Source organism: Chiloscyllium plagiosum, unplaced genomic scaffold (assembly GCF_037043375.1).
Source record: "Chiloscyllium plagiosum isolate Xiang-an unplaced genomic scaffold, Cpla_swu_hap1 HiC_scaffold_47, whole genome shotgun sequence".
In the NCBI taxonomy this organism is placed as follows: Eukaryota; Metazoa; Chordata; class Chondrichthyes; order Orectolobiformes; family Hemiscylliidae; genus Chiloscyllium; species Chiloscyllium plagiosum.
This window is the reverse complement of record NW_028270185.1, coordinates 27,893,229-27,965,317: the sequence shown is the minus strand read 5'-3', so window position 1 is coordinate 27,965,317 and position 72,089 is coordinate 27,893,229. Positions and strand designations below refer to the sequence as shown.

At 42.6% G+C, this 72,089-nt stretch overlaps 1 protein-coding gene across 1 annotated transcript; it reads right to left on the bottom strand.

Annotated features, from left to right (window-relative positions):
* Nucleotides 1-27,137: 27,137 nt before the first annotated feature.
* On the bottom strand, nt 27,138-53,287 carry LOC148136029 (NACHT, LRR and PYD domains-containing protein 3-like). Its single transcript, XM_087983959.1, is given in 9 exon segments — nt 27,138-29,425; nt 34,188-34,355; nt 36,388-36,474; nt 41,668-43,414; nt 45,851-45,916; nt 46,016-46,187; nt 51,439-51,608; nt 52,704-52,778; nt 53,100-53,287. Coding segments are annotated over 8 exon segments (2,562 nt in total). The 5' UTR covers nt 52,768-52,778; nt 53,100-53,287; the 3' UTR covers nt 27,138-29,337.
* Nucleotides 53,288-72,089: the final 18,802 nt, after the last annotated feature.

The following is a 72,089-nucleotide window of genomic DNA, read 5'->3' as shown; positions in this document are numbered from 1 at the left end:
AATATTTGTGAGGGTACACATTTGATGAGGAATATATTTGGGAGGGCAAAATAATTGGGGAAGGGCAAACATTTGGGAGGGGAGTAAAATGGGAATAGAATGGGGGGATGCAATATTGTGTGGGCACTTTCAGATCTAAGAGAAAAAGACAGGGTGAAAGAGAGAATGAGAGAAAAAGAGACAGAGGGAATAAGTGACAGAGAGAAGAGAGGAAGAGTGGGGATGAAGAAACAGGAACAGAGAGAGAACAGAGAGATCGAGGAGGAGGAGAGTAAGCGAAGAACAGAGACAGAGAGAGCTAGAGAATCTCAGAGAGGGAGAGAGAGAGAGAGAGAAGGGCAGAGGAAGAGATAGGGAAGAGAGAGAGAGAGAAATAGAAAAATGGAGACAGAGAGAAAGAAGGACAATGAGAGGGAGATAGAAAGAGGGAGGCAGACAAAAGGACACACAGAGAGAGGAAAAGTCAGACAGGGACAAACAGAAGTTAAGACATGGACAGACTGAAGTGGTGATACTCATATTCCAGTTAGTCCCAGCTCTCTTGATGGTGTCCATATTCGCTCTCTCCCATGAGGTTTGCTTCAGCCTGGGAATGTATCAGCGTGTTGTATATTTGTGAGTAATCTCTGTGTCTCTGTCCAATGGAGTGTCTTTTGTTTCTCTCTCTATTGTGTTTAAAATGATACCCTCTGCTGAACACCCCATGCCATTGCAAAAGCATCAACAGCATTTTCTTCGAGTGAACTTTTTTGGAATTGAAGTAACAGGTTGTTATTCCATCAAAAAGTCTGATCCACTGCATTACTCCCTTGATGTAAAACATGCTGTGCCAGCAGCTGCCCTGACATATACAATGTACTGGGGGAATGTTCAGCTCAGTGTTGTTGTTACTGCAAACATTTATAAACTTTCAATTGTTAGCTGGCAATAACAAGTCCCTTCAATACTACCTTACTCCCACCCTGATATACTTTCCAACCATCAATAACCACAAAGCAATCTGGGGTTATTCAGCATCTAAATGTGATCTTCAATAAATCACCTCACTTTCACACAGTGATTCAAACAACATGAAAAATGACAAATAAAAACTGAAAGAACTGCAGATGTTGTAAATCAAAAACAAAAACAAAAGTTGCTGGAAAAGCTCAGCAGGTCTGGCAGCATTGGTGGAGAGAAATCAGAGGTAATGTTTCAATTTAAGTGGCCCTACCTCAGAACTGTCATCCAAACAGGAGCTGAACATACTAAACTGCCCTATGTGAGGTCAGTTTCCTGAATAGCCATCCCCAACCAGCAAAGGTTCTAGTCATGAACAACTACCCATAAAGTGAACACAGGCGAGCAGTCATTCCCACTCACCTCCTTTCCAATCACCCAGAATGCAAGGAAGATGCAATAAAAATTCTAAGAAGCAGATTGGCTAAAATTGCCCAGCAAGATCTTGAACTGATTGTACTACAGCAATTTTAATGGTTGGAATTTATATATCTATATAAATCTGCCTCTGTGGTGTGAATCACCATCACTGCTTGGACAGACATCCCATGTGACAATCGGTGCAATGATGTCCCACACCATGATGCAAAGAGCATCTTGTAAATCACGGTTGACAGATGATTCATATTCTTTTAGCAGTGTGCTACTAATGGACTATGAATCAACTGGTGATCCATTTACAGTTTCCAAGTCATGAGTCTCTCAATGTTGAATTTCAGTTCAACTGGAGGGCACAACAGAGAGAAAGCACTGCAGATGCTGGAGATTAAAATTAAAGAGTGTGGTGCTGGAAAAGCACAGCAGGTCAGGAAACATCTGAGGAACAGGAGAATCAACATTTTGAGTATAACCTCTTCATCAGGAATACTCAATAGCAGCACTCACTTTCACTCTGTCAGGCCAAATGTTCTTGAAACTAATTGGAGCCTTGGAGCAGCACAAAAATATCAAATATCCTAAATCACACGTCAGTCACCATAAACCAACTTGGCTTTCACCTGTGAAAAATCCTTTTGGACCAACCAATTTCCACAGTGGTGAGGCCTCTGGACCAGGTCCAATAACAGACATTTCACAAAGTTGATGAATTACTGCATCAAGGTGTAACACTATGGCCTCACAGTGAATTGGTCTAAAAATATATCCGGGCACTTATCTCTAAAATATCAGTACCAACAAAATAATAATAACAATAATAAATCCTTCTGCAAATTAATAGCCTAAAATGAAATAACAATCCCAAGGAAATGTACATGGGAGTATCTTCACATAGACCATTATCGTTTGGGGAACATCAAAGGATAATAGCAACAAAGGGCAAGATGGGAAACGTCCTGTTTAACAAAGTGGTTTGATCCTCTGTGGGACAGCTGCTACCACAACACTCCAGATCTCAGTGTTTGTCCTGTTAAACTGTGCACCACAGCACTATGCCTCTTTCTACAAATAGCATAACTCACATGTCTTTTTGACAAACAAATAATTCAACAATACATATCATAAATGGAACCCTGTGCTTAACACCGCTCCCAGTGAGCTGTCCTCACAAATACTGTGTCCCCACACATCCACTGATTGACTATCTACGTGTTTTTATCAATGCCATCTGTGCTCACCATCAGTTATCACTCCATAATGATCTGCTCAACTCACCTTTTGCTAATATTGTAGCTGAGCTCCCATTTGGAGCAAGCTGCCTGAGCAAGATCCATTAACAACATATCTTTCCATCAAGTAATGGGAAACACCAGGTGTCATTGAGAAGTGGGTCATTACAAAACCCATCTGAGAAATGGCAGGCTTTAAACTACTACAGGGAAAGACCATCTTGCTGAACACTTTCTTGACCACATAGGGTCAGTGCTCAGCCAAATCAATGTGGCCTCAGTGTATACACATTCTGTACAGCATAGAGAAACCCACAATACTGTATATTACTGAGGAGCCTCCTATGTGAAACTATTCACCTTAAACTCAGTTAGTGAGCATACTGTCATCTGGCATATCAGGCGTACAGTGGAAATGTACAGATTTATATAACTTAAGTTGTTACAAGATTTACTAGGCATACTAACAATGTGAATGATGATGTAGCATACTTTCAAGATAACTAGCCTTCGAAAGTACATGTTGTTGTTTGTGAAATAACCTCTCCCTTCCTGCTGCTGGCAATGTCTCAGAATTGGAGAATTATCTCAAAATTGAAAAATAGATAGTTTCAAAGACTATTTTATCTTGTGTGGTATCTCATTATTTTTAAAATCATTGAATGACAGCAGGTTGTGATATCCAAAGACTGGATTAATCTGATCCTATTAGGTCTCACATGCTAATTCCAACTTGTATTCAAACAATAAGACTTGCAGATTTCATCCACTATCAGTCCCATCAATATTGAAATATCTTTCAATATTCTTTTCAGCGATGACCTTCATTTTGCTGAGGCTAGTCAGCCAATCAATACCTCATGTTGTAGAACACCCTGAAAGCTGTTTTACTAAGTACTGTTATCCCACTGCTTTTCTTGTTAATTCAGTTTTGCACTAGGAGAAAGTGAGGACTGCAGATGCTGGAGATCAGAGCTTAAAAATGTGTTGCTGGAAAAGCGCAGCAGGTCAGGCAGCATCAAAGGAGAAGGAAAATCGATGTTTCGGGCATAAGCCCTTCTTCAGAAATGAAGAGGGTGTGCCAGGCAGGCTAAGATAAAAGGCAGGGAAGAGGGACTTGGGAAGGGGTGTTGGGAATGCGATAGGTGGAAGGAGGTTAAGGTGAGGGTGATAGGCCGGAGAGGGGGTGGGACTGAGAAAAGGGGGAGGGGAAATGAGGAAGCTGGAGAAACCCTCTAACCACAAGGGATGAATGCAGATTTCTCCAGCTTCCTCATTTCCCCTCCCCCCACCTTTTCTCAATCTCAACCCTCAGACTCAGCACCGCCTTCTTGACCTGCAATCATCTTCCCGATCGAAGGGGAACAACTGCTTTCTATTCACCCTGTCTATGGTCTTCATAGATACTCCAATCTCTGTTCTTAGTGAAGCAACCCGAGCTTATCCAGCCTCCCTCTTCACAGCTAAATTGCTACAGCCTAAGCAACATTCTGCTGAACCTCCTTTGCACTCCCTCCAATGCAAACACATCCTTCCCATGCTGCGGTGACCAGAACTAAACACAATAGTCCAACTATGGCCGAAACAAAGTCCAACAGCACTTCCCTGCTCTGATAACCTACATCTTGACTATATCCTCTACGCCTTCTTAACCACCCTATTAGCCAGTCCTGTCACCTTCAGAGATCTGTTAACAAGCACCTTAAGATCTTTTAGTTGCTTTATGCAGCCTGGTGTCCTCCCATTCACTGAGTACTGCCTTGTCTTGCAACTTCTGGCAAAATGTATCACATCAGATTTATCAGGATTAAATTTTATCTGCCGTTGATCTGCCTGTTTGACCAATCTACCTATTTTTGTTTGTAGCCTTAGAATATTTTCCTCACTGCCAACCACCCAGTCAATATTTGTGTCATCACAAACTTACTTAATATCCCCAACCACCCCCAACAAAACACACATTCACCCACATACATGAACATATACATATGCAGACATAGCTGAAAATGTGTTGCTGGAAAAGCGCAGCAGGTCAGGCAACATCCAAGGAGCAGGAAAATCTACGTTTCGGGCATAAGCCCGAAACGTCGATTCTCCTGTTCCTTGGATGCTGCCTGACCTGCTGCGCTTTTCCAGCAACACATTTTCAGCTCTGATCTCCAGCATCTGCAGCCCTCACTTTCTCCTCCCATATGCAGACTTACACACACTCTTTATTATCATTTATGAATATCACGAACATTAAAAGATCCAAAATTGATCCCACTGGATACCAGTCTCCAATTACACTAACGGCCTTCTTTCAGCTTTGCCTCTGCTTCCTCTGACTGAGTCAATTTGCTAATTTATTCTGAACTCCATGTGTTTTTACTTTAGTTGTTAATCTCCTATGTGTGGCTTTGGGACAGTTCAGTGACTCAGTGCTTAGCACTGCTGCCTCACAGCACCAGGGTCCTGGGTTCGATTCCAGACTTGGGTGACTGTCTGTGTGGAGTTTACACATTCTCCCTGTGTCTGTGCGGGTTTCCTCTGGGTGCTTGTTTTCCTCCCACAGTCCAAAGGAGTGCAGGTTAGGTGAATTGGCTATGCTAAATTGCCCATAGAGATAGGTGCATTAGGCAGGGGTAAAGGTCGGGGAATGGGTGAGTGTGGTCTTGTTGGCCTGCATGGCCTGTTTCTATACTGTAGGGAATTGAATATAATCTTGTCAAAGGCTTTGCTAAACTCCATATAAACTACATCAATTGCCCTACTCTCCTCCAAAGACCTGGTCACTTCCTCGAAAAATTTCACCACACTTGTGATGCATTTTGTCCCTCTGACAAAACCACGCTAACAAAAATGAACAAAGAAAATTACAGCACAGGAACAGGCCTTTCAGCCCTCCAAGCTTCTGCTGATCCAGATCCTCAATTAAAACCCGTCACCTATTTTCCAATTATCTGTATCCCTCTGTCCCCTGGCCATTCTGTAGCTGTCTAGATACATCTTAAGCAACGCTATCATTTCCATCTCTACCTCCTCCCTGCGTAAAGAACTTTCCACGCATATTTCCCTTAACTCTTTCCCACCTCACCTTGAACTTGTGACCCCTAGTAATTAAGTCCCCCACCCTGGTAAAAAAAAGCTTCTTGCCATCCACCCTGTCTATACCTCTCATGGTTTTGTCGACTTCAGTCAGGATCTCCCCCTCCTCAAACTCCATCTTTTTAATGAAAATAATCTTATTCTACTCAACCTCTCTTAATAGCTAGCACCCTCCATACCAGGCAACATCCTGGTGACTCTCCTCTGCACTCTCTCCAAAGCATCCACATCCTTCTGGTAATGTAGCAACCAAAACTGTATGCTGTATTCCAAATGTGGCCAAACCAAAGTCCTATACAACTGTAACATTACCTGACAAATCTCGTACTCAATACCCCATCCGATGTAGGAAAGCATGCCGTATGCCTTCTTGACCACTCTATTGACCTGCATTGCCACCTTCAGGGAAATATGGGCCTGAACATGCAGATCTCTCCGTATGTCAATTTCCTCAGGGCTTAAGTCCAAAGATGTGCAGGTTAGGTGAACTGACCTTGCTAAATTACACATCATGTTTGGGGATATGTAAGCAAGGTGCATTAGATAGGGGAAGTCTAGACTAATTGGTGTAGGGGACTGGGTTGGTTTGGACTTGTTGGGCCAAATGGCCTGTTTCTACACTGTAGGGATTCTAATTTACTGAATAGTTTGCTTGAGAACTGGGTCTTCCAAAATGCATCATCTCACATTTGCCTAGACTGAACTCCATCTGCCATTTCTCTGCCCATCTCTCCAATCTATCCATAATCTGCTGCATTCTCTGACAGTCCCCTTCACTAACTGCTACTCCACCACTGGTCATAGTTCTTCATTTTGAGAAACTCCGTTCCACTATTACTCACAGTCTCCTGTTGTCCAGCCAATTCTCTATCCATCTAGCTAGTACACCCTGGATCCCATGCAACTTCACTTTCTCCATCAGCCTGCCTTGGGGAACCTTATCAAACGCCTTATTGAAGTCCACATATATGACATCTACAGCCTTTCTCTCATCAATCAACTTTGTCACTTCCTCAAATACTTTTGTTAAGTTGGTATTATCTCAGAGAATAGATAAGGGAGATCTAGTGGACGTGTGTATTTAGATTTTCAGAAATCTTTTGACAAAGTCCCACATGAAAAGTTAGTTTGCAACATCAAAGCAAATGGGATCGGGATAATACATTGACTTGAATTGAGAATTCATAGCAAACAGAACGTATATTGTTTGGAGTGGAAGGTAATGACACTGGGTATTATAAGGTTCAATGCTTGGGTTCTAGTTATTCGCAATAGCCTTTGTGAGTTTTTTTTAATTCATGCGATGTATATACTGGGTTCTCTAGGCTACTCTCAGATATGTTTATTTATTAATTGGATAATTAATATGACAGGATACTTCATTTCTTTGACTTGCAGTCTGAACTTGAACTGAGTGTTTATGCAGCAATTTAAATTCATCAGTGAAACGCCAACCATTGTAAATATAAATTCCGAATTGTTGTAATGTCTCAGGTATGTTCCCTGAATGTTATAATAAAAGAATTCTATAATTCTTGCACCGACCACAGAATGATGAAAATGTCAGATAACAACAAAAGTAAAATCACAGACTTTCTTTTGCTTTCCACCTCTGGGTCACCGGGATTCTCTCCTTTGCTATGGCCCTTCAGTCTCTGATGGGCCCGACTTGTCACAAAAATATGTCTCACTGTCAGTACTGAGCGACAGAATTAAAGTGTATGGAACCAAGGGCATTAAAACCTAATCAAAACAGTCAAATCCCACCCAACCGGCACAGAAAAATAATTCTGCTTTGGATAGCAGAAACAATTGGCAATTACCCCTGTCAGTTCGTATCTATAGTAGAAGGGGATGTTTTTAAAAATAGACCAGAATGCATGTTATTCAGAGGACGACAGCTGCATTTTTCTTGGCGCATTACTGTGTATCCACGTTCTGGAAACAGATGACAATTACATCGATCAAAGGAGGAGGTAACTGTCAACCAGACAGAACAGTTTTGGGCTGAATGAATCAGAACATTGTGAACACTACACATAGTGGTGAGATCCAGGAAAGACAGGGGAAATTAATACATTGAATCTGCCACAGAATAACCTCTGTGATTATAATAAATAGATCTGCTGTCACCACAGCCATGAGGTAACGACTAGTGCAGGTTGAGAGGCTGCACTTTCCTTCAGCCAGTATCATAATTCTGAGTAAACAAGTCCTTCTCCTGTTTAATATACCCCTTAAAATTCATGTCTTTGAATAAGTTATTGTCATCTGACATAATATAGACAATAGGTGCAGGAGTAAGCCATTCTGCCCGTCGAGCCAGCACCACCATTCATTATGATCATGGCTGATTATCCTCAATCAGTATCCTGTTCCTGCTTATCCCCAAAACCCTTGATTCCACTATCCTTAAGAGCTCTATTCAACTCTTTCTTGAAAGTATCCAGAGACTTGGCCTCCACAGCCTTCTGGGGCAGAGCATTCCACACACCCACCACTCTCTGGATGAAGACGGTTCTCCTCAACTCTTTTCTAAATGGCCTACCCATTATTTTTAAATGGTGTCCTCTGGTTCGGGACTCACCCATTAGCGGAAACATGCTTCCTGCCTCCAGAGTGTTCAATCCTTTAATAATCTTATACGGCTCAATCAGATCCGCTCTCAGCCTTCTAAACTCAAGGGTATACAAGCCCAGTCGCTCCAACCTTTCAAGTAAGATAGTCCCACCATTGTGGGAATTGACCTCGTGAATCCAAGGTGCACTCCCTCAATAGCCAGAATGTCCTTCCTCAAATTTGGAGACCAAAACTGCACACAATATTCCATGTGCGGTCTCACCAGGGCCCTGCACAGCTGCAGAAGAACCTCTTTGCTTCTATACTCAATTCCTCTTGTTATGAAGGCCAGCAAGCTATTAGCTTTCTTCACTGCCTGCTGTATCTGCATGCTTGATGGGTCAAAATTAACTTCATTTAATCTGTCATGATAAAAGTGGGTGACATCAGCATCAGGCCAGGATGAACTGAATGGAAACAGACCAAGTAAAGTATTGCTGAAAATGCATTTGCAATCAAAAGACACAAATTTTAAAAAAGTATGTGATTTAATCTTTGTAATGGAGCATGTTGTCCTCTAAATTCTTGAATTTACCTTCTCACCTGTTTACCTGTATTCAAAATCTTCCATGTTCATCATTAATTTATTTACTTTCTTGGACAGGTGTGAATCACGTTTTGTAAAATCTCTATGGAAGTGTTAGCTGTTCTGTTGTGATGTAAATGTTACCAGCTGCTGTGATCGTGAAAGAAATGACCGATTTCATAAAATTAAGTGAAATGAAATGCAGGTAAGAATGCCAGAAACAACAGTAAGTTTGACAATTGGGAACAATCCTGTGTCACTGCACTGTCCAAACTTCTCGATTCCTTCTCTAAGTCCTTCTGATTATCCAACTCCGTCTCCTAAACCTATATCCTCTAGTTTTGCACTCCTCTCCCCTGGGAAAAAGACCTTGGTGATTCAGCCTATCCATGCCCCTCATGATTTTAATAACCTCTATAAAGGTCACCCCTCAGCCTCCAATACTCCAGGAAAAATAGCCTCGTCCTATTCAACTTCCCCCTACAGTTCAAACCTTCCAACCCTGGCAACATCCTCGTAAATCTTTCCTGAAAGTTTGTGTTTAACAACATCTTTCCTACGACAGGGAGACCAGAATTGTGCACAGCATTCCAAAAGGTCTAACCAATGTCCACAGTATAGCCGCAACATGACTTTCTAACTCTCATACTCAACACACTGAACAATAAAGGCAAGCACACCAAAAGCCTACTTCACTACCCTGTCTTCCTGGGACTTCACTTTCAAGGAACAATGAACCTGCACCCCAAGGTCTCTTTATTTGACAACACTTCCCATTAAGTGTATTGGTCCTTTCCTGATTTGCCATACCAAAATGCAAAACCACATACTTATCTGAATTAAACTCCATTTGCCACTCCTAGGCACATTGGCCCATATGATGACTATTCTATTGTACTCTAACATAACCATCTGTACTGTCCACTACACCACCAATTTTGGTGTGATTTGATTTTGATTATTATTTTATTGGCATGTGCATTTTACATAAAAAATACAATAAAAAAGTGAAAACATTTCATTTGTCACAATGACACAGCACTATTTTGAATAATTTAAGAATAAGAAAAAATGGAAAGATATGGCTGAAGATGAGCCGGCTAAACACGGTAATCAATGCCTATGCCATCATCCTCCAGTTCTTCCTCTTATGTAATGTGAACTGTTTTTAAAATATCAATATTTATTTCCCGGAGTTCTCAAGCCCCCATTTCTTTTCAACAGTAAAAATTGATGGTGAAATATTCAGTTACCATCTCTCCCACCTCCTGAGGTTCAACACAAAGACAACATTGTTGATCTTTAAAGGGTCCTACTCTCACTCTCTCTCTCTCATTGCTCTCCTGCTCTTGAAGTGTTTATAGAATCTTTTTTGGGTTGTCTTAAATCTTACTTGCCAAAGCTATTTAATTTTCCATTTTTGCCTTTCTGATTTCCTTTTTAAGCATGTTCCTACCCTCTTTATACCCTTCCAGCAACAGGACCATATGCTTCTGAATTCTCATTATCACACTTTTAAAGACTCCCACTTGTCAGTCATACTTTTACCTGTAAACGGTCTGCTCTAATCAACTTTTGAAAGTTATTGCATCATTCGCTTAAAATTTGCCTTATTCCAATTAAGAGCTTTAACTTTTTTGTAAGATTTATCCTTTTCCATAGCTATTTTAAAACTAACAGCATTACAATCACTAGTTCCAGTCACTTACTCTAACTTATTTTGCAAAAGATATTCAAGTTTTGCTCATTCTCTACAGGAACATTTATATATTGATAAAGAACATTTTCTTGAACACATTTAACAAATTCTTCACCAACCAAAACTTTAACACTATGACAGTCCCTCAGAAATATCTATTCTAATTGCAGTAGTAATGTATTCCTTAATTAAATATGCCATTCCCTCTCCTCTCTTACTATCCCTCCTATAACACCTAAAGCCTGGAATGTTGAGCTGCCTCTCTTGTCAATTCCTCAACCAAGCTTCTGTAGTAGCTTTGACATCCCAAACCCACATTCCCATAAATGCGCTGAGCTTATTAGCCTTACCTGAAAGTTAAATCATTCTCTGACCGCTCATGTTTGTCTTTTCGAATTAACTTGCTCTTTTCTGATTCAGAACCATCCTCATATTTCTGTCTCTGCACTGTTACTTAGAAGCTCACACCTCACCACTCTAAAAATGTTGACAGGATCCGAAACTAGAACTAGCAAATCTCCCCAGTCGGATATTGGTCCCTTTCCAGTTCAGGTGAAACCCATCCTTTTTGAACAGATCTTTTATGTCCCAGAAGAAATCCCAACGATCCAAGAAACTGAATCCCTGCACATTACACCACCTTTTCAGCCATTGATTTATCAATCCTCTCCTTCCCTCAAGAGAAACCCCCAAAACGAAGAAATGCTGTGCCGTCCACATTTCGGAAATAAGCCCTTCATCAGGAATGTGAGTTGTTTTCAATAGATTCCAGTATCTGCAGTAATCTGCTCCTACATTTTCCCCTGTATCAGCTTTTATTTCTCTCTGCCTCACAATTATCCATCCCCTTTATCTGCATCTCTTCTCTCTTTCTGGGCTCCATCTCCACCTATTGCAGAAGTGAGAGCCACTAACTGCACTTTTTCCCGAGCTACTTTCAGTACTGATGAAGGGTCACTGAATCTGAAACGTTACCTTTGTTTTAACTCCACAGAAGCTGCCAAACCTGCCGAGTTTCTCCAGCGATTTCTCTTTTCATCCACATTCACTTCCAGATGACGTTCCAAACGCGGGACCGCACTTCTATTGGCTATAAGCACGAGATTGACAGATGTTCTGATCAATCAGAGCTGGATGAGAGTAAAGGCCCGCCCTGAGGGCTCACGCGGGGTCTCGAGGCGCGGCCGTTTAACCGACTCTGCGCGAGCTCGCGGACTGGGGCCTCGCGCTGGAGAGAAGAGTTTATTTTTAAGTCTTTCCAGTGAAGGTGAGAAAACAGCTCTGATACTAATCAGTAAACTGTTAATGTGCGGATACACTGAGGAGGAAAGTTTTTCTATCCAATTACCTGTCCAAATGATGTTGGCGCTCGGGGTTAACAGGACACCAGATCAGGATGAGATCCATCCAAGGATTCTGATTGAAGTGAGAGGGGCACTGGCCACAACATCACAGTCTCCTCTGGACTGAGAGGAGGTGTCAGGAGACTGGAGGGTTATCAACATTATGACCTTGTTCTGTGAAGATTTGTAAGTTAATCCTGGAATTGACAGCCTTGTCAGTTTAACACTGGTTTGGGAGAGCTTCAGGAAACAACTATTGTGATAAAACTGATAATCACGTGTGTGGGATATTGGTAAAGTAGTGTTACTTCTGCAAGCATAATTGCTTATGCAAGGTGAATGAACTAACCTACACCAGTGTATAATGGTTTCAGCAAAGAGCTCAGTAAGCTAAAATGTGCATACAAGAATGGAACGTGCTTGCAAACATTGGAAGAGGTTACAGACAAATAGATAAGTTGAAAAAGAACATCAAGATATTCTAAGCTCAGCAAACTTCCCTCATGTCAGCACTGAGGCAAGCCAAGTCACTGATAGGGGGGAGGGTCACCCGGCTTGGAGTAGGGGAGAAGTAAACAAGGGCAGAGCACAGCTGGGCAGGGGCAGAACACAATAAGGAATATTGATAGGTTTGAAGGCCAATGAGGTAAATGGGGAAGTACTGAGAATTAAACTATATAAATTGTGGAGTAATTTTTGGATCGGGGTGGCTACTTGCTAGTCACCCCTTCTTGCAAGAATGTTTCAATAAAATTCGCTGCTTCAGAATTTGACTCAGACTGAAATTTATTATATTGTGAGCTCTGTTTCTCACACATCAAAAAAGGTGCGTTGGTTAAAAAATGTCAAGGGGAAATTGTGTAAAACTATCTTGCTGAAAGGGTCAATGAGGGCAATGTTACTGATGTGATTAACATGGATTTCCAGAAGATAGCATACAACAAATTGTGTGGAAGATTATAAGTCATGGTACAAGAGGCACGGGCAACATGGATACAACATTAACTGAGTGATAGGAAAGAGAGAGTCAGTGGTCAGTGGATATTTTTCTGGCTGGAGGAAGATTTGGAGTGGAGTTCCCAACGGGTCAATATTGGGACCGGCATGTTCCAGTAAGGAGAAAGGATAAGGATAGCAAGGTAAGGGAACCTTGGATAAAGAAAGAGGTTGTGAATTAACTCAAAAAGGAAAAAAAAACAAATGGAAGGTTTAGGAAGCTAAAATTGGACAAGGATTGTAAAGAATATAAAGAAAGCAGGAAAGAATTCAAGCAAGGAATTAGTAGAGCAAGAAAGGGCCACGAAATTGACAAATAGGTTTAAAGAGAATTCCAAGGTATTCTAGGCATACATTAAAAAATAAAAACAAGAGGATAACGAGGGCGAAGGTAGGACCATTTGAGAATAAAGGAGGAACTTGTGCTTGGAGGCTTGCAAAATCCTAAGTGAGTACTTTGTGTCAGTATTGACCCAGAAGAAGGATTTAGAGGATAGTGAGATTAGTGTGGAGCAAGCTAATATGCAAGGGCATTTTGAGATCAAGAAAGTAGTGGTATTGGGTTTTTTGAAGAACATTAAGGTTGATAAGTCGCAAGGGCTTGATGCTACCTACGCCAGGTTTTTGAGTGAGGCAAGAGAGGAGATTACTGGGACTTTGACCAAGACATTTGTATCTTCATTAGCTACTGGAGAGGTACCGGAGGACTGGCAAGTAGCTAATGTTGTTCCTCTGTTCAAGACTGCAATTAGGGATAATCCAGGAAATTATAAACTGGTGAGTCTTTCGTCAGTCGTTGGGAAGCTATTGACAGAATTCTCCAGGATCGGATTTAAGCACATTTGGAAAAGCACTGCCTAATTAGGGCCAGTGAGCATGGCTTTGTGTAGGGCAGGTTGTGTCGTACTAACTTGCTTGAATTTTTTGAGGAGGTGATTGATGAGGGTAGAGCAGGTGGATATTGTCTCCATGGATTTTAGTAAGACTTTTGACAAGGTCCCTCATAGTAGGCTCATCCAGAAGAGTATAATGCATGGGATCCACAGTAACTTGGCCGCATGGATTCAGCATTGGTTTGCCCATAGAAGGCAGAGAGTAGTTGTGGAAGGGTGTTTTTCTGGCTGGAGAATGGTGACTAGTGGTGTTCTGCAGGGAATCATACTGGGACCTCTGCTTTTTAACAGATATAAATGACTTGGATGGAGTTGTTGATGGGTGGGTTAGTAAGTTTGTAGATGATGCAAAGATCAGTAGAGTTGTGGATATTGTAGAAGGTTGTGAGAGGACGCTGTTGCAGATATGGGTGGAGAAATGGTAGATGGCATTTAATCTGTCTAAGTATGAGGTGCTACTCTTTAGGAGATCAAATGTTAAGGAAAAGTATACAGTTAAGGGCAGAATCCTGAACATATCGATGTACAGCGGGATGTTAGGGTTCAAGTTTGTAGCTCCCTGAAAGTGGCCACGCATGTAGATAGGGTGTTAAGAAGGTGTGTATCATACTTCCAGTTTTGGTCAGGACATTGAGTCCAAGAGTCAGGATGTCATGTTGCAGCTTTATATTATGTTGGTTAAGCATACTTAGAATATTGCATTCGGTTCAAAGTTAAAAATCACACAACATCAGGTAATAGTCCAACAGGTTTATTTAGAAGCACTAGCCTTCGCAGCGCTTTCGATGGTCGTGGAATATAAGATCGTAAGACACAGAATTTATAGCAAAAGTTTACAGTGCGATGTAACTGAAATGATATATTGAAAAAGACCTGTATCTTATAATCTTATACTCCACAACCACCTGATGAAGGCACAGCACTCCAAAACTAGTGCTTCCAAATAAACCTGTTTGACTATAATCTGGTGTTGTCTGATTTTTAACTTTCTCTTCCATCATTGTATAATTTGCTCTAGAAATAGACTTGCCTCACCTGTGAGATAGTATGCTTACTCGCATGACTCATGAACTGCCTTATCTGGAGACTATTCAAATGCTGATTAGCGACAGAGTATTGACCCAAGTCCTGAGAACAATGCACCATTAATACCCACTCTTGGCAAGGTCTCAACTCTGCTGCATGCAAGTGTAAGTCGGTCATCTAGTGGCTAATTGTGGTACTGAGTCTATTTAAGCAAATTGTCGTTGGGCCATTTATAAATCACTACTGAACTGGAGCTTTTCGATGCAGTCGCGATCCATTTGTTTTATGGACCGGCTGCAACCCATGACATATTATGAGATGTAATAAGCTTGGTCAATTCAAGGTCTGCATCTGAGATTTTCTTCAACACCGTCCGATGAAGGAAAGCATGCTGTACGCCGCCTTGATCACTCGGTGGACCTGCATTGCCACCTTCAGGGCCAGAACACTCTGTATGTCAATTTTCCCAAGGGCATTTCCATTTACCGTGTAGTTCGCTCTCCAATTGGATCTTCCAAAATGCATCATCTCACATTTGCCCGGATTGAACTACATCTGCCATTTCTCTGCCCAACTCTCCAATCTATTTATATTCTGCTGCATTCTCTGACAGTCCCCTTCATCATCTGCTAACCCACCAATCTCAGTGTCATCTGCAAATCAGACCACCTGTACATCACTCCAGATCATTGATGGATATAACAAACAACAGTGGTCTCAACACGGATCCCTGTGGAACACCACTGGTCACAATTCTCCATTTTGAGGAACTCCCTTCATTGCTACTCTCTGTCCTGTTGCCCAGCCAGCTCCATCCATCTAGCTAATACACCCTGGAGCCCCCAGCAACTTCACTTTCTCCATCAGCCTACCATGGGGAACCTTATCAAATGGGAAAAAGTGAGGACTGCAGATGCTGGAGATCAGAGCTGAAATTGTGTTGCTGGAAAAGCGCAGCCGGTCAGGCAGCATCCAAAGAGTGGGAGAATCGACGTTTCGGGCATGAGCCCGAAGAATATCTGAAGAATGAGCCCAAAGATTCCTGAAGATGGGCTTATGCCCGAAACGTCGATTCTCCTGCTCCTTGGATGCTGCCTGACCTGCGCTTTTCCCGCGACATATTTTCAGCTCGAACCTTATCAAATGCCTTACTGAAGTCCATGAGTATGACATCTACAGCCCTTCCCTCATCAATCAGCTTTGTCACTTTATTTTTAGATAAGATTAGATTTCTCAAAGAATTGTCTTTAGTTTTTTAAAAAAAGCCAAGCTTTAAAATCCCTGTTACTCTTTCTTTCGTCAAAGTTTCCAATGGAAGTATTTCAAAATACGAACTATATTGCACCACTGTTACTTTAACTTGAAGTAGTTAAAACTCTCTTTGCTCAAAGTTTTTTGAAAAGAAACAAGCATTTGGAAAGGCCTTGGACATAAAGATGCAGGTTAGATGGAGATTTAAATGAAGACGGAATATACTCAAAATGAATTTCCCTTCTGGTGAGAATCCAGAAGTCATTCAGGAAGGGCACTACAAAACATCATTTTTTTCCCCAATCACTGCATAGTCAATTGCTCAAAACAGAGATGATATTGTAAAATCAGGCAGTCAGTGGAATGAAGAAGGGCTCATGCCCGAAACGTCAATTCTCCTGCTCCTTGAATGCTGCGCTTTTCCAGCAACACATTTTCAGCACTTTTACATCATCCTCAGCTGCAAAATGCAGTCCAATTACTGAGCATGGGGAGAAGGCAGAAAGGTTTCATATTTAGTATGATTTTTATTGCTTTTGTAGGATGTTTCAGACAAGCTGACCAACCAATTTATTTTTAAAACCTGTTGCATCTTATGAAACGTTTTCGGAGTTGTAAGATGTTTACCTGTTTTAAGGACATTCCCAGAACAGCTCCAATTATCATGCTCTGCTCCCAAAGCAAAACGTTTATTTCCCTCTACAGGAACTAAATAGTGCATCTACAGACCGAGTTATAACATAGATTAGACAATCAATCCAAAATTGCACCTCATAAATCCATAATTTGAAGGTCTCTTATGGTAAAATCCGTGTGTCTTGTCAAGGAGGCCTGGGATCAAATCCCACCTGCTCCAGAGCTGTGCAATAACTTTGAACATAGAACATATCTATAAACAATGCACCTGAAATGGAGCTCCATTTGTGTTGAGAGGTTATGGATACATTATTTTCCAGCAATCTTGTTTTTAACTTACAGTTTAGCAACAGGGCCAACACTAGCAAGGCTTGTCATTCACTTCCATTGAGACAGTGCTGGTGAGTTGCCAACTTGAATAACTGGTCTATCTGGTGAAGATGCATCTGTATTGCAGGGATATTAGGCAGGGACTTCCATGACTTTGATTCAGTGACAATGCAGGAATACCAATCTAGTTCCAAATTAAGATAGGACACGAATGTGAAGGCACCTGTCAACTTTGTCTTTTTCAATGATGGAGATTCCAGAATTGGAAGCAACAAGTGGCTGCAGGGTACAGTAAGGACAGGAGCTGCACATGGTCCTTAACATTGTACGGTCATCAGTAAATATTCTCACTTCTGACATTATGAAGGAGCAAATAGATGCAAAGATTACAATAAAGCAAAAGATTTTCTCCTGATTTTGAAAAATCATTAGTTAAGTCCCAGTCAGAGAACTCTGCTCAACACTGGGTAACATAATATAGGACGAATGGCAACGCACAAAAAGGGGATTCACTGAAATGGTATTGAGGATAAAGGATGATAGCAAGAATAGTTGGAACCAAGAGAAGCTAGGAATATTCTTCTTACAGCAGAGTAGGTGAAGGGAAGATTTGATAGAAGCTATTTATAAAAAAAGAAACAGGCTCCACTGACAGCAGGATGAATGGCCAGTGGATGTATTTGATGGAGGAATGATAGTTGATCAAAGGTGTTTTGGTTCCAAATGGGACTTCCCTCCAAGTGTCCCTCTTCTCCATCTCCATTTACCTTTTCCCCAAGCAGAATTCAGCCCTGTTCCCTATTCTCCCCCCATTCACCAATCTTTCCATTTCCCCTGCTTCCTGTAGTTCCTTGACCTCCACATCTCCCCCCAGTCTCCCACAAGCCCTCCAACTTCCCTTTTGCTCCACCCTCAGTGAATGGAAGTTGGTTTCTCTTGCTCTGTGACTGCATGGATAGAGCGTGCAAAAGCAGATAAGTTAGGAATACCATGCAAGCAACAAGAGGAATTGCTTACCTCTGCAGGGGTGATCACCAATCTGGCCAACCAAGGTGTTGGTTAGGCCTCCAGTGGAGGTGGCATAGGCCACATTCCCAAAACTGTCTAATGCAATAGCACATGGTCACTATGTTAGCTAAAAACGAAGCTTAAGAAATTGGAAATCAAAATTAAAGTATCAGTGCACAGCCCTTCAGTATTAAACTACTTTAACCAATTAAGCACAGCAACTAGGTTACAATGACCTCTACTTGTCCACTTGAACTGAAGCAAGTGTTAATGCTCCAATAATGACATAATATTGTTCGCAGATAGTCAAACTTCAGGACATGAAGTTAGTGCATGTTGTACTGAAGTTATGCTCACGTTTCTGCACAGCCTTAGTCACCAAGATAAAATCTTTTATGAGTGACGGCAGAAATTGAACTCCCCCTCCCACTCTGACAAGGTCATGCAGGTCCTGGGCCTCCCCCACCGCCACTCCCTCACCCCCCCAATGCCTGGAGGAAGAATGCCTCATCTTCCGTCTCGGAACACTTCAATCCCTGGGTGTCAATGTGGGCTTCACCATTTCCTCATTTCCCCTCCCCCCAACTTACCCCAGTTCCAACCTTCCAGCTCAGCACCTTCCTCATGATCTGTCCCACCTGCCAATCTTCCTTTCTGCCTATCCACTCCACCCTCCTCTCTGACCTATTGTACACTTAGCTGCCTTCTCCCCATCCCCACACCCCTCCCATTTATCTCTCCACCTCGGAGGCTCCCAGCCTCATTCCTGATGAAGGGCTCCTACCTGAGACATCGATTTTCCTGCTCTTCAGATGCTGCCTGACCTGCTGTGCTTTTCCAGCAACACTCTAAGCTTGACTCTGATCTCCAGCATCTGTAGTCCTCACTTTCACCTAAAACTTTAACATAGCAGAAGGAAACTGCTGGTTACAGCAAGTATAAGTGATTAACTCTGATATCACATGCCTGGTGATCTTGTTCCAAAGATCTGTGTCCAATGTGATAAACACTATTGCGAATGTGACTATTTTAGGCAAATGGAGGGTGAATGAATAACATCCAAGTGTAAAAGTAGCTCTGGCCATAACCCGGGCTCGTGCTTCTTTCTACATTTTGGCTCAGATTCTGCAGATATGGGAATTCAGAAAATCATGCTCAACTGCAGCTCCACATCTAACACTATAGTAAAACAGGGAAGGTAACAGGCAACTTGATTCACACTAGTACCATATTGTAAGAAATGCTAATTATATTAAATGAGCCCACACTAAAACCCATAACCATAATGATACCGAGGTCAATAAAAATCATTGTACAGGATTCTGTACAAGGTATAGTTTAATGAACAAGATAAGATAGAATTAAATACACTTCCATTTGCGAATCCACTGGGGTGGAAGCTGCTTGGAGGTTTCGCTGCCATCAATCCCCTAAACGTTCTGTAATCAAAGCCTCCATTGGGACTTTGGGAAACCCCAGTGTTTCAGCAAATCGCGATGCCCCTCGGTCACTCAGCATCACATGATTGATCTGGAACAGCAGCAACTTCCAATCAGCATTTAATTAAACAAATCACAACATATCACCAACACAAACAGAATTTGCTGGAAGACTTTAGCAAGTCTGGGTGGCACAGTGGTTAGTACTGTTGCCTCACAGTGCCAGAGGCCCAGGTTCAATTCCTGCCTCAGGCGACTCTCTGTGCTGAGTTTGCACATTCTCCCCGTGTCTGCGTGGGTTTCATCCGGGTGCTTCGGTTTCCTCCCACAGTCCAAAATGTGCAGGTTAAGTGAATTGGCTATGTTAAATTGCCCGTAGTGTTAGGTGAAATGGGAGGGAATGGGTCCGGGTGGTTTGCGCTTTGGTGGATCGGTGTGGACTTGTTGGGCCGAAGGGCCCGTTTCCACACTGTAAGTAATCTAATTTAATATCACCAACAAAAACAGAATTTGCTGGAAGACTTTAGCAAGTCTGGCAGTGGCTGTGGAGAGAAATCAAGATTTAACATTTTGGGTCCAATGACTCTTCCACAGAGCTGCTAGTCACTAGGAAAGCGTTGTTTTTTTATGCAGAAGATGGAGTGGGTTGGGGGTGGGGGAGGGAAGGAGTAAAGTGGAGATGGAGCCCAGAGAGAGAGATAAACAGAGAAGTGGAGAAGTGGAGCAGCCTGGGAAATCAAATAGCTATTAGGGGGATAAATTAATGGCTAATAATGGGTTGTATGTAATAGCAGGCCATGCAAGTGCAAGGCTTGGGGTTGGGGCAAGGAATGGGAGGTGTTTTAAGTTCTAAAATTGTTGAACTCAGAGTCTAGAAGGCTCTAGAGCTCTCAAATAGAAAATGAGGCACTGTTCTGGAACAATGCAGCAAGCCTGACACAGTGATGTAGGCCAGAGAGCAAGATGGGATGCTGAAGTTTCAAGCAACTGGAAGCTCAGGGACATTTTTTTACACACAGAACATGGATGTTCTGCAAAGCAGTCACCCAGTCTATGCTTTGTTTCCCCAGTTTAGTAGAGACCACATTTTGAGCAGGGATTGCAGTAAACTAAATCTAGTGATGTACAGATTAAGCATGACTTCATCTAGAAGGTGTGTATAGCCGCTGAGATATTGATGATGGAGGAAGTAAATAGGCAGATATTCCACCTTCTGGGGTTGCAGAATGAAGGAGGAGTGCACCAGAGTCTCCCAGAGAGAATGGTCCTTGCAGAAGGCTGACACGGGAGGAGAGAAGATGGGAGGACATATTTGTTGATGACATTTGGAGGTGGCAGAAATGGGGCTTATGGAGTGTAGAGAGACCTAACTCAGTTCTGCTTTTCTTTCTTTGTCCACATACCCCACAAAGAGACAACATAACTGGGCTCTACGTGGGTATCCATGGCCACCTCTCTGACCTGAAGAAGGTGAGTGCCATTAAGAGAAGCTGTTCAGGTGAGGATAAGCTCAGCCAGGTGGAGGAGGGTGGTGGTTGGTAGGGCCCATCAGGCTATTTTTCCAGGAAGAAGCAGAGAGCCCCGAGACCACCCTGATGGGGATGGATGGGGAAAGGATTGCTTGTCCACAATAAAGGGGAGGTGGCTAGAGCTTGCAAACTGAAAATTCTGAAACTGACGTAAAGTATCAGAGAAATTATAGATGTAAGTGGAAAGGGACTGGTCAATGGAAGAAAACCAGAATTGAGTTAGGTATCTCTACACTGCATAAGCCCCATTTCTGCCACCTCCAAACACCATCAACAAACTGGTAACTGTTTGTGTGGAGTTTGCACGTTCTCCTTGTGTCTGTGTGGGTTTCTTCAGGATGCTCCAGTTTCCTCCCACATTCCAAAGATGTGCAAGTTCGGTGAACTGGCCAAGCCTCCCATGAGAGGAAACATCCTCCCTGCATTTTCCCTGTCAAAGCCTATGTTTCAATGAGATCACGGCTCATTCTTCTGAATCCCAGTGAGTACAGTCCCAAACTGTTTAATGTTTGTTCATAAGACAATCCATCCATTCTTGGGACCATCCGAGCGAATCTTCACTGAACTGCCTGCAATGGAATGATGCCTTTCCTTAAATAAAGGGACTGAAACTGTTCACAGTACTCCAGATGTAGACTCACCAGCACCTTGTACAGTTACAGGAAGACTTCCCTACTTTTATACTCCAACCTCCTTGAAATAAGGGCCAACAATCACAAATGCCTTTTTTTTCCAGAATCCCTACAATGTGGAAACAACCCTTCGGCCCAACAAGTCCACACTGAGCCTCTGAAGAGTAACCCATCCAGACCCATTCCCCTACCTTACTACATTTACCCCAGTCTAATGCACCTAACTTGCACAGCCCTGAACACTATGAGCCATTGGTTTAGGTCAGTTGGCAGGGCAGCTGACTTGTAATACTAACAGCAGAAGTTCAAATGGCACCCTGGCTGAGGTTACCAAGAAGGACTCTCCTACTCAACCTTTCCCTTTGTCTGAGATGTCGTGATCTTCAGGTTAAACCACCATCAGTGACCTCTGTCTAATGAGAGATCAGGACTATGGTCACTTTGCCTTTTCTGTTCTGTATGATTTGAAATGGATTTTAATGGAGTGTATTGCACATATTATTTCATAAAATGCTGCATACTTTTGCAACAAAAAAAATCATTGATTCACATAAATTATCCAATTGTATTATTTAACAATTCAGTATCATCATATTCTACCTCATCAGTGTTCTGACGTGGATAGCTGCCAGAATTTGTTTACCCAAACTGTACACAAAATCTTTGAAAATGCTGCAATCTGAATGTCCCTGTGGAGATTTCCAGAGAATATAGATAATTGGCTTCATTTACTCCAAGTTCAATTCAGTCGGGTTGTTCGAGGCAGAGTAATGCAGTCAGAAAATGCACGGAATTATTCGCAATGTCAACAAAATATATGACATGATCTTGGCCATCATTGGTATTCCGGGTAAGTGGGTTTGTACAGAAACTGTGTAAATATGCTGGTTTTACTGTGGGACTGATACTGCTGACCGTCTTTCTGCAGATACCAGGTCACTTTTTATCATATATTTTCAAACTGGTCGGTTGGTCTCAATTAACTCTGGAGTTTTGATTTACTGCCTCGGATACAAGTGAGGTTCTGATTGTAGTTGGCATGACTGTTTAGTACAGTGATATCTAAACCAGCGATGCCTGCAAAAGAAAAATTGATATTATCAAATCAGAAACAGAAATTGCTGGAGAAACTCTGCAGGTCTGGCAGCATCTGTGGAGAGAAAGCAAAGTCAACGTTTGAGCCTGGTGACCCTTCTACAGAATTGAATCTGTTCCAAAAGCTTTGGCTTTGTTTCTATTTGCTTCATCGTCCCAGCTCATCTTGCTCTCCTGCTCCCACCCCTACCCAAACGGGGAATCCAGAGCAAACTGAGGTCCAGCTGCATTTGGTCCACTTTGGTGACTGAGGTCACTGCTCATGATATGGTTCTTTGGCAACGTGTTTAAACTTTGGTCAGAAGACAACTCTTCCATACAGGGCTTCATCCTCGTATTTGGACCATCTGTTACTCATCTGCAAGAGGCCACTCAACTCATCATCCAGAGGTGTGATGGGAAATGGGGTAACGTGATGGAATCTGGAATGGAATTCTGGTCCAGGTAATGTCTAAAATTAGGAATGTCTAAAATTCCAGTACGATCTGACGATACAACCGGAATGGGATCCGATCTTCAACATTGTGCAGCTTTAGCTTCTCGTGACTCTAAAATAGGTGAGCTAAGTCAAAGAAAACCATTTCCATTTGTCCAGCCTGATAAGAAGTGTGCCTACATTTTCACTGATTCTGGATTTACCTCCTTTCAGCTTCCTGAATTCCCACATCAGGCTGGGAAATGCTCTAACTGCAAAGTCAGTTAAATCAAGGTTCAAAAATCTTATTGAAACTTACAAAGATGTCAATCAGCTTTCAGGAAGTGGACTAAAGTTTATCCCATAAACTCTCTGTGTATTAAACCTTGGAATAGGCATGTCTGAGATTAAATGAGATCACAGTTGTGATGTTTAACCATTTGCTTAATTCAAAGTCCATGTCTTTTTGTATCAAAATACAGATATGATAACCTGGACTTGGACAGTATGTTTGCTTCAAACTATTTTAGTCTATTTTCTTTTCTCTTCCTAGCAAGTTAATTTAGTGGCACTTAATATTTTGTCTCTGAAAAGTGTAGCCTGTCTTCCTGCACCTCTTGCTACCTGATGGCCATGGCAGCATCTGATCTGATGGTTGTTATCACTGAGGTCATACCGAGTCGGATCAATGTTTATTATTTCCCTTTATCTTTCTTGGATAAAACTCCTGTGTGAAGCATAAACTATGTCCTGTCAATAACAGCCACTTCTTGCTCTGTTTGGTTCATTGTCACTTTCAGCTTTGATCGTTTTGTCACTATTTGCTTCCAGAAAATGAAAAACTAAATATTGCACAAAAGAAATGCTGTTATAGTTCTAACAACAACCTACCGTGGTTTTGTATTTCAAAGCCGATCTATTATAGTGAATCCCAGCTGGGTGGGATTTAAATGGTTCCTTACAGTTCTTAATCCATTGTTGCCATTTGATCTAATTCTGCTGCTCAACGCTCTGACAGTCAGACACATTATAGTAGCCAGTCGAGTCCATAAGGGACTGAGGGGTCAGAACAAAGAAGAGAATCACAGTGATCCAGAGATGGAGAGCAGAAGGAGGTCTATAATTTTACTCTCTACCATTTCTGGCAGCTTTGTTATTTTGTGATCCACATATGATAAATTTCATTTGCAATATTATTCCTCGAACTGATCCCATCGAATGAAATCATTCTTTACACGTATTTGAACAAGTCGGAGTTATTTTGATGAATTGAAGTGGTTGCACAAATGCATTTATTTGTGGGGCAACATAGTCCAAATTCAGGCACCAGATCAAGAAAGCAGTGAAGTGTTCTTTTACATAAATCAGCATTGTAATGAACAAATAGAACAGCATAGAGTGTCCAAATACAGATCCTAGTGTTTCCAAAGCATGGAAGATTTATTAATATCTTAACTTGACATTTGCATATTTCTAGTGGCTGATTTTGTGGGTGGATGAATGAGGTGTGTAGGGGGATGCAGGTCGTGTTGTAGATGGTACAATAATTGTGATTCTGCACAGAGCTGGTATCCCATTATCAGGTCACCTTTTATCTACATGTGCACAGTACACTGGCTGTGGGTAGCCAGCTCAGAATCAGTCCCTGAAGTGAGGAGACTGAATTTCCTATTTTTTTTTCTTTTCTCTTAAACTATTTCAGATGGTGGTAATTCTGTGTGAAATTGTGCTCTGTTATTATCCTTATGCAGCCTGTTTCAGAAGTCAATTGCTCATTCATTCTCTTTGCCCAATCTGTCTAAATCATAGAATCCCTACAATGCAGAAGATGGACCGTTGGGTCTGTCCTAACCCTTCAAACAGCATCCCACCTAAACTCAGTACATCACCTTAACAATGTTACCCCAATTTACCATGGTCAATTCACCTAGCATTGTACACCCCTGGACACTACTGCACAGTGAACCACCTAACCTCTAAACCTTTGGACTGAAGGAGGAAACCCATATGGACACAGGGAGAACATGCAAACTCTACACAGACAGGGGGTGGAATTGAACCCAGGTCCCTGACACTGAAGCAGTGATGCTAATCACTGAGCCACCGTGCCAAATTTCCCACAGATGGAAGAAACTGGAACCAAATCAATGAAAACAGAGGAGTAGTTGTGGCTATATCTTCACCCCAATATTGTATAATGTTGCAATACCATTGGCATTACCTCAGTATCCCTTAGCTTGTTGACAAGGAAGAGCTGAATCTCATGGTCATTTGTACAATTAACAGACTTGTATAACAGATCTGTGTAATAACTGAATGGCCGTCTGTGAAAAGGATTGATGTTTACCCTCAGAACCTCAATCAAAAAGTAAAACTTGCTGACTTTACAGGTTCATGTCAGTCTCATTCATACCTTGTGTTGATCCCATGGGAATTGTGTGAAATAATTGCTGGAAGAGGGAAGGGTCCAGCAATTCCTTTCCCTCCAGCTCCAGCTCAGTCTGAACAGCATCAAGAAGCTGTGACTCTGGGACTGGAACAGATCTGCAGCAATCTCGGCTGGTTCTAACAAGTCAGTCTGACACAGAGAGAGGTTTGTATGTGGATGTGGGGATGGCACGAGCTGGGTCCTGGTCACTGGATATCCCACACTTAGTCTTGGTTCAACCCTCCCTGTTCCACTAAGCTGCCATCACCTGACTGGTCGCACTGTATACTGCAAAGGTTGTGCATCCTGACAACATCAGTCTTTAAAAATTGTCACATGCCTAATAAAGGTGTGCCAGTACAGCTACAGTGCTGACGTGGAATACAATGTCTACAGTATGAGATAACTGATGTGTGGACAGTCCACAGTGTGCAACGTATTTACTGTCTACAGTAATACAATATCTACAGTAATGCAACATCTATAATATTTGTTAACTAATATACGGACACTCTGTAGTGTGCAAAGTGTGAACTTTCAACAGTGATTGCTGTCTACAGTGTGTGACAATGACATGTGGACAGTTAGCAGAGTGCACGTTTGTATTGTCTACAGTAATACATAGTCAACAGTGTGGGAGACTGATATTTGAATATTTAGCTGAGTGCAGCCTGAATTGAACACACGGGTGCACAATGAGGTGCTGGGTCCTTTCCAATCTTTACCATTGGACGATGCACCATTTGTTGAACTCTAAGACTGAATGGAGCCTTGTGGAGATCTGTGTTAGAGGCAAACATTTAACAGACAAATCGACAAAATTGCCATTGGACACTGACAAGTTGACCCGACCCTGCAACCCGACATGGGCGGCACGGTGGCACAGTGGTTAGCACTGCTGCCTCACAGCGCCAGAGACCCGGGTTCAATTCCCGCCTCAGGCGACTGACTGTGTGGAGTTTGCACGTTCTCCCCGTGTCTGCGTGGGTTTCCTCCGGGTGCTCCGGTTTCCTCCCACATCACAAAGATGTGCAGGGTCAGGTGAATTGGCCATACTAAATTGCCCGTAGTGTTAGGTAAGGGGTAAATGTAGGGGTATGGGTGGGTTTCGCTTCGGCGGGTCGGTGTGGACTTGTTGGGCCGAAGGGCCTGTTTCCACACTGTAATCTAATCTAATCTAATCTAAAATGAGATAGGGACCAGAGATGGTCAAAGTGAAATTACAGTGAATGTAGTGGGAGCATCAAAAATGGCCTTTTAGGGACTGGGAGGGAGATTACTTAATTAATCTTCCCTTACAAATGTGATTTCTTTCAGAGTTTTGTTAGCGGGATCTCTGCCAGTGTCGGGGTCTCCAGTGTATTTGATGAGAGTGGGACAGGCACACATTGTGCAGATGGTCACTGGTTCCAAACTACGACCTGATCCTAACTGATTTTACACACACTGTTGATGCGGACCCTGTCATTCCCATAGGGGAACAACTACAGCACTGACCAATCTCTGACCCAGTATCAAACACAGATTGTCGCTAAAGTCTAACGCTGGGAATAATTACACACTTGAACATATGTTTATTATACAAACAACCTTATGTTTATTACAAATTGAATATAGCTTTATGTACAACTGAAGACAGATAATAATAAGAAATAATTAATAACTAACAGGTTTATTGTACAATCGAACAAATTGCAGAGCATGGAGTACAGGAGTTGGAATGCCTTGTTGCAGGTGTACAAGAGTTCTTTGAAGAAGTAACAAAGGGGATTGATGAGGACAGAGCAGTAGATGTGATCTATATGGACTTCAGTAAGGCTTTGACAAGGTTCCCCATGGGAGACTGATTAGCAAGGTTAGATCTCATGGAATACAGGAAGAACTAGCCATTTGGATACAGAACTGGCTCAAAGGTATAAGACAGAGAGTGGTGGTGGACGGTTGTTTTTCAGACTGGAGGCCTGTGACCAGTGGAGTGCCACAAGGATCCTCTACTTTTTGTCATTTACATAAATGTTTTGGATGTGAGCATAAGAGGTACAGTTAGTAAGCTTGCAAATGACACCAAAATTGAAGATGCAGTGGACAGCGAAGAGGGTTACCTCAGATTACAACAGGATCTGGACCAGATGGCCTAATGGGCTGAGAAGTGGCAGATTGAATTTAATTCAGACAAATGCGAGGTGCTACATTTTGGGAAAGCAAATCTTAGCAGGACTTATATACTTAATGGTAAGGTCCCAGGGAGTGTTGCTGAACAAGGAGACCTTGGAGTGCAGGTTCATAGCTCCTTGAAAGTGGAGTCGCAGGTAGATAGGATAGTGAAGGCAGTGTTTGGTATGCTTTCCTTTATTGGTCAGAGTATTGACTATAGGAGTTGGGAAGTCATGTTGCAGCTGTGCAGGACATTGATTAGGCCACTGTTGGAATATTGCATGCAATTCTAGTCTCCTTCCTATTGGAAAGATGTTGTGAAACTTGAGAGGATTAAGAAAAGATTTACAAGGATGTTGCCTGGGTTGGAGGATTTGAGCTATAGGGAGAGACTGAACAGGCTCGGGCTGTTTTCCTTGGAGCGTCGGAGGCTGAGGAGTGACCTTATAGAGGTTAACAAAATTACGAGGGGCATGGATAGGGTAAATAGGCAAAGTCTTTTCCCTGGGGTCGGGGAGTCCAGAACTAGAGGTCATAGATTTAGGATGAGAGGGGAAAGATATAAAAGAGACCTAAGGGGCAACTATATCACGCAGAGGGTGGTACGTGTATGGAATGAGCTGCCAGAGGAAGTGGTGGAGGATAGTACAATTGCAACATTTAAGAGACATTTGGATAAGTATATGAATAGGAAGGGTTTGGAGGGATATGGGCCGGGTGCTGGCAGGTGGGACTAGATTGGGTTGGGATATCTGCTCGGCATGGACGGGTTGGACTGAAGGGTCTGTTTCCATGCTGTACACCTCTATGATTCTATGGCATGAGTGAGGTCCCATTTGGAATACTGTACACAGTTCTAGTTGCTCTACTATAGAAAGTAACTATTAAACTAGAAAGAGGGCAGAAAGGATTTACTAGGATGTTACCTGGACTGGAAGTTTGAGCTACAAGAAGAAATGAGATAGGATGGGACATTTTTCCCTGGAGTTTAGGAGATTCAGGGGTGACCTTATACAGAACTATAAAATCATGAGAGGCGTAGATAAGGTAGGTAGCCAGCAGCTTTTCCCCAAGGGAGTCTAAAACTCTAGGGCATATGTTTAAGGTGAGAGGAGAGAGATACAAAAGGGCATAGAAAGGCAATTTTCTTCACACTGAGGATGGTGAGTGTCTGGAATGGGCTGCCAGAGGTGGTGGAAGTGAGTACAATTTTATCATTTAAGAAACATTTAGACAGGTGTATGGATGGGTTAGATATGGGGGTACATGGACCAAACACAGGCAAAAGGGACTAGTTTAACGGTGAAAACTGGAAAGCATAGGCTCGCTGGCCGAAAGGCCTGTTTCTATGATGGCGATCTCTCGGACTCGTTTATAAAGTTTCACAATCACAGCTCCATCTCCCTGTGCTCAACGGTGAATATCACCCACACACCGACACTCACCAGCTGCTACTGAAAGTTTCTATTGAATACTCCACATCGTTCCCATTCTATTTCGGAATTCCAGGAATTGTTTTACTTGAGCCAATGTAATATCTCGTGTGTTTCACTTGATGGAGGTGAGAGATTTATACCTCTCAGTAATATCAAGTCCAAATAGTTGGCAATTTCTTGATCCTTTGATCACACAAATACTCGGACACCAGCCCTGCATTCTCTCAGTGATCGGAGCTGCTTCTTTCCATCTAAACTGAACTGATTCCTCCATAGTCTAAGAAAGAAATTAATGATTAATAACCAACCAATTAATAAAGTTAAAATAACAGAATCATTCATAATTTTCCAATTGAAACACACATTTTGAAATCAAACTGTGAGCAGCTACACAGTAACAAATGGGTGTAAGTGGTGGGGGAAAGAGAATCTATGAGCTGCTGCACAGACAGACAGTGCTGTAAGAAACTAAGGTGTTGATATTTGGGGAATGATGTAAATTGAGGATGTAGTTGGAGGGGGAAATTTCATTGTACTTGTAATGCAGTGACCTACAGTACAAATGCCAGCAACTGGCTGAATTTTATCTCAAATAATTAAACCATCTGGAATTGAAAGTTAGTTTCATAGTCACCATTTTCATAGAATCTAATCAGTGATTGCTGTAAATACACATCTGCTTCACTCATGTCCATCACCAAAGGGAATCTGGGAATCTTACCTGGTCTGGCCCAGAGGTATTTTCAGAAGACATTAAATACTGATATACAATGTGTGGTTAAAGATGTATGCTTCAGATATGAATATGAAATGAAAATGGGATGGATATCTGGTTTCAACTTTGGCACTGAAGCTTACAACACACGTAATTAACATGGTAATGACTCCTTCCTAATGACTGGTATCAAGACAGATATGGGCAAGGATTTTTATTTTGCTGATTTTACATCACTTCACACTGAAATGTTGATTGCACTTTGAACACCATCTCAAAGAAGTGCTTCAAATGGCAAGGACGGAGAATAGATTCCGACTGGGGAGCATCAGATTCTCAGTAGCAACACAAGGGACCAAATTCGTTAATTCGTGAGGACACTGTCAACCAGACTAGACCTGAAACTCGCATAAAGGGAACCAATAAGAGATAACAACTTGTTTCAACTTAATGAGATGGGAATCGCGGAGGCCGTGGGGCTCAGCAGGAGAAAGAGCATCCACCAGAGGGTGGTAGTGAGAAGTGACTGAGGAAAATTCTGGGAGTTGAATCACGAGAACAGGGAAGGAGATTGCTGAATATTCAGTGTCAAAGAACAGCTGGATTAACTCCTGGAAAGGGAGGGTGAACAGCAGTGTGTGTGATTCAGATGGGAACTAACAATCAACAACTTTAAGGCAGAGCAAAGAGTGTCTTTCAGCAAGGTGATGGTCCTCCAGGAGCAGTTGATGTTTGTCTCGTTGTGCATCCCGGAGAACAGACTCTATAGCACAGAGTCTTGTGTCGTGGAACTGCTCAGGATGAACCTTGACAAAGGCCACTGCATCTTTCTCCACACTTCCTTTGCAAAGACAAATTCCAGAAGAAGATGTGTGACAGTCTCTCTCCCCCCCACAACCCCTTAGAGAGTAGCATACTGAGACAAAGAGAGTCTGGGTTCGAGAGAGGCAGAGAGAGAGAGAGAGAGAGACAGACAGACAGAGAGACAGAAAAAGAGAAAAACAAAAGAGAGAAGAGGATTCAACGACAGGAGCAGGGCTGTCTAGTTGCCTACATGCAGTGCCTTGGTGAGACCATACCTGAAGTCATGTGTATAGTTTTTGTCCCTTATCTAAGGAAGGACATTCATGCATAGAAGGAATACAACAAAGGTTTTCAAGACTGGCTCGTGGGATAGCAGGACTGATGAATGAAGAGAGACTGGATCAGTTAGGACTATTTTCACTGTAGGTTAGAATAATATGGGGCACCTTTTAGAAACCTACCAAAATTCTAACAGGAAAGGTCAGGGTAAACACAGGAAGGATGTCCCCAAGGTCCAGAACCAAGGGTCAATGTCTAAGGATCTGGGGTAGGCTATTTCGAGCTGAGCTGAGGATAAATTTCTTCACGCAGGTTGAGGTGAGTCTGTGAAATTCCCTGTCAGAGAGAGTGCTTGTTGGCTAAAACACTGAATGGTTGGAAAGAAAAAGTTAAATATTGTTCTCAAAAAGAACAGAAATTTCTGGTGAAACTCAGCAGGTTTACAGAGAGAGAAAAACAGAGTCAGCTGTGAAGAAGGATCACTGGACTCGAAACATTAGCTTTACTTTCTCTTCACAGATGCTGTCAGACCCGTTGAGTTTCTTCAGCAATTTTGGCTTTTGTTTCAGGTTTCTACTATCTGTATTTCTTTGCTTTAGTACGTCATGTTGTGGCTGTGCAGGCCATTGCTTTGGCCACTTTTGAAATGCTGCATGCAGCTCTGGGCTTCTTGCTATAGGAAGGATGTTGTGAAAGTTGAAATGGTTCAGAAAGGATTTACAAGGATGTTGTTGGGGTTGGAGGGTTTGATCTAGAGGGAGAGGCTGAATAGGCTGGGGCTGTTACCCTTGAAGCGTGGGAGGCTGAGGGGTGACCTTATTGAGGTTTATAAAACAATGAGGGGCATGGGTAGGGCAAATAGACAAGATGTTTTCCCCAGGGTTAGGGGATACCAAAACTAGGGGGCATAGGGTTAAGTTGCGGGGGCAAGATTTAAAAGGGTCCTAAGGGGCAACTTTTTCACACAGAGAGATGGTATGAGATTGGAGTGAGCTGCCAGAGGAAGTGATGGAGGCTGGTACAATTACAGCATATAAAAGGCATCTGGATGGGTTTATGAATTTTTAAAAGAATTTGTGCAATGAAAGGGGAATGGTCACTTCTGCCAGCTCAGCTTTTCTCTGGTTTGATTTGGTTTTTGGACGTCTGGCTATTCACTGAAAGCAGGCAGGTAGTGTTTTGAGGCTGCTGATCCAAGAAACAGTTACGTGAAGCAGGTTCGTGCTGATCCTCTCTGTCTGACATCTCTCTCCTGTAAGACCCTGTGTTTGATGCTACCTTTTGCGCCACGAGGTGTTTATGGGGATTGTTGCAAGTATAGGGAACAACAGGTAAAGTCTGTTTGGTTTTTGGATAGGTGAGGTTATTTAGTGGGTGGCACAGTGGTTAGCACTGCTGCTTCACAGCGCCTGAGACCCGGGTTCAATTCCGGCCTCAGGCGAGTGACTGACTGTGTGGAGTTTGCACATTTTCCCCTTGTCTGCGTGGGTTTCCTCTGGGTGCTCCGGTTTCCTCCCACAATCCAAAAGATGTGCAGGTCAGGTGAATTGGCCATGCTAAATTGCCCGTAGTGTTAGGTAAGGGGGTAAATGTAGGGGTATGGGTGGGATGCGCTTCGGCGGGTCGGTGTGGACTTGTTGGGCCGAAGGGCCTGTTTCCACACTGTAATCTAATCTGTAATCTAATCTAATTCTGCATTCGGTTCTCTTTTGCTTCTATTTCATTGACTAATCTTGTAAATAAATTTGATTTTGTTTAAAATGAAGTGGTTTGACCAATGGCACCTCTCCTGGAATATCCACTTCACACCTTCTTAAAACAACGAGCAATGTTAGGGTCTGGGCTACTTTCTTGAAATGTTTTGAGGGGGTCTGGTCTGGTCCATAACAAGTCAGAGACATGTACAGCACAGAAACAGATCCTTTAGTTCAACTCATCCATGCTGACCAGATATCCGAACCTAATCCAAAAATCATTCAACACCAGGTTATAGTCCAACAGGTTTAATTGGAAGCACTAGCTTTCGGAGCACTGCTCCTTCATCAGGTGTTGTCCGGAACAGTGCTCCGAAAACTAGTGCTCCCAATTAAACCTGTTGGACTACAACATAGCATTGAGTGATTTTTAACTCTGTATACCCCAGTCCAACACTGGCAGCTCCACATCCTAACCTAATCTAGTTCCATTTGCCAGCGCTTGTCCCATTTCCTTCCTATTCTTGTGCCCACCCAGATGCCTTTTAAACATCATAATTGTACCAGCCTCCACCATTTCTCTGGCAGCTCATTCCATACACGCACCACCCTCTGCATGAAGAGGTTGCCCCTGAGGTCCCTTTTCAATGTTTCCCCTCTCACCCTAAACCTACGCCCTCTAGTTCTGGACTCCCCCATCCTAGAGAAAGAACTTGTCTATTTACCCTAACCATGGGACTCATTATTTTATAAACCTCTATAAGGTCACCCCTCAACCTCCGACGCTCCAGAGAAAACAGAGTTTATTCAGCCTCTCCGTACAGCTCAAAGCCTCCAACACTGACAACTTTGTAAATCTTTTCTGAACCCTTCCAAGTTTCACAACATCCTCCCTCTAGGAGAGAGAGCAGAATTGCACAGAATATTCCAAAAGTGGCCTAACCAATGTCATGTACAGCTTCAAAATGACCTCCCAACTCCTAGACTCAGTCCTCTGACTAATAAAGGAAAGCATACCAAATGCCTTCTTCACTATCCTATCTACCTGTGACTCCACTTGCAAGGAACTATGAACCTGCACTTCAAGGTCTCTTTGTTCAGCACAGTCCCCAGGACCTTCCCATTAAGTGTATAAGTCATGCCCTGATTTGCCTTTCCAAAATGTAGCACCTCACATTTATCTAAATTAAACTCCATCTGAACTAGATTAATTTGGGGTGTCTGTTCGACTTGGACAGTTAGACAAAAGAGCCTGTTTCTGTGCTGAACATCTCTATAACGCCAGGCAGATAAAGTTCTTAAGGGTTAAAGGGGTCAAAGATATCAGGGAGAAAACAGGAACAGGGTTCAAGTTGGATAATCATCCATGGTATATATAATGATAGATCAGGGTCTATGGGCTGAATGGCCTGCTGCTGCTCTGATTTTCTATGTTCTGGTGAATTAATATGTTAAGCATCCCTGAAGACCTTGCTGTGGACATGACTTAAGGAAATTATTGTTTACAATACAATGAAAATGTTTAATGTTTTAACATATGCACTCACTGAATCAGCTCCAAATTCTTGCAGTTGATGATGAAGTTTCTCATTTTCGGAATGCAATCATCTGTGAATTTATTTCCATCCAGGTATAGCATTGACAATGATTCGCTCTGACTAAATGCCATCCTCAGGTCTTCAATGCAAGCAAATGTCAGATTGTTATCCTGCAAACTAAAGATTGATAATTACAAATCAGTTTTTGTTTTAAAAAGGTCAGGTTCGTAGGAGAGTAGTCTGACACAGAACAAACGACCAAGAGGCGAGTCTGCTAGAATATGAGCATTTTATTCCCCGCAGCGTCGCCACAACCAGGTCTCATACTTACAACGGGTCTGGCTTATACTCACTCTACATGTTACCGGAACTGGGAGCCGTCAGTTCTCGTAGAGCGGTTGCCAACAACCCACGCTCGGCGGTTAAACGTAACCCCGGAGCAGACTCAACCGAACTGGAGACTTTTCCAGCTGATATACTCTTTTCCAGATATAAACATTCATGTGAACAGCAGAGCAAGGCTAAAAACACATTTCATTCTGGTCACATACAGATAAGAAGGTTCACACGGGACTAAGCAACACCTTAGATTCACACATGTATTGGGACATAATTTTAACTCTTTCACCACATTCCACTGCTTGGCCCAATACATGTGTTACATTATGCTTAATTCAGTTCAATTCGTATTCACACGGTCAACACCTTAGATTCACACATGTATTGGGACATAATTTTAACTCTTTCACCACAGTTTTCAATACAGCTCGAAAAGATAAAAGAAATTCCACTGAGAAGGAAAAGCAATAATTGGATCAGCATAACAAAGTGAGAAAGCTTTTGAGCCATCAGCCTCCTTTTCATTTTATTTGACTCAGTAATGACGAACTAATAATCAATTAACTTTAATGCTTTTAGTCTTTAACACTATTATTCCTTATTTGAAAGACATTATTCTTAATTTTGAAAAGAATATGCGTACCTACAACCTCACAGAATCAAACAGGGTACAGTGCAGGAGGAGGTGATTCGAGGCTCCGAATGAGCAATTCACTTCCTGCCACTCTGTACCCCGTATCCCTGTGCACTGGGCCTTCCCAGACCAAAGTTTAATTCCTTTTTGAACACTTCAGTTGAACCGGCCTCTGCCATGATGTCAGTCAGGCACAACATTCCAACCTTAAACAGTCACTGTGCAGAAAAGATTATCTCACATTGTTCTTGCTTCTTTTGGCAATTTCTTGAATTTTTGTGCTTATATTCTTGATCATTTCATGGCAGTGAACAGTTTATTGTTACCGACTCTTTCCACTGTCATTATCATTTTTAATACTTCATTCAAATTACATCACAGCTTCCTTTCCTTAATGGAGATGGATCCAATGTTTGCAATCTATCTTCAGACCTTATGTTCAGGATCCATGAAATCCTTTTCATGAGACATTTCTTCCTTTCTCCGATGCCCTGCATCTCTCCTCAAGCATTGTAACAACGTGGGATGTAAATACATCAGCTCAGACCAAATTGTATTAATTGAACAAAAAAATTAACTTTTTTACTTTCGTCTCTGAATCTTAACAACTCTTTTTGTTGAGAATCTGAAAATTGTGCTTCTCTAGTTGGAAGAAGTGTGGTTTGAACTGGCTCCTGAATGAATGGCTTAACTGTACCTTTAAAATAATGCTCTTTCCTTGATCTTTTTGTTAACAATCCTGTTCCATCATTCAGCATTTTAAACATCTCCATTGGTTACCATGTGACCATAATTTCCACAAAAAGATTCTGATTCAATTTCTCCCTAATATCTTCCTGTTGAAATTTGATTGCAGTCTAATATATACTTGTTGTGCAGAACAGAACAGAATACTCCAGGTGCAGTCTAGCAAGATCGAAGAATGTGGTGCTGGAAAAGCATAGCCGGTCAGGCAGCATCCGAGGAGCAGGAAAATCGACATTTCGAACATAAACCCTTCATCAGGAGTCCTAATGAAGGGTTTATGTTCAAAGCATCGCTTCTCCCGCTCTTCGGATGCTGCCTGACTGGCTGTGCTTTTCCAGCACCACACTCTTGACTCTGATCTCCAGCATCTGCAGTCCTCACCTTCCCCTATATATTCAACAGTGGTCATGCCAAAGATACAGCAAATTCCCGACTTGCCACAAATCATTGCACATAAAATTTGGGGTTAATGTTGGGAAGAATACCTACTCCAATCGCTTTGTTTTGCATTCCGAATGCGCCAATGATGCAGACAAAATGTTGACTCCTGTATCTCCAATGTTATTGTCATTCAGCCTAACAGCCAAGAAAAAAAACAATCAAGGAATGGGAAATCTCTCCGATTAACATAACATAAACCTCACCTTACAGAAACTCCATCCAATTGTTTCTCATTGACACACTGAGGCATGGGCAGATAGAACAGTGTTGTGCAGTATTAGAAAACAGATTGAAATCTTGCATAACTATTCTCACTGAATTAGTTGGTGACCAGTGAACACATATTTCAAACAATAGATTAATTGTTTGGTGAAAAATGAGAGGTGTACAGTTCTTATCATATATTTTACTCAGTAAATTGCTGTTACTCATTCACTGACTGAAAGGCTATTGACAGTACAACCCAGCACAACTCTGAAAAGAGGAATTTGATATATACCTGAAGGAGAAAACATGTGATAGCTTTGAGGGAAGAGGAGGGGAATAGGATGAAGTGTGTAGGCCATTTAAGGAGCCAGTGCAGACATAATTGGCCAGATGGCCTTATTATTCACTACCCATTTTATGACCTGGAAATAGAATATATAATTTAACCCAAAACTGGACACATGGGATTCAGGGAGAGCTTGCCAATTGGATACAAAATTGGCTTATCAGCAGGAGACAATGCGGAGGGTTGTTTTTCAGACTTGGAGGCCTGTCACCACTGATGTTCCACGGGGATCTTTCTGGCTTGTGTTTTGTTTGTCACATATAGAAACGATTTGGATGAAAATACAGAAGGCATGGTTAGTAAGTTTGCAAATGATATCAAAATTGGTGGCAAGAAGAAGATTTTCTAAGGGATTTTGACAAAATGGGTCAATGGGTTGAGAAATGGCAGATGGAGTTCAATCTAGATAAATGCATTTTGATACAACAAACTTGGGGAGAGGTTAATCAGTTAATGGGAGGGCTTTGGGCAGTGTTGTACAACAGAGGGAGCTAAGGATTCAGGTACATAATTCTTTAAAGTTTGCATTGGTGAGGCCTCTTCTGGAATACTGTGTCCAGTTATAGTCACTTAGGTAAAAGAAGAATATTGTTAAGGTGGAGGAGGTTCAGAAAAGGTTTACCGGGAAGCTTTGATCTGGAAAGTTTGAGTTATAAGGAGAGGCTGGATAGACTGGGATTTTTTCCCACTGGAGCATAAGAGGTTGAGAGGTGACCTCAGAGGGTTATAAAATCATCAGTGGTATAAAAAGGCTTAATGGTAGGTGTCTTTTCCCGAGGATGGGGGATTTCAAGACTAGGGGCACATTTTTAAGGTGAGAGGAGACAGAGTTAAAAAAGTCACAAGAAGAAATTATTTTAAACTCGGAGGGTAGTTCCTGAGGAAGTGTTTGATATGGGTGCAATTAGTGGCAGATGGAGTTCAATTCAGATAAATGCGAGTTGCTGCATTTTGGGAAAGCAAATCTTAGCAGGACTTATACACTTAATGGTAAGGTCCTAGAGAATGTTGCTGAACAAAGAGACCTTGGAGTGCAGGTTCATAGCTCCTTGAAAATGGAGTCACAGGTAGATAGGATAGTAAAGAAGGCGTTTGGTATGCTTTCCTTTATTGGTCAGAGTATTGAGTACAGGAGTTGGGAGAGTCATGTTGCAGCTGTACCAGACATTGGTTCGGCCACTGTTGGAATAGTGTGTGCAATTCTGGTCTCCTTCCTATTGGAAAGATGTTGTGAAACTTGAAAGGGTTCAGAAAAGATTTACAAAGATGTTGGCAGGGCTGGAGGATTTGAGCTATATGGAGAAGCTGAACAGGCTGGGGTTGTTTTCCCTGGAGCATCGGAGGCTGTGGGGTGACCTTATAGAGGTTTACAAAATTATGAGGGGCATGGATAGGATAAATAGACAAAGTCTTTTCCCTGGGGTTGAGTAGTCCAGAACTAGAGGGCATAGGTTTAGGGTGAGAGGGGAAAGATATAAAAGAGACCTAAGGGGCAACTTTTTCACACAGAAGGTGGTACGTGTATGGAATGAGCTGCCAGAGAATGTGGTGGAGGCTGGTACAATTGCAACATTTAAGAGGCATTTGGATGGGTATATGAATAGGAAGGGTTTGGAGGGATATGGGCTGGGTGCTGGCAGGTGGGACTAGGTTGGGTTGGGATATCTGGTTGGCGTGGACAGGTTGGACCGAAGGGTCTGTTTCCATGCTGTACATCTCTATGACTCTAAAAGATATTTCGATAAATACATGAGAAGGAAAGGTTCGGAGGGATATGGGCCTGGAGCAGGCAGGTGGGACTAGTTTAGTTGGGATTACGTTCAGCATGGACTGGTTGGACCAAAGGGTCTGTTTCCATGTTATTTGACTCTATGACAAGTTGAACGCAAGACAAAAAATTGATTGTCTTATATTCAATTTTTAAAACATTTGTGCAATTATATTCCATTGAACTCATCCATATGTAATCCAGCAAAGAGTAAAAGCAATGGTTAATTGTGAGGCATTATTGCCCTGCTTGGATAACACAACAAAGAAAAAGACTTATACACATCAATCAATCAATAAATTCCTGCTTCTCTGATGCATTTAACAATACACAAGCCATGTTTTCAGTTTCAAGCAGAATGGATAATAGTTCATCCCAACAGTCATGTAAAATATGTGGTGATGAGCTGCCCAATCTCCCTGCTGCTGAGGTGAATGGTGAATTTGGTGCTACCACAAAGGGCAGATCATGCCTCCTGTAAATCACAGACTGTTGAACCTCTATTTCAAACCCACCCTGACCTCACCCGTAACAGTTTCAGATACATGAATGGCAGCCTTGCTGTGTTAGCAACGTATTCTGCATTGAACTAGGTACAGCATTCACTTACTATTTATCTAGTGAATGGTTGGGTCAAATACAATATCAGATTAGCTTTGGTTTGTAAAAACAAACTACAAAGGATGATATTCATCTCTGCAATGGCACACAATTGGTGACAGCGGTTGGTTCAACAGTTTGATTTGCCACCTGATCTCCATTGCTATTCTCTGTCAGTGAACTGTGTTCAGTCACACACCAGGTCTGTTCATTTAATTGAGGGCCTCTTAGGATTAGTGTTCAAACCTTCGCCAACTTTTCGTTTAATTTATTATTTTATCAATTTTGATTTGTAGCTGTGAACTGCAATGAGCTGGAAATGATCTTTGGATTGTGAACAGCAATTTGTGTTTCAACAAAACAAACAAACAAGCTGCTGTTTGTTCGCGAGGTGGGGCCTCACAGGTAATGGCAGGTTAGCTCTTGATCAATAGGATCCTGTAGATGTTTCAGCACAGTGGGAGAGCAGCACATTGAACCAGATAAGAAATGTTTGGGAATTGATCAGGCCAGTACCTGGGAATTGTTGTGTACAAGCCTGGGATAGAACATAAAATCAAAAGAACTGTGGATACTGGACATAAGAAACAAAAACAAAAATTGAGGGAAAAGCGCAGCAGGTCTGGCAGCATCTACGGATAGACATATTTCAGTCCAATGAGCTTTCCTCAGAACAGCAATTTCCATTTGTTTCTGGGAGAGAACGAGATGGTCAAACATAGGCCATAGATCACGGTTTAAGTTGGTTTTTGGGACTGTGTGCTTTTGAGAGAATGAACTTAGCTATTGACATTACAGCATGAAGATTTAAATGCTACCTGCCTAACCTTCCACTTTATTTCAGAATTTCAGTCCTCAGAGTGAATTCAAAGGTGGCACAGATCGATATCTTCAGAAAATTAACAAAGAAACTATTAAATAAACATTGAGAGTAAGATATGAAAACCACTTAATCTGGCCAGTTTTGTTACTTTATTTTAATTATCCCTTCACTGTGTTTATTTGTCTGTCTGTCTGTCTTTTGTGTGAATTGCCCTGAAAACAAGGTTATTGGTTTCAAACTTTGTTGTTTAAGTTTGCTCTGTTAAAGTTCCTATATTGGTAATAAATTGCTTTTTTGTTGCTGTTTCAGTTATTAACCTACCGTCTTGGTTTCATTATCAACAGAGACTGCGATTGGTTATAAAGTCTGGTTAGGAATTGTTGAGGTTAAAATCTTTGAAGGTTTTAATTTTACTCTGTTGTGAACACTGAGGTACGATGATTTGGCTCGGTTCTTTGTTTCCTTGTCATAGCACTAGTTAAAGACTCTGCCAGACTCCTTGTGGCTTTGAATGTCTCACAGTGTAAGATCAACCAAGTTAGCCTGGTGCTTTTTTTTTGTTATAGTTAGAGCACTCAGTATCAAGGTCAATGCAGTAGTAGTGTTAAAAATAAATAAAAAGCATGGAAAACTCCTTGACTCTCAGAAAAAAAATGAATAGTAATTGTGATTCAGCTACTTTCGTGACAAGTGGCTCAACAGTTAGCACTGTTTCCTGACAGCACCAGGGATCTGGGTTTGATTCCATCCCTGGGTGACTGTTTGTTTGTGTGGAGTTTGCACATTCGCCCAGTGTCTGCATGGGTTGCCTCTGGGTACTCCGGTTTCCTCCCACAGTCAACTATGTGCAGGTTAGATGGACTGATCATGTTAAATTGCCCATAGTTTCTAGGGATGTGCAGACTAGATGGGTTGTAGAGTCATAGAGATGTACAGCAAGGAAACAGACCCTTTGGTCCAACTCGTCCATGCCGACCAGATATCCTTAATTAATCTAATCACATTTGCCAGCATTTGGCCCATATCCCTCTAAATGATTCCTATTCATAAACCCTCCAGATGCCTTTTAAATGTTGTAATTGCACCAGCCTCCACACTTCCTCTGGCAGCTTATTCCATACCCACACCATCCTTTGTGTGAAGAAGTTGCCCCTTAAGTACCTTTTAAATCTTTCCCCTCTCACTCCCAGATCCCAAAGAAAAGACCTTGCCTATTTACCCTAAACATGTTCCTCATGACTTTATAAACTCTATATATAAGGTCACCCTCAGCCTTCAATGCTCCAAGGAAAACAGTCCCAGTCCATTCAGCCTCTCCCTATAGGTCAAACGCTCCAACCCTGGCAACATCCTTCTAGATCTTTTCTGTAGCCTTTCATGTCCCTTTGAAATGCAGGGATAGGGGAGGGGTCTGGATGGGATGCACTTCAGAGGGTTGATGCAGACTAGATGGTCCAAATGACCGTTTTCTACTCTGTAGAGATTCTATGATCCTATGAAATTCATATCAGGTGGAATTTACAAGAGAAAAATCGATGGGTCGTTGCAGACATGTTATCTAATTTCACCCGAATCAATACATACCTTAGAACTTTGCACTTGTGGATTGCAGGGGCCAATCGTTTGATCCCCTCCTCCTGAATATAACATTTCTCCAAATTCAACTCCATCACTGATTCACAAAGTTGTACAACATGGGACATTACAAAACAGTCCATTGGGTTCAATCTTAGTGCATTCTTTGGATTGGAGTCCCCAAAGTTCAAACGCTCCACAGATCCAATGGTTTTCTGAACTAAAGCTCTATTCTGAGACTCCGACAAATAATGGAATATGTTCAGCAGTTTCCGCTTTCCAGTGACTCTGTCCATGTTTTTGATTTCTGCCTGAACATTGGCCTGCAGCCAGTCTATCACCTGACAGGTCGTGTGATGAGACAGCGGACCCAGGAATGGTTCCAGATTTCGGGATGAAGTGGGTGTTGAAAGACCAACTAAAAATCGAATAAAAATCTCAAACCGACCATCATCCTTCTTAAAAGCACAGTGTAGCATTTCCACCACGTTCTGATGCTTTGGACTCAAATACTGAGCCAGGGCGGCCAAGAATTCCTGGATGGTAAGGTGGAGAAATGTGTACACAATGTTTTTAGCTGTGTCATCCCTTTCCAAGATCTCCATCATGAATCCTGAAATGAATTTGCTGGACTCCAGATGGTGCTGAATGAAGTGATTCTCATTAAAAACAACTCTCCTTTTCGAAACTCCCTGGTAAGCCAACTCCCCGAGTCGCTGTAAAACCATCCGCTGGTCCTCAACATCTCGCTTGTGGTTGTCCAAGAGATTGGAAAGGTAGATGGAGAAAAGTTGAGTGATGGTTTTGGGAAGAGGTTGCTTGCACTTCAGCTGTGTAAAGAGTGGGCCAAAGGTTGAGCAAATGATCCAGCAATATGAAGGGTTGTAGCACATGGTGTACAGGATCTCATTCTCCTCGATGTGTTTGAAGACATTGGTAGCAAGTTGCTCACTGCCAAAAAACTTTCTGAAAAATTATTTTCTTTCATCAGCAAGAAAGCCCAGGATCTCAGCCCAAAGGTTGACATTGGCCTTTTCCAATGAGTCAAGGGCAGTCGGCCGGCTGGTAACCAGCACAGAACAACCTCTGAGCAGCTGTTGCTGTACCAGGGAGTGCACCATTTCAAAAACTTCACATCTGCAGTCAGGCGCAACACAGTGATTCGCAGAGACATCACCAGCCACGTGGCCAGTGAAATCAATCTGGTGTTTGTACTCATCTAATCCATCAAAAACCAAGAGAAGATATTCAGGTTTCATCCAGATATCTTCAATTATCTTTTCTAAATAAGGGTACTGATCCAATACAATTTCAGTCAGAGAAATGGCTCTGTTGATGGCATTAAGATTTCGAAATGTGAAATGTAGAACAAATTGGAACTGAGGATAGATGTTTCCTGCTGCCCATTCATGGACCATCCTCTGCACCATTGTTGTCTTACCAATGCCAGCCACTCCGCTAACCACCGTGGAGCCAGACAGGCTGGAGTGGCCAAAACTGCTCCTGAATAATTGATCAATCCGGATTTTTTCAAGTTCGCTGGTGACGTACTTCCGCTGCCATTCTTCATGTTCCCTGCCTCTGGAAAGGAGCTCATGTTCCACTAGTCTCCGTTCACGCAGAGTGGAAATAATGATAAGCTCTGTATATCGATCAGTGAGGGAAACGGTCGTTATTTTGCTGTCTCCTTTGATGGTGTGTTTGAACACATGTTCGGTTTGGTGTAGGAGGTGTTGCTTGTGTTGATCTTGTATACCTTTCATGACAATGATCAAAATTATGTTGGCATTGTTCTTATTTGTTAATTAACTACATTAAAACAATTAACGAGAAGCTAGGAGGAGTTTCCAAATTTTACTACGCTGTGCTAGAAATTAATCTTATCGAATAAATATTGAATTAAATTAAATATAAATCAGGGAGAATCAGACGGATTATAGTAGATTTTACATTATAACAGACAAGCCCCTCCACTCTATCGTCATCTCCATTTGAGGAGAATTTAACATTGGAACATGTGAGAAGCCAAATATTATCACGTTGTTCACTTATTATTACTTACTGTATTCATTTTTGTTTTGTCTGTTGTCCCCAGTGGAGATAGTATCAGAGTGTTTATAAGATTGATGTCTGCTTCAATCTCAGACAATTTATACCTAATTAGATTAGATTACTTACAGTGTGGAAGCAGGCCCTTCGGCCCAACAAGTCCACACCGACCCGCCGAAGCGAAACCCACCCATACCCCTACATTTACCCTTTACCTAACACTACGGGCAATTTAGCATGGCCAATTCACCTGACCCTGCACATCTTTGGACTGTGGGAGGAAACCGGAGCACCCGGAGGAAACCCACGCAGACACGGGGAGAATGTGCAAACTCCACACAGTCAGTCGCCTGAGTCGGGAATTAAACCCGGGTCTCTGGCGCTGTGAGACAGCAGTGCTAACCACTGTGCCACCGTGCCACCCACTGTGCCACCTAATGTAAACATATGGCCCACTGGCTGAATAGGGACTGTGTATAATACTCACTTTTTCAATGCTTAATATTGAGAACAGGATGACAAACCAGTGATACAATTAAATGTGCTATGTGAACCATAATTATAAAATAACACTGTCGATGTATAAGGATCACATTGGGATCTTCCACCAATTTTATCAACTCATTGTCCATTTCAGTGCGAAAACTGAAGCCTCTCATTGTACAGTCTAAGATTGTATGTGAATGGACTCCCTATCTATTCTGAATGTTCATGTGAATCTACCTATATCCAGCTTGACCCCATATTTGATTTCATGTTTTAACAAGTCCGAGACATAGACAAAGCAAAACTTATCTCGATATGAGCCTAAATATGTTTCCAAGTCAACTAATTGCCTGGCCAGACAATTGAGTACAGTCTTTGACACAGCCACTCTACGTCAGTAAGATTTCAGTCCAAAGATGTGCAGGTCAGGTGAATTGGCCATGCTAAATTGCCCGTAATGTTAGGTAAAAGGGGTAAATGTAGGGGTATGGGTGGGTTGCGCTTCGGCGGGGTGGTGTGTACTTGTTGGGCCGAAGGGCCTGTTTCCACACTGTAAGTAATCTAATCTAATCTAATCTAATTTCAGCAAATATGGGCTCTTCACAAATCCAATGTTTCAGCACTGTGTGTAGAAATGTGTTTCTGGGATATATGACTTATTGAAAAACAATTCTTTATCTTGTCCTGGTTGATCAATTAGGTCAAGCTAATATCATTGTAGCCCTATTTGTGCCTTCATTCAATGCCCAAACAAATGTGTGCAATCTGATACATGTTGAACTCTAGTACATATGCAGTCGGTAGAAATATGACACTTGGATGTTTAAAGATTCTGTTTCTATACGTGACCCATATCCTCACCTTCTTTAGGTCAATGTGCGTTTCAAGTCATTGCCCAGGGTGGAGCCGACATATGAATCAAGACCTTCTTCAACCAGTACATACATATCAGTTCAGTCTATCCACACTATGGGACCACACTCTAACTTCTGTATTCATCAGATCTGACTTCATCAGTAACTAGTCTGGAACCAATTGTGATCCGATAAATGACATCATCTTTACTCAGTCTGTCATGTATTTGATTTAAGCTTTAACTAGGTCTGGAGCTCTATGTGACTCCAGCCCAATACAGACTTTGTAGACTCCGAGACTCTGGCGATATTGAGGTTTACATTTGCATAAAGGCACCCGACGGCCTTGTATTGACAGTAAAAGCAAGACTTTTTTTCAGACCCTGATGTGACTGAAGGGAAAAGAAATAATGGCCTGACAAAGTTCCAGGGAAGATTTTGAAACCAACTGACTTGCAAAACTGAATGTGACTTTGTGGTTTAGCATCTAAAACTGGAAGGTTGGGCTCAGTCTGCTCCAGAGCAGCTGGGAAAATCAAAATGAGCATTCAGCAATTTCCAACAAAGCTCAATATCACACATGTGGCATATAATCTGTGGCAGATGGAACACTGTCCATGCCCAAGTTCCAGTTCATTTGCTTTGTGTTGTAACTTGAATTGCATTTTATAGAAACAGTTCATGGTAATAATTTGGAGAGTTTGTTTCCTTTCAGTGATGAAATGTGAGACACAAATAAAATGTTAGAACTTAATTAATGCGGTACGTTTTTATGATTAACGATTACTTTTATTTTGATTTACCTTTGAGGTGATCTGATAGCTCTCCTTCCATCTCTCCGATGTGTGCATTATAAAGCAAGTCAAAACCTGGGAAAGATGTTTCATTTCATTAGTAGTGTGTGGCAGCCTCACCCATTAAAGAGGCAACCATGTTTGATTGCTAGAAATACTTGGACTGTACAATACCTCTGCTCTGAATTTCTTTCAGAATGAGTTTCAATTTTGGCTTTGATTCTTGCATTTTCACCAATGTTTCCCAAAATATTCGTTCTCTGCAGCTATTGGTTTTGGTCACTGTGTTCAGAAGATGTTTTGTTGCTTCCTTTCTCTGTTGATGCTCTGAAAGATTACGGATATACTGGAATATAAAGAGAAGAACAGGTAAAATAGAAAGGGAAATGGGAAAAGGGAAACAATAGATGAAGGAACGGAATGGAAGAATGAATTGATGGAGGAAATGAGGGAAAAAGAAAGATGGGAAAGAAACAAACAAAGGAAGAACAATGGAATAAACCAGAAAGAAACAAGAAAAAGAAGAAATAGAAAGGAAAACAATGAAAGAGAGAAAATGATAAACAGCAGTGTTGTAATTGTGAAAAGCTGTTACATTAATGATGTTCGATTGGTGAAGAATATTCATCTCAGCACACTGATGAGACCTTGCCTCTACTTGTGAAGAAGAACTATGAGGGAGACATTAGTAGTAGGCAAAAACAAGGGCTGCAGATGCTGGAAACCAGATTCTAGATTAGAGTGGTGCTGGAAAAGCACAGCAGTTCAGGCAGCATCCGAGAAGCAGGAAAATCGATGTTTTGGGCAAAAGCCCTTCATCAGGAATTGAGGAATCTATTGGATATGACATGAAACTTGCAGTTAACAAGTCATGTGATAAACAAAACTGGACTCTACAATATTGGAAGTGGAAGTTTTGGGGTTTGGGTTTGAGTCCATTACTGAGCTGAAAATGTGTTGCTGGAACAGCGCAGCAGGTCAGGCAGCATCCAGGGAACAACAGAATTGACGTTTCGGGCATAAGCCCTTCTTCAGGAATCCATAACAGGAATCCTGTTTGAATCCATAACACTTGAACTATGAAGCGAACATGAGATCCATGTTGTCACTTTAACAGTTTGTTGTGCATTGCCTTTGATGCAAGAACCACAACACCTTCAATGAATTCCTACATTAAAAGTGGACTAGTTTCACTGCTATATCCAAAAAAACAAAAAGGAAATCCAAAACAATAGATTAGAAATTTTGTAGGAGACATTGAAAAGTTTGTAATTGCCAGGATTTTATTGCAGTAAGAATTGAAAGGATATCAACGGTCATTATGGTATTTGGGGCAATTTGGGTAACTAGTTCTGTTAACATCATGAAACTCCAATAATTTAAGTCATAAATATTCTTCAGCTCACCAACAGACACAATATTAACATCACTGCAACTGCATGAAGTGTTGCCTTTTCAACATGTGTGCTTACAAAGAACAAAGAGAATTTACAGTCCAGGAACAGGCCCATCAGCCCTCCAAGCCTAAGCCGATCCAAATGTACTGTCTAAACCTGTCGCGCAATTCCTAGCATCTGTATCCCTCTGCTCCCCACCTACTCATGCATCTGTCTAGATGCATCTTAAATAAATCTACTGTGCCTGCCTCTACCACCTCTGCTGGCAACGAGCTCCAGACACCCACCATCCTCTGTGTGAAGTACTTGCCACGTGTATCCCCCTTAACCCTTCCACCTCTCACCTTGAAAACATGACCTCTTGTTATTGTATCCTTCACCTTGGGTAAAAGCTTATCTCTATCCACCCTGTCTATATCCTTTATGATTTTTTTAAACCTCAATCAGGCCCCCCCTCAATCTCCTTTTTTCTAATGAAAGTAAACCTAACCTACTCAATCTCCCTTCATAGCTAGCACCTTTCAGACCAGACAACACCCTCATAAACTTTCTCTGCAACCTCTCCAAAGTGTCCACATCCTTTTGATAATGTGGCAACCAGAACTGTACACAGTATTCTAAATGTGGCCGAACCAATGTCTTGTACAATTTTAACATGACTTGCCAGCTCTTATATTCAATACCCCGTCCAATGAAGGCAAGCATACTGTATGTCTTCTTGACCACTCTATCCACCTGTGCAGCAACCTTCAGGGTACAATGGACCTGCATTCCCAGATCTCTCTGCTCATCAACTTTTCCCAAGGCTCTTCCATTCATTGTATAATTCACTCTTGAATTAGTCTCACCTAAATGCATCACCTCACATTCGTCTGGATTGAAAACCATCTGCCACTTTTCCGCCCAACTCTCCAGTCTATCTATACCCTCCTGTATTCTCTCACAGTCCCTTATGCTTTCTGCTACTCCACCAATCTTTGTGTCATCTGCAAACTTGCTGATCGTACCAACAGTGCCCTCTTCCAGATCATTTATGTATATCACGAACAACAGTGCCCCCAACACTGACCCCTGTGGACCACCACTGTCACCTTTCTCCATTTCGAGAAACTCCCTTCAACTACTACTCTCTGTCTCCTGTTGCTCAACCAGTTCTTTATCCACCTAGCTAGAACACCTTGCACACCATGTGACTTCACTTTCTCCACAAGTCTACAATGGGGAATCTTATCAACTGCCTTACTAAAGTCCATGCATACGACATCAACAGTCCTTCCTTCATCTATCAACTTGGCCACTTCCTCGAAGAACTCTAATAAGTTGGTAAGGCACGATCTCCCCGCACAAAACCATGTTGTCTATCACTGATAAGCACATTATTTTCCAAATATAAATAGATCCTATCCCTCAGTACCTTCTCCAGCAACTTTCCCACCACCGACGCCAGGCTCACTGGTCTGTAGTTACCCGCAATATCCCTACTACCCTTCTTGTAAAGGGGGACAACATGAGCAACCTTCCAGTCCGGCACCTCACCTGTATTTAAGGATGCTACAAAGATATTTGTCAGACCCCAGCTATTTCCTCTCCCCCCTCCCTCAGCAACCTGGGATAGATCCCATCTGGTCCTGGGGATTTGTCCACCTTAATAACCTCTAGCCTACCCAACACATCCTCCCTACTTGTGTCAAAGTGATCCACTCCACCAAGGATATGCAAGTCCTGGGCCTCCTCCACCAACAAATCCTAACCACCTGATATCTAGAGGAAGAATGTCTCATCTTCTGCCTTGGGACCCCCCAACCACCCAGAATCAATATGGGTTTCACCATTTTCCTCATTTCCCCTTCCCCCACCTTCTCCAGATCCAACCTTCCAACTCAGCACTGCAATCTTGAACTGTCCTACCTGTCCATTTACCTCCCACCAATCTGCTCCACCCTCCTCTCCAACCCATCACTTTCACTTACCTATTGCATTCCCAGTTACCTCCCCCCCCGCCCAGCCCAACCCTATCTCTCAGTCCCCTTGGGCCACCCTCCCATTCCTGATGAAGAGCTTGTGCCCGAAACGTCGACTCTCCTGCACCTCGGATGCTGCCTGACCTGCTGTGCTTTTCCAGCACCAGAGATTCTGATCTCCAGCATCTGCAGATGGAAATGTGTTGCTGGAGAATTCCTGAAGAAGGGCTAATGCCCGAAACGTCGATTCTCCTGTTCCCTAGATGCTGCCTGACCTGCTGCGCTTCTCCAGCAACACATTTCCATCTCTGATCTCCAGCATCTGCAGACCTCATTTTCTCTTCCAGCATCTGCAGTCTCACTTTCTCATACTTAAAAGTAATTTGGGCGATTTTTCTTTTTCAATTTCTTTCTGGTTAGTGCAGACATGCTGCACTGAATTGCTTTATTCTGTATCTTTATATTCCTATCGTATCAAACCCACAACCCTGATATTCAATCTACAAACAATCTGGACTTGGAAATATTCTACCTTTCATTCACTGCAGCTGTTTAGTAATCCTGAATCCCAATCCTATCGAGAATTCAGCTAGATCACATCAAATCGAGTGCAATGCTTCATGAAAGTATGTCATTCCCAACTTGGCAAGAACAATTAATGACGCAATGCAAATGCTCACCGAGCCACTGGGGAGGAAACTTAATGAAATGATAAATTTGCATGTTATTATATTTTACTTCGATGTCATAATCATTATCTGACTTAGCTTGATGGTTCATGTTTCTAAGGAAGCCTTTCTTTCACCAAGGAATAATTTGTTTTTGGAATCATTAAATGTTTCCTTCACAACTCTGGTCTTAATTTGTAAACATTTTCCCGAAGGTTTTTTTTTACTGTGGAATAGCAGGCATGATATACTTTTATAAATGTATGTCATCTGTCCAAACATGAAAGGCTCTTCCCTTCAATATGAATTGATAAATTTTCAAGCTGTGGTCATTCTTGGTGACAGGCATATTCACTATGGCAAAACTCTTTACTGTATTCATTACATGTAACTTGTTTTTGTTTTGTTTAAAAATATTTTGTAGTTGTAAGAAACCATTTTGAATGAACTCTGCATGTTAATTTCAAGTCACATTTACCAGTTTGTTTTGTACGTTTTACAATCTGACACATGAGCACGTGGAAAATCTACATTATGATTTGACTAGAGCCCAATTACTTTCACCTAAAAAGTAGACACAGTGAGTTCAAGGAACTTAGTCAGTGAAAAAAACTGAATAATTCTCCAGCAACAAACAGCAACAGATTTTACTTAATTATATTTATGACAGTGGGCCAGAATTTATGCACCGTTTATATTCAACATCCAGAATTAACAAGAGGGAAATATGGGAATAGACTTTGATAGAGCACACTACGGAACATATTGATTAGCAAAAGTAATTAGAACAGTGACCAGAGATTTCTCAGCTAAACGCACCGGACATGAATAACATGGAACACTACCAAGTCAAGAAAACTTCACAAGGGGTTGTAATTCCTCACTTTCAATGATCTGGACAGGTTACTTCTTCAAGAGTCCCTCAACATTACCTGCCTCAGTGACATGAGTGGCACCTTACTGGTACTTGAACTTGAACTTGATAAGGTGACCTGTTTAAAACTTGACAACATATTTCTTATTTTTTTTAGATTCCCTACAGGCCCTTCGAAGAGTAACCTACCCAGACCCATTTCCCTCTGACTAATGCACTTAACCTATGGACAATTTAACATGCTCTCTGCTAGGATCTTGTTGCTTGCAGAGCACACACAAGCTATTCTTCCCAGTGAAATATTCATCATGGCATTTCTTCCATTTCGCTAAAACTGATCTGGTATCCTGACATTCTCTGACATGTGGTTTTCATCATCACATGATTTCATCCATAACTACTAAGCCACCTCACTAATTTCTATTTTGCTCTGAGTTCGTTATCAGTCCTTCAAGTAAACAACTTTTCATTATTTATTTTTCTTTGAAAAAAATATTGTTTCACTATTTTCTATTTTCTGGTGCATTTTTATTTTTGTACCCCTGACCCTTACTTTTATTGTTTTTCATATCATTAATGAGATGCACAACTTGTTACTTTTCCTTAAATTTCCAAAGGTTCCTTCAATTACATGCCCACTTCAATCATTTTACTGATTAATAATAGAATTTTTCCATTATTCTATCATATAACTTACAGCGTAATTTCCATTGCTCAATGAACCAGTTGCTGTTAATGTCAGGGCAATGCTCTCCACCAAGTCTAATATTGCATCCTCCAATCTCTCACAGTAGAATCGGGTAATCAGGGTTAACTCCCTGTCGCTGTAACTATTCAGTAATTGACTAATTCCTTTTCCATCATCGTCTGTCAGAAGAAAGTGAACAAAACATGCAATTAAAAAATCTGATGTAAAAAGTTAAAGAAATATCACACCGAAAACCTTCTATTTTCAACCATTGATTCAAAATATTAATTTGCAATAAATAATTGTGCGATTTTACTTGCAGACTCTTCCTGTCTCTATGTAGCAATTTCACAAAGATTAATGGTCTCTTTCTCCTCCTACATGACAGAGTCAAAAACCTAAATTGTTTCAGTTCTCATTAGTTATTTCTAATCACTCTACCAGTAGATATTACACATTTAGGGTAGCAGGCTGAACTTGAACACACTTAAGAATTCTAACCTTGCATCATTGCTGTGTTTTATTAGCATATGTTTCTACCCAGAAGTGTTATCACACAAAAATGAGTTCTTTCCCACTGCAACTTCTTTTGTTGTTTTTTTTGTATAACGAGCAGCCACCACCAGTAAAAACTCATGTGTATCCAATTGATGATTTACAAGCGCAGCCTTTTTTGGGCAATGCAATACCAAATATAAACATGGCAGGGGACATAGTAGGAAGAGAGGGAAGGGATAAAATTGAAATGGAGTTAAATGGGAAATAAAGCACTGTATGCCTCTGTGGTGTTCCATCCCTCTAAAAGCATTGAGATGGACATTCTGCGCCCCATCTCCAAGGACACCCGGGCTTGAATGGAACCACAGAAGGACAGATAGTTACCTCCCTCCACAGCCACACTGCCAAGACCTGTTTACAACCAGCCTGACCATCCAATTGATGTTACGAGCTGGTTCAGTAAACTGAATTCTGTGTTTCCATGTAGCAGGATCGTGGGCCTAGATGATCTCTCCTGCTGCCACAGATCATGTATGAGGGGATAAAACAACTGTTTTTGTTCATAGGTGGTCTGCCCAGTGGCCAAGCACCAAATACCATTCATCTGCAAGTTGTGCTCAGGCTATCCAGTCTCCTGAGATGCCTGCCATGCTGTTTACCATTCTGATAGCCACAGTCACTTCTCAGCCTTTCCTAAAATTGTAACATTCTATTCTGGAGTGTCTGATACTCATCAGGGAATATTGCCAGTAACACAGCTGATCTTTGAACTTTACCTTTTCCATTTCTTCCTTCCATTGAAGTACATTGTATTTGTCCCACATTTACTCCGTCCGTCATTTGTTCACAAGCTAAACAAAAGAATATGTACCATTGTTAGATTGATCAAAATGCTGGCGGAATTTTGTTGCTGCTGCTATTCAACAAATGTAAGCAAACTACATTCTAATAACAGCAAAATGATCGTGTTGATATCAAAATGCAATGACACTAAAAATATTTAACTGTATTGATTAGGATGAAGAGTCATCTAGACTCGGAACGTGAGCTTGTTCTCCCTCTGTGAATGCTATCTGACCCGCTGTGATCTCCAGCATTTGTTGTTTTCAGTTCCGATCCCAGTATCTGCAGTCATTTGTTCCCGCACCTTGATTAAGATCTCAGTGTGTTACCTTCTGGTTATATGATTGTCGTAGAGATCGACAGCACAGAAGAAGGTGATTCCGATTTATCCCCTTTTTCACACCTCTCCCTCAGTGACAGGTTGAGCAGATTAATATTTAACCGACACTGTCAACACCCAGCACAGTCAAGGCTTCCTGTGACCCGGCATGAAACGGTCTCACTCAGAGGGAGCTTCCACATCAATCCCGAAGGAGCGGACTCGGGTTTGAGGACACACCTTGAGGGGCTGAGGCAGCGGAAGGAGCTTCCGGGGCCAGACCTGGAGGGCAGTGACGTCACAATGCCAGACAGAAGGGCTGCTGATTGGTCAGTAACGGTCAGGTGACTCACTGTTCTTACCTGAAACCTCCATTCACCTTTCCCTCCCCATCAGGTTTAGGGGCAATGGGAGTCAGGCTGGTGGGGGGTAGTACAGTCCTGGGATTTAGAGTGGGATCTAGACTGCTATTTCTAGAATTAATTGCACATTTCATGTTCTTTAATGAGATTCTAACTCTCGGGCCATCTAGTTTACTGTAAGTTAATTTTAATAGACATTAATTTTCAATGGAATAGTTGTGAGAAGATTAAAATGGCAGTACACTGGGTAGTTTGCTTATCATATCGAATGTGGGAAATAAGAGACAGTTCGAACAGTCATGCCAACCAAACCTGTGGGAACTGTCCAATTGTAGCTTCTGTCAGATTACATGGGTCAGAGTGGGGACACACTTCGGGGCATTCAGGAAAGTGGGTGGAAAGCATCACAGACAGGAGTTTTAGAGTCGTGGACACTACCAAGGTTCAGGTAGGTAGCTGGAAGGGATAGGCAGTTGGAGACTGGGACACCCCTGTGGCTAAACCATCTCCAACATGTAAACCGTTTTGGATATTGAGAGGAGAGGAGTGGAGTGGTGGGTAGGGTCCGATCGGGGATAACAACAGCAGCTGCCAGAACAGTGCTACCACAGCTGGCATGTTGTTCAACAGGCAGGATCAAAGTGCAGAAAACCAGTACTAATAGCGGTCTCCATAGGCATTTCTGTGGCTGCAAAAGGGACCAGGATGGTGCATGGCCTCCCTTGTTCCAGGGTCAAGGATGTCTGTGAGTGGGCATTTATCATTGTCAAAAGGAACAATGAGTTGAAGCTGTACAGGACATTGGTTAGGCCACTTTAGGAATATTGTGTGCAATTCTGGTCTCCCTCCTGTATGAAGGATTTGTGAAACTTGAAACATTTCAGAAATGATTTGCAGGAATGTTGCCAGGGTTGGAGGATTTGAGCTATAGGGAGAGGCTAACAGGCTGGGGCTGTTTTCACTGGAGTGTCGGAGGCTGAGGGGTGATCTTATAGAAGTTTATAAAATCATTAAGGGGCATGGATGGGATCAATCAACAAAGTATTTTCCCTGGGGTGGGGGAACCCGGAACTAGAAGGCATAGGTTTTGGGTGAGAGGGGAAAGATAAAAAAAAGGGACCTAAGGGGTAGCGTTTTCACACAGAGGGTGGTGCTTGTATGGAATCAGCTACCAGAGGAAGTGGTGGAGTCTGGTACAACTACAGCATTTAAAATGCATCTGGAATGGGTACATGAATAAGAAGGGTTCAGAGGGATATGGACCAAGGTGCTGGCAAGTGGGACTAGATTAGGTTAGGATATCTGGTTGGCATAGATGAGTTGGACCAAAGGATCTGTTTCCATGCTGTACATCTCTATGACTCTGAGTAGCCAAAGAGGTTGGTATGAATAACATAGGCAACCCCTCTGGGGTTCACATCTTGGGATTACTCCATGTGCCAGTGAGGCGAGGAATAGGAAGATTGTGCAGTGAAAAACATTGCTAAAAGGCTTCCAATATGTGGATTGTTGGAATGTCCTCCAGAGCGATTGGGACCTCAACAAGAAGGAAGGATTTAACGCAAATTGGAGAGGCACCAATATCCTGGCAGGGAGGTTTGCTGGTGTCACTCGGTAGGTGTTTAAAGCAGGGTGGGAGAAAGGGAAGGCTGCAGATGCTGGAGATCAGAGTCGACTGTGGTGTTGGAAAAGCACAGCAGGTCAGGTAGCATCTGAGGAGTAAGAGAGTCAACGTTTCAGTCATAAGCTCTTTATCAGGAATGGGGCTTGTGGGTCAGGGGTTTGCGAGATCAATGGGAGAAGACTGGGGCTGGGGGGGAAATGTAACTGGAAATTTGTTAGGTAGGTGAAAGTGGCAGGGAAAGGTGATAGGGTGGAGTGGATAGGTGGGAAGGAAAATGGACAAGTCAAGAGGGTGGTGCTGAGTTGGAGGCATGGGACTGGGATAAGGTGGAGGGAGAGGAAATGAGGAAACTGGTGAAATCCATATTGATCCTGTGTGGTTGCAGGGTCCCAAAGTGGAAGATGAGGTGTTCTTCCTCCAGGTGTCGGGTGGTTTTGGTTTGGTGATGGAGGAGGCCCAGGACCTGCTTGTCCGTGGTGGATTGAGAGGGGGAGTTAAAGTGTTCGGGGGGATGGGGTTAATTGGCGCTGGTGTCCCAGAGATATTCTCTGAAACAATCCGCAAGTTGGCGTCCGGTCTCCCCAATGTCAAGGAGATGACATCAGGTGCAACGGATACAGTCGATGACGTGTGTGGAAGTACAGGTAAGTCTCTGTCAGATGTGAAGAATCCTTTGAGGCCTTGGATAGAGGTGGGGGAGAGGTGTACGTGGGATCAATGTGGACTTCACCAGTTTCCTCATTTCCCCTCTGTTTTAAAAAAATTCTCAAGGTCAGGTTCGTAGGAGAGTAGTCTGACACAGAACAAACGACCAAGAGGCGAGTCTGCTAGAATATGAGCATTTTATTCCCCGCAGCGTCGCCACAACCAGGTCTCATACTTACAACGGGTCTGGCTTATACTCACTCTACATGTTACCGGAACTGGGAGCCGTCAGTTCTCGTAGAGCGGTTGCCAACAACCCACGCTCGGCGGTTAAACATAACCCCGGAGCAGACTCTCGGGTCTGGCTTATACTCACTCTACATGTTACCGGAACTGGGAGCCGTCAGTTCTCGTAGAGCGGTTGCCAACAACCCACGCTCGGCGGTTAAACGTAACCCCGGAGCAGACTCAACCGAACTGGAGACTTTTCCAGCTGATATACTCTTTTCGAGATAAACATTCATGTGAACAGCAGAGCAAGGCTAAAAAACACATTCCATTCTGGTTACATACAGATAAGAAGATTCACACGGGAAGGAGTGTAATAAGATTCACACGGGACTAAGCAACACCTTCCATTCCGGTTAGATTCACACATGTATTGGGACATAATTTTAACCCTTTCACCACACCCTCCCCTGCACATTATCACAGTCTCAACCCTCCAACTTGGCACTGCCCTCCTGATCTGTCCATCTTCCTTTTCACCTATCTGCTCCATCCTCCTCTCCGACTATCACCTTCCCCCATACCTCCCCACGTTCACCTACTTATCATATTCCCCCACTCCCCCAGCCCGACAACCCTCCCATTTATCTCTCAGCCCCCCTGAACTACAAGCCTGATTCTTGATGGAGGGCTTTTGCCTGAAACATCGAGTCTCCTGCTCTTCGGATGCTGCCTGACCTGCTGTTCTTTTCCAGCAGCGCCCTCTCAATGAAGTAGAAGAACAAACAGGAAGAGGTTACTGAACACTGCAGGACTGGCGATCTGAAGTGAATTTGTTCTAATGCAAGGATTATGACACATTAAACAGATGAACTTAGGGCTTGGATTCATGCATATAACTATGATATTGTAGCTATTACTTGGTTCAAAGAAGGAAAAGAATGGTAGCTTAATGTTCTATATTTTATCATGCAAAATAGAGAGGGATGTAAAAGATGTTGAGGATTATTGATTAGAGAGAATATCACAGGTTTACTGAGGGAGGACATCTTGGAGGGCTTATCCAGTGAGGTCATATGGGTAGAGCTCAGGAATAAGAGGGCTGCAAACCTTTCAATGGGTTTGTATTTCAGGCTTCCCAACAGCCAATGGGAGACAGAGGAACATATCCATGGAGAGTCAATGGAAAAATGTGAAAACACCAGGTTTGTGGTGATGTGTGATTTTAACATTCTAGAAATTGACAAGGACTCTCTTAAGGAAAGGGGCTTTTGTGTGGGTGGGGGTAGAATGTGTTAATTGAGTCCAAGAGGATTTCTTGAAGCAATATGTCTCTAGTCCAATTGAGGAAGGGAATACTTGACCCGGTATTAAGGAATGAGCCTAGTCACGTGATCAAAGTTTCAGTGAAAGACATTTTGGGAATACTGACCATAATTCTGCAAGTTATACATTACTTATGATGAGAATAAAAGTGGTTCCTGGCAAAATTGGGAGAAGCTAGCGATGGCGATATTAGTCACAAACTGGAGCATATAGATGGGAGTAGCTGTTTGCTGATAATATGAGACTCTTTTAAAGGCTGGTGAATTCCAGGCCAGCGTTTCCTGTGAAAGTGAAGGATAATGATGGCTAGATTCAAGTGCTTTGGATGACAATTGGTTAAGCTCCTTTTGGAATACGGAGTGCAATTCTGGTCTCTCTCAATATGTTGTGAAACTTCAAGGGGTGCATTAAAGATTTACAAGGGTGTTGTTAGGGTTGGCGGCTTTGAGCTACAGGGAGAAGCTGAATAAACCGAAGCTATTTTCCCTCTAGCATTGGAGGCTGAGGGGTGACTTTATAGAGTTTTATGAAATCATAAGGTACATGTATAGGGTGAATAGTCAATGTCTTTTTCCCAGGGTATGAGAGTCCAATGTCAGAAGGCATAGGTTTAAGATGAGAGAGGAAAGGTATAAAAGGGACCGAAGGGGCTACGCTTTCACACAGAGGGTGGTGCATGTCTGGAATGAACTGCCATTGGAAGGGATGGAGGCTGGGACAATTACAACATTTAAAAGGCATCTGGATAGGTACGTGTATTGGAAGGGTTTAGAGGGATATTGGCCAAAGCTGAAAAATGTGTTGCTGGAAAAGCGCAGCAAGTCAGGCAGCATCCAAGGAGCATGAGAATCGACGTTTCCGGCATAAGCCCTTCTTCAGGAATGAGGAGGGTGTGCCAAGCAGGCTAAGATAAAAGGTAGGGAGGAGGGAATGCGATAGGTGGAAGGAGGTTAAGGTGAGGGTGATAGGCCGGAGAGGGGGTGGGGGCGGAGAGTTCGGGAAGAAGATTGCAGGTCAAGAAGGCGGTGCTGAGTCCGAGGGTTGGGACTGAGATAAGGTGGGGGAGGGGAAATGAAAGCTGGAGAAATCTGCATTCATCCCTTGTGGTTGGAGGGCTCCTAGGTGAAAGATGAGGTGCTCTTCCTCCAGGCATCGTGTTGCCATGGTCTGGCGATGGAGGAGGCCAAGGACCTGCATGGCCTTGGCAGAGTGGGAGAGGGAGTTAAGGTGTTCAGCCACGGGGCGGTTGGGTTGGTTGGTTGGTGCGGGTGAGGGAAAAGCCAGGTCCAGTTGAGGACAAAGAAGGAAATTTCTGCATGAAGCCAGAGGATGTGGGTGAGGACCTTAGTGAATAATTTGCATGTGTATTCAAAAGAAATGGACATGGTGAATGTAGACAAGGGTATGTTGATAATTCTAGGGCATGTCTATATAAAAAAAGAAGGAAGTGTTGGGCTTTTCAAAAGTCCATGAGGTTACAAGTTCCCAGGAGCTGATGGTGGCTCTTCTGGGGAGGAAATTTCTGGGTCCTTGTACAAAATCTTTAAATCCTCTTTAGTTACAGGAGAGATCCAAGAGGACTGGAGAATAGCCAGTGTTGTTCCCTTGTTTCAGAAGGGCAACACGGATAATATGGGAAATGCAGTGAACCTTATGTCAGTAGTAATTTAACATACCTGGTCAGTATGGATGGGTTGGACTGAAGGGCCTGTTTCCTTGCTGTACAACTCCATGACTCTATACCGCCAAGCCAAGAGATCTTGGAGAAGATTCTTAGGGCCAGGATTTACTCACATTTGAAAAAAAAGGACTAATTAGTGACAGGCAGCAAAGCTTTGTGTGGAGAAGGTCATGTCTCACAAACTTGATTGAGATTTTTGAGGAAGTGGCAAAGATCACTGAAGAGAGCAGAGTGGCAGATATTGTCTCACTGGATTTTAGCAAGGCCTTTGTCAAGGTCTGTCATGGTAAGCAGATACTGGGGGTGAAGTCATATGGCCATATGACCAGTATTGTTGCATAGGGATCAGTATTGAGACCCCTCATTTGTTTATAAATAATTTGGAGGAGAATGTCCATCGTCTGATCAGTAAGTTTGCCGATAACACAAACATTGAGGGAGCTGTGGATAATGTGGAGGATTGCCAGAGGATACAGCAGGATTATAGATAATCTGGAGATTTGGGTGAAGAAATGGCAGATAGACTTTAATCTGGAAAAAATATGAGCTGATACATTTGGAAGTCCAATGCATAAGGGAGGTTACACAGTAATTGGCAGAACCCTTAGAAGCATTAAAGTACAGGGGCTTGAAGCATACAGGTCCACAGTTCCCAGAAAGGGGCAATGTCAGTGGATGAGGTAGTCTGGAAGGCATATGGCACGCTTGCCTTCATTGTTTAGGACACAGTGTATAAAAATTGGCAAGCCCTGTTGCAGAGCGTTAGCAAGGTCGCATTTGGAATACTGTGTACAGTTCTGGTCATTGCATCATGACCAGAAACATGTGAGAGCATTGGAGAGGGTACAGAAAATGTTCTCCAGGATTTTGTCTGGTTTGGGAGGTATTATCTGTGAAGGAGATTGGACAAGATTGGTTTTTACTTGAACACCAGAGGCTGAAAGGCGGCCTGATAGAGATTTACAAAATTATGAAAGGCATGGATAGAATGCAGTTTTTTTTCCCCCAGGATAGAAATCTCAATTATTAGCGGACATCAATTTAAGGGTAAAGGGGGAATGATTACAGGAGGTGGGAGGGGCAATTTCTTTTTCCACAGAGGGAACTTCCCGAGGAAATGGTGGATGTGGGTGTAATTACAATGTTTAGAAAGAGATGAGAGAAGTACATGAATAGGAAAGGTTTGGAGAGTTGTAGGCCAGGAGCAGGCAGGTGGGACTAGTTTAGTTTGAGATTAAGCTCGGCATGGATGGGTTGGACTGAAAGGTCTGTTTCCGTGCTATATGACAATATGACTGATTCAATGTGCCTGGAATGCGCTTTCAAAGGAAGTGGTCGAAGCAGACATCACAGCAATTGGCATTTTGACTGACTTGATTGGCAGGAAATAAAAGGATACAGACAATACAATATACAATACTGTTCACCTCCATCAACATCGACCTGGCAAAGGAAACACTTACCACACTTTTAGAAGAGACTATCTCACACACCCCAACCACCATCCAATCACATTACCAACGAAAACATCATGAAGCTAGTGGACGAGTGCCTCACCACCCACTTCATCTTCAACAACATAATCTACAAACAAACCAACGGCACACCCATGGGATCTCTGCTATCAGGATTCATCGCGGAAGCGGTAATGCAAAGACTACAACCAACAGCCCTACCGACCATCAAACCAAAAATCTGGGTCCGCTCCACAGATGACACCTTTGTCATCATAAAACGAAACAAGATAGAAGAGACATTTAACATCAACAACACCCTCACAGGAATAAAGTTCACCAAGGAGGAAGAAACCAACAACAAACTCGCATTCCTGGACATCACAGTCGAAAGAAAGAACAACAGAGAACTACAAACCTGCGTATACAGAAAACCGACAAACACTGACCAAATACTTAACTACACCAGCAACCATCCCAACACACACAAACGAAACTGCATCAGAACACTATTCCAACGAGCCGCCACACACTGCAGCACAGACGAACTTCGGAAAACAGAGGAGAACTACCTATACAACGTATTCAAGAAGAACAGATACTCAAAAAATACAGTCCGCAGATTCCTCAAGAACAAACCACGACAAGCAGACCAAACACAACCAGAAACCCTAACCACCTTACTAAACATCAAAGAAGTTTCAAAAATGACAGCCTGACTACTAAGACCCCTCGGAATCCTAGTAGCACACAAACCCACCAATACTCTCAAACAAAAACTAACAAACTTAAAAGACCCAGTACAACCCATGGACAAAACCAACGTCATCTACAAAATTCCATGCAAGGACTGCCACAAACACTACATAGGACAAACATGAAGAAAGTTAGCCACCAGGATACACGAACACCAGCTAGTCACAAAAAGACACGACCCTCTCTCCCTCGTAGCCCTACACATGGATGAAAAAAACCACCAATTCAACTGGGACAACACATCCATCCTGCGACAGGCTAAGCAAAGACATGTCAGAGAATTCCTAGAAGCCTGGCACTCCAACCACAACGCCATAAACAAACACATAGATCTAGATACCATCTATCAACCCCTCAGAAAAAGAACAGGAAATGACATCACCACAAATGCCAGGAACCCCATCCAGGACAAACATATAAATAGAAAGCAGGAGATAACAGCTTCGCTTCACTTGGAGGTCACCACTGATGATGTTACCGAGCCAGGTAATGCAACGTTTGGATATCAAACCTACAGCTCAGCGAGCAAACCTACACCCTAAACCTCATCCTGAGCTACAAACCTTCACAAACCTTGCACATACAATACTAGTCCGATTAAAACACCCCTGATTAAGATTTACAAAAAAAAACTTCTTATCTCAAAATCAGACAGCTTTTGTTCTTCTCTGTATTTCAGTCTTCTTTCAGTCTCCTTGGGGATATTGCGTCACAGGTTACTGATCGATAAAGGGACCTTTTAAGAGAGCTATTTTGCTGGGCAGTGTGCAGATGCTGTTGCAGTTGAGAAGATGCTCCTCCCAACTGTTCAAATTTCCCTGGTCTTATACCCCTAAAGCAGTGGATTGTATCATTTTAAGATTGTCGATATACCAAATTCAAACTGGATTGGAGTTTGGTATTTTTTGGGGTATAATTTAAACTGTTTGTCCTAATTCGATTCTGTTTTGTCGTTTCCTGGTAACCAGCTACCCTAGCTATACCAGTAGCTGGGGCACGTTACATTATCTTTTCTTTTTTCTGTCAGGTCGTTCTGTAGCTTTTAACTCTCTTAAAGGTACAGTACACCCCACATCTTCACAACACTCACCCAAAATTAACTTGTCGGATAAATTAATTTTGTACTTATGGATGCTTCTTAAACTCGCATTCAGATGCGTTGTGGCACAGCTCTGAAGTAGGTGGGTTTTAAACAGAGGCCTCTGGGCTAGGGGAAGCAATGGCCTAGTGGTATTGTCACTAAACTGTTAATCCAGGGATGCTGGTAATGAGCCTGGTCCCCAAGTTCAAATTCCACCGTGGCAGCTGGTGGAGTTTGCATTCTATACAACATCAGGAATGAAGAGTCTCACAATGACCGTGAATCTAATGTTGACTTTTGGGAAAAGCCCTCCTGGTTCATTGATGTTCTTTAGGGAAGGAAACTGCCATCCTTACCTACATGTGACTCCAGACCACCTAGCTAATGTAACTCAATCACAACTGGCCTCTGGGCAATTAGGGAGGTGAATTAAATGCTTCCTGAGCCAGCAAAGCCTTTCTCCTGTGAAGGAATACAAAAACCCAGCCAAAAGAGTCTCTAAATATTTCAATCAATCTGTTCAGACCCATCTTTAGAGAAGATGGGTCTTGAACCCAGGGCTCCTGGGCCAGAGGTAGAAGTATCGCAAGAGCCCAATTTTGCTCCCGTGTTGAATATTGGGAGTAGCAATCTAAATTATTCACAAGTACTTAAAGGGTGAGGTGCAATGTTACTAAGCGTAATGTGCCTTCAGAGGCATATTGTGCAGTGGTAATGTCCCCATCTCTGAGTCAGGTGGGCAGAGTCTGAGTCTTGCCTGCTCCAGAGGTGCGCAATAATATTTCTGAACAAGTTGCTTTGTGGAAAGTAAAATGAAAAGAATGGTTACTTTTCAACCATCATTTATTGGTGCCCTGTTGCTCAGAATTTGAAATGCCCATTTTTAGGATGGTGCTTTTGTCTCCAAGGCAGAAACATATGGGATCCTGCTCCCAAGACCTGCTCCAGGTGGATGCTTGTTGCATAATAATAATGGAAAGTCACTCATCATCTGCGACATTCTCTGGTGTAAATTTAAAACTCCATTACAGGAGCCAGAAAACATCACACCACTGCTAGTTCAGTTTGGGAAAGCTGGGCGGCATGGACTAGTTGAACCCAAAGGTCTGTTTCTGTGCTGTATAATTCTATGACTGCAAGATTAGAAGAATTTTGAGCTGAGTTCTGTTCCTCAACTAACAACCCAGAGGTCGCAGACATTTCAAGTGATGTCTCTTTATAAATTTAGAAGTTTAAGGGGCAATCTGATCAAACTCTTTGGGATATTAACAGGAAAAGACAGGGGAGGTAGGGATGAACTCTTTCTACTGATTCGAGAACTGGGTGATATAGTCTGTGTATAGGACGAAAAGTGTTAGGAAGCACATCTATGCATAAAGCAGGTAGATATTTAACATCCTCTTCCACAAATAGCTGTGGATGCTGTATCCGTTCTAATTTCAAATCTGAGGTTGATAACTTTTTGTTAAGCAGAGATATTAAGGGATCTGCGTCAAAAGCAAGTAAATGAGGTTAGGCCACAGATCAGCCAGGATCGCATTGAATGGCAGAAGAGTCTTGAGGGGTTGATCGGCCTATTCCTGTTCCTATGTTTCCTTTCATTTTAGTGTTTATTAGGTTGTCAGTGAAACTGTTGTCAATTTACCCACCTCTTGACCTCAGCTGGCTTGCGAAGCATGGCAGAGAGTATTTACCAGTCAATCACACCGTGGGTCTGCGAAAAAAAAATGGGATGGCAGATTTTCTTCCCAAATGTAAGTTGCTGAAAAAATAATCAGCTTTGATGGAAATAGCTGTTACATTCACTGCCGCTATATTCCACGTGATTTCATAGATTTCAAATTCAATCAGCCAACACAGCAGAATTGGTACACTGTCTGGAGCTTTCATCCATTCACGATACAATACTGCCACTGTGCAAAATAAATGTTCTTTACTTCTATTCGTTACAATAATGTGAAAGGATTTCAAAGTCTGTGAGAAGATTTATAGCTCGGATGCTCGTTGTTGTGGTTGTGTTCGTCGAGCTGGGAATTTGTGTTGCAGACGTTTCGTCCCCTGTCTAGGTGACATCCTCAGTGCTTGGGAGCCTCCTGTGAAGCGCTTCTGTAATCTTTCCTCCGTGTCCACTGCAGTGGTCGGTATATTGGGTCCAGGTCGATGTGCTTATTGATTGAATCTGTGGATGAGTGCCATGTCTCTAGGAATTCCCTGGCTGTTCTCTGTTTGGCTTGTCCTATAATAGTAGTGTTGTCCCAGTCGAACTCATGTTGCTTGTCATCTGCGTGTGTGGCTACTAAGGATAGCTGGTCGTGTCGTTTCGTGGCTAGTTGGTGTTCATGGATGCGGATCGTTAGCTGTCTTTCTGTTTGTCCTATGTAGTATTTTGTGCAGTCCTTGCATGGGATTTTGTACACCACATAGACAGCTAATGATCCGCATCCATGAACACCAACTAGCCACGAAATGACACGACCAGCTATCCTTAGTAGCCAAACGCAGATGACAAGCAACATGAGTTCGACTGGGACAACACTACTATTATAGGACAAGCCAAACAGAGAACAGCCAGGGAATTCCTAGAGACATGGCACTCATCCACAGATTCAATCAACATGCACATTGACCTGGACCCAATATACCGACCACTGCAGTGAACAGCTGGAACTGACAATCGGAAGCGGCAGATTCAAACCACTACAAATGCCAGAGGAAAGATCACAGAAGCGCTTCACAGGAGGCTCCCAAGCACTGTCCCCTAGACAGGGGATGAAATGTCTGCAACACAAATTCCCAGCTCGGCAAACACAACCACAACAATGTGAAAGGATACTCATACAGGGTCATGTTTATGGATGACAAAAGATTAGGTATAGCAGCTTAGGAATTGGGTTTTGTTTGGCTTAATGGCAAATAGAAGTGCCGTGGCAATGTATGCTCCAAGTGCAGTCATGTTTATAGTTGTTTGAAGTAGTCACTATCAAATAAAAATTGAAAGAACTAGGGATGCTGGAAATCAGAAACAAAAACAGAAATTGCTGGAAAAGCTCAGCAGGCCTGGTCATATCTGTGGAGCGAAATCAGACAATGTTTGGGATTCAGTGACCTGTCCTCAGAACTATTCTCTACTTTTCTTTGTTACAATAATTTCAAAAGGATCCCTTATACAGTGTAAAACATTCTGAGGGAGGATCACTAGACCCGAACCGTTAACTCTGATTTCTCTGCACAGTTGTTGCCAGACCTGCTGAGCTTTTCTAGCAATTTCTGTTTGTTTCAGTCACTATCAAATATCCTTCCATTTAACACTGAGACTCTGGTAATAGCTGCAGATTCAACCACATCAATATCTGGCTTGGGAAATTAATGTGATCAATTTTCCATCTTCTCTGCTGAGCTTTTTCTGACAACTTGCTTAGGAAGGAGGCTGCAAAGAGCAGAGGACAAGTCTGACCGTCTGTGAAAATACCCGAAATAGATAACACTCACATTTATTCTTATTTCGAAACAAAGTGACGCAGTAATCAGACTGATGCCTCAGGCTGTTGTTTTTTACTCAAATTAGTGGGACAAGTAGAGTTTTACTGGAATGGTGGTGTTTAGAGCCATGCGTCATTGATTTTGTTCCTACCTCATAACGAGCACTGTGCAAAGTGACACAATTGGATGTATACAGTATCATGTTAACCACACAGCCTAACCAAAGGCCACTGATTGAGAGTCTTCTTCCCGTCCTTACAGTCAATTTGTCCCACTCTCTGGTCAAATTTGAGACTCCGATTACAATTATCAAGGGTGACTCAATCTGATAAGCACTAGTTTTTATTGATTTGTAATTATACTTGTTGATAGGAAGCTATCAGTTTACGATCTATCATTGCAAGTCCCGAACAAAGGTTACACAAACGGGCTTCAATCTTTCAACTTTGAGGGCAGGTTACATTCAAAGGAAAAAGTTTAATGATTGATCAGGTCACGTGAGAAGGGTGTGGTGACAACTATTTTTCCTCAGTCAAGAATTATTTCTAGATGCCTGTAACGGTTACGGACAGTTAAAAACAAATGTTTCTGTGGCAGCAATCGGGACACCAAAGTGGTGTGTTGCCTTCCTGGTGCCAGGGTCAGGGACATCCCTGAGTGGTTGCATGAAATTCTTAAGGGGAGTGTGAGCAGTCATTGTACATATTGGTACCAACTGCATGGGTAGGAAAAGGGATTAGGTCCTGAACAGTGATAGTAGCGAGTCAGGCAGAAGGTTAAAATGTGGGGCCTCGAGGGCAGTAATTTCTGGACTACTTCCAGTGCCATGTGGAAGCGGGAGTAGGAATAGGAGGATTTGGCTGATGAGTGCGTGGCTTGAGAGATGGGGCAGGTATTCAGGTACTTGGATCATTGGGATCTCTCCTGGCGTAGAGATAATCGGAACTGGAGGTTGGGAGACCTGCTAGAGCCACAAGAGATGGATGAGATCCTAAATGAATATGTCTTGTCAGTATTTACTGTTGAGAAAGGCATGGATGCGAGGGAATTTGGGGGAATAAATTGTGATGTCTTAAAGACAGTCCAAAGTACAGAAGAGTAGGTGCTTGAAGTCTTAACGTGAATTAAGGTTCAATCCCCAGGACCTGATGAAATGTCTTCCTGGACTGTGAGAGGCTAGGGAGGATACTGAGAGGTCCATGGTGGGGATATTTGTATCATCGACTGCCAGGGATGGAATGGCCGAAGATTGAAGAGTGACTAATGTTGTACTATTATTTAAGAAAGGCTGCAGGGAAATGCGTGGGAACTTTCCACCATTGAGCTTACCATCTGTGTAAGTTGCTAGAGGGGATTCTGAGAGACAGGATTGAAGGCATTCGGAAAGGCAACGATAGTCTGGGATAGTCAGCATAGCTTTTTGCATAGGAAATCGTGTCTCATGAATTTGACCCAGTTTTCGAAGAGGTGATCAAGAAAGTAGATGAGGGCAATGTAGGAGATGTTGTCTATGTGGACTTTAGTGAGGCTTTTGACAAGGTACCACCTGGTAGATTGTTGAGTAAGGTTAAAGCTCCTGCGATTCAGGAGCTAGCCAACTGGATCCAAAATTGGATGTCCAGCTGCAGCTCTTGTTTGACCGTACAACAGCTCTGGAGCTGTGGATAGACTCACTGTGGAGCATCCGCGATGCTGGGGAGGTCGTGGATAGCACGTTTAGTGAACTGGTCACACGCAGGTTAGGATTGCTGAGGGAGACAGTGAATGGGTGACCAAAAGGCAGAGAAAGAGTAGGAAGACAGTGCAGGTATCCCCTGAGCTCATCTCCCTCCAAAACAGGTATATCATTTTGGATACTGTTGGGGGAGATGGCCGACCAGGGTAAGGCAGCAGTTGCCAGGTTCACGGCACCGTGGTGGGCACTGCTGTTCAGAATGGCGGGAAAAAGACTCATAGGGCCATAGTCATTGGGGATTCTATTGTGAGGGGAGTAGATCTGCGGTTCTGTGGCCGAAAACGGGACTCCCTGATGGAATGTTCCCTCCCAGGTGCTCGGGTCAGGGATGTTACCGATTGGCTGCAGAGCATTCTAAAAGGGGAGGGTGAACAACCAGTTGTCTTGGTGCAAACAAGCACCAATGATATAAGTAAAAAATAAGATGAGGTCCTGAAAGCAGAATTCAGGGAGCTAGGAGAGAAGTTAAAGAGGAGGACCTCAAAGGTAGTGATCTCGGGATTACTACCAGTGCCACGTGCTAGCCAGCGTAGAAATGAAAAAATAGGCAGGATGAACATGTGGCTAGAGGGATGGTGTAGGAGGGAGGGGTTCAGATTTGTTGGACATTGGGACCGGTTCTGGGGAAGGTGGGACTATTACAAAATGGACGGTCTACATTTGAACCAGACTGGAACCAATGTCCTTGGGGGAGGTTTTGCTACCGCTGTTGGGGAGGTTTTAAACTAATGTGGCAGGGGACTGGGAACCAGAAGAGAAAACAAGGAGGCAGTGAGGTGGAGACTGGAGATGGTAAGAATAATGAATATAGCATTAGTAAAGGGAAGAGTAGGCAGAGACCAGATGAATACAAAAGAACTGGTGGCCTGAAATGCATCTACTTTAATACAAGGTGCATAGTGTATAAGGCAGATGAACTTAAGGGCTTGGATTGGAGCCTGGGAGGATGACATTATTGTGATCACAGAGACTTGGTTGAAGAAAGGGCATGATTGGCATGTTCCAGGATATAGATGCTTCAGACAGGACAGGGAGGGAAGTCAAAGTGGGGGTGGGGTGGAGTTGCATTGTTGGTCAGGGATGATACCAGGCTGTGCTAAAGGAGGTCACTATGGAGGGCTTGGGTCGTGAGGCAAGATGGGTGGAGCTGAGAAATAAGAAGGATGCAGTTACATTGTTGGGGCTGTGTTACAGGCCTCCCAACAGTGAGCGTGAGGTAGAAAACAAATAGGTAAACAGATTATGGAAAGATGTAGAGGCAATAGGGTCGTGGTGATGGGAGATTTTAATTTTCCAAACATTGACTGGGATACACTTAGTGTCAGAGGTCTAGATGGAGTAGAATTTGTACAAAGCGTCCAGGAAAGTTTTCTAGAGCAGTATGTCAATAGTCCGATGATGGAAGGGGCCATATTGGATCTGGTACTGGGCAACAAGCCAGGACAGGTGGTAGAAGTTGTGGTGGGGGATTTCTTTGGGAACAATGACTACAATTCTGTAAGTTTTAGAATAATCATAGATAAAGATGAGAGTGATCCTAATGGATGAGTACTAAACTGGGCCAAGGCCAATTATATCAAAATTAGGCAGGAGCTGGAAAATGTGGATTGGACACAGCTATTTGAAGAGAAGTCCACATTTGAGGTGTGGAAGGCTTTTAAAGAGAGCTTAAAGATAGTGCAGGGTAGGCATGTCCCATTGAAGACAAAGGATAGGAAGGGCAAGATTGGTGAACCATGGATGACAGAAGAAATTGTATAACTAGCCAAGAGGAAAAGGGAAGTGTACATAAAGTCTAGGCAGCTAAGAACAGAACAGGCCCTGGAAGAATATCGGAAGAGTAAGACCAGTCTTAAGCAAGGAATCAAATGGGCTAAAAGGGGTCATGAAATAGCTTTAGCGAGCAGAATTAAGGAGAATCCCAAAGCATTTTATTCTTATATAAGAAGCAAGCAGGTAACTAGAGAAAGGATTCGTCCACTAAAGGATAATGAAGAAAGGCTGTGTGTCAAACCTGAGAGAGTGAGTTAGATTCTGAATGATTACTTTACATCAGTGTTCACTGAGGAGAGGGACATGATGAATGTTGAGATTAGAGATAGAAGTTTGATTAGTCTGGATCACGTTGACATAAGTAGGGAAGATGTGTTGGGTAGGCTAGAGGTTAGTAAGGTGGACAAATCCCCAGGACCAGATGGGATTTATCTCATGTTGCTGAGGGAGGTGAGAGAGGAAATAGCTGGGGCCCTGACAGATATCTTTTTGGCATCCTTCAACACAGGTGAGGTGCTGGAGGACGGGAGGGTTGCTCATGTTGTCCCCCTGTGCAAGAAGGGTAGAAGGGATATTCCAGGTAATTACAGACCAGTGAGCCTGATGTCAATTTTGGGAACGTTGCTGGAGAAGGTGCTGAGGGATAGGATCTATTTATATTTAGAAAAGAATAGGCTTATCAGTGATAGACAACATGGTATTGGGAAGGGATGTCGTGCCTTACCAACTTAATAGACTTCTTTGAGGAAGTGACCAAGTTGATAAATGAAGGAAGGGCTGTTGATGTCATAAGGTGTTTGATAAGGTTCCCCATGGAAAAACTAAGAGAAAGTGAAGTCACATGGTGTGCAGGGTGTTCTAGCTTGGTGGATAAAGAACTGGTTGAGCAACAGGAAACAGAGAGTAGTAGAAGGGAGTTTCTCGAAATGGAGAAAGGTGACAGTGGTGGTCCACAGGGGTCAGTGTTGGGGCCACTGTTATTTGTAATATACATAAATGATCTGGAAGAGGGCACTGTTGGTATGATCAGCAAGTTTACAGATGACACAAAGATTGGTGGAGTAGCAGAAAGCATTAGGGATTGTCAAAGAATACAGGAGAATATAAATAGACTGGAGAGTTGGACGGGAAGTGGCAGATGGTTTTCAATCCAGACAAATGTGAGTTGATGCATTTAGGTGAGACTAATTCTCGAGCGAATTATACAATGAATGGAAGATCTTTAGGAAAAGTTGATGGGCAGAGAGATCTGGGAGTGCAGATCCTTTGTATCCTGAAGTTTGCTGCACAGGTGGATAGAGTGGACTAGAAGGCATACAGTATTCTTGCCTTCATTGGACGGGGCATTGAGTATAAGAGCTGGCCAGTCATGTTAAAATTGTACAAGACATTGGTTCAGCTGCATTTAGAATACTGTGTACAGTTCTGGGCGCCACATTACCAAAATATGTGGACACTTTCGAGAAGTTGCAGAGAAGGTTTACGAGGGTGTTGTCTGGTCTGGAAGGTGTTAGCTATGAAGGGAGGTTGAGTAGGTTAGGTTTGTTTTCATTAGAAAAAAGGAGATTGAGTGGGGACCTGATTGAGGTTTACAAAATCATAAAGGATATAGACAGGGTGGATAGAGACAAGCTTTTACCCAGGGTGAAGGATTCAATAACAAGAGGTCGTGCTTTGAAGGTGAGAGGTGAAAAGTTTAATGGGGATACACACAACAAGTACTTCGCACAGAGGGTGATGGGTGTCTGGAGCGCGTTGCCAGCAGAGGTGGTAGAGACAGGCACGATAGGTTCATTTAAGATGCATCTGGACAGATGCATGAGTAGGTGGGGAGCAGAGGGATACAGATGCTTATCAATTGGGCGACAGGTTTAGACAGTAGATTTGTATCAGCTCAGGCTTGGAGGGCTGAAGGGCCTGGTCCTGGGCTGTAAATTTTCTTTGTTTTTCGTTTTTTGACTATGAAATGTGTCTGCAAGAAGTTAAAAATCACACTACACCAGGTTATAGTCCAACAGAATTGTTTGGAAGCACGAGCTTTTGAAGTGCTGCTCCTTTATCACAACCACCTGATCAGGAACAGTGCTTCGAAAGCTCATGCTTCCAAATAAACCTATTGGACTATAAACTGGTGTTATGTGATTTATAATTTTGTCCACCCCACCCCAGTCCAACACCGGTACTACAAATTATGTCTGCAGGATGAGATTCAAGAGAGAGTGCAGATTTTCAAATCCATGGCGACTTCCATCCAACTAAATCACAAATCTCAAGATTAAGATCAAACATCTTTTTTAAAGCTAATGAGGAGTATTGGGCACCATGGCCACATGCTGAGAATTGTTCACATCTCTGCAAGCTCTTGAGATTGGCACCCTTAGCAATGTTGGTGGAATTGAGGGCAATGATGATGTGAAGCAGGGCATCATCTCTCCACAATGCCTTCCCCTCTAATCCTCACCATCAGACTCCTCTCCTGCCCTACTCCCTCACAGGGAGCTCCACTTCAATCAATCTCTCTCCAACTCAATTTCTGACCCGTCTTCCTCCCAGTCACATGCATTGTCTCTGGGCTCTCCTCAAACTGTTGGCACATCAGTTCTCTACTGAACAAGTTTTACCACCCTTAGTGCTTTTCAAAAGGATGAACAGAGGGATTGGCCTAGGTCCGAGGAGAAGGGTGGCATTTGGGACAGTTTCTGTCCCTCATTAAGAATCAGTTCTGTGTATCTCACCGGTTTCAATAAGCCTGAAACTTTCTCAGAATAAATCTCTAGAGCATTACTCCCCAGTTACCCCCAAATCCTCAGTCAGTGCAAGAGGAAGAATTTTACACGAACCTTTTTTAGGGCAGC